A 72089-nucleotide genomic window follows, 5' to 3' on the forward strand; every position below is an offset into this window, starting at 1 on the left:
AGTCATTCCTCTTTTCCTGGAATGATTGTATGGGTGGACCAATTTCTTCCTCGAATTTCCTCTTCAAATAAGATTAATTTCCTCAGAAAACTGGGATCACCTAAAACATTTTCTAATTCTAAAAAAAAAAATGATGACTCTACATCAAATGGAACAACGATGCATCATCACGTTGGTTCTAAACCTCTACCGTCACAACAAGCGAGGATAATGGTAAAAATTCTCACATGTTTCTTTCTCACGTGGCAGTGCATCATATCAGATAATTTGGCGTTGTGATCGAGCTAGATTCCAATAACAAATTCAATCACTTCCCTCTTTCATGGCACTACGTTGACCTAGAGCTTATTCCCCTTATCATGGCATCCATCATGTGATTGCACTTTTTAAGAGCCAAGTGTACTTCAGTTGTGAAGAAATTTAACACTGTCACACACTCAAAAAATCTTTGGTCCTTCGAAGAGCAATGGTCTCCAATAAAAGCACCAATGTTGTGTAGTGTCTACACCGATTATTATTTCTTTGTTGTAAATCATTTTCAAGATTTGACATAGCCTTTGGCTGCTTCAAATCAGTTGGATTTACCAAAGCACATCAAAGTGGCATGTCCTCTCCCTTTTTAACCATTTTGAGACACATTCCTCACAAAATATATGTTTATAACATAATAATATGGGAGTGTGCATTTTCTCATTGCAGATTGCGCACAAGTCTCTAGCAGCAAGAACCTCCTCTATAGTAGCATATGACCCATACCAGAATTCTTTATCGGATAGTTCCTTCAATGCTGCAAAGAATGATTTCACCTTCTCCACAATTGATGTCAACTTAAAGGTAAGGTACAACCCTGCTGTGAGAGATGAAAACATGCTACCATATTCTTTGTTCAGGAAGAAGTGACACCAAATAGGTGTAGGAAGGAATACACGATAGAGTAACATAATGTATTCAACCAACATCAACATCTAGCCTTGTTTCCGATAGTTACGACCTCGACTATTCTTATAAAGTATACAAATATCACATTTGAAAACCATTGCATCTTGCCACACCATTGTATCATTGACCACAATGATGAATAGTGCATGCCAAAAGGGTGGTATTGTTTTTGGAGGAAGCATAACAAGTGGATACAATAGATCATCTCTTCTATACCACTAATAAACTCTAACCACATGTAACACAAAAACCAATATGATGTCGATGAGAAGTGAAAATGAATGTAGTCTAGAAAATCTTCAAAGTGCAGGAAGCCCACAGTAACTGGTGGAGGAATCCCAATTGGTACACGAATCTGTTGGATGGTACATGAATCTGTTGCATGGTGTAGCAATCTGCTACACTATCCAAGAAGGTAAATGCAAGACCAAAGCCTGTACAAAGGCATAATCAAACCAATTTTAAAGCTGCAGCATACAAACCTTTATTAATAATGTTTTAAGCCTCATAAAACAAGGTAAGTAATGAATATTCTCGAAAATAATCATTTAGTCAAACAAGAGCATGAGATATTTCGAGTAAGAATAGGATAAAATGGAGGCCCAACACAACCCCCTAGTTCTTGTACTAGCATAAACTTGTACCAGTATGTAAGCACCAACATACAGAAGGCTACAACCTTCACTCATTCTCCATCTCCTACTTGAAGCGAGTTCCAACCCCTTGATCTAATGAAATATTTGCTACTGGTAGGAAGCTTCGGTGTCCTCAATAGAGGCTCCAACCCTCAGCATCTTCCATGGACCACATTTTATCAAATTTTCAGACTGGATCGACCTGATTCAACACATCATAACGTGTAGGCCATGTTTCATCAAATTTTCATGTTGGACCCATTAACAACACTTAAACGCAATCTCAAAACTCAAACTTTAACTCATCACTGCAACACTTTCATTTATCTCTAACACAACTGAATCAATCAATCACTGAAACCCAATCATTAATCACTGAAACCCAAATCATTAATATATGATTCAACTAATCACTGAAACTTCTGATAGAACTAAATCAATTACTAAAAACCCAATCAATTGACACTTAATCAAAATTTAGCCAATTAACTGGAACAGTCATATCACTGTAACCAGTACATAGAATTGAACCTACAACACTGCATAAACAACCAGATCCAACTGCAACCTCAAAATCATATGTCAGAATGTATATGTTACTTCAATTAGGACAACCCATGTGGATATGCTACTTTCTGTAACTCAACCTGCGTATACCTCTAAAGATACTGAATCATACAAATTTGAACCAAAACCATAACTATTTCTGATCAGAAAGTAATATTAACACTATTCATAACCTCATTCAGCTTCATCATTCAATCAAATCTACTTCAGACATGCTCATTTAACCCAGATCAATCAAGATCAGGACATCATTGAAAAACAACAGAGAAGTAGCAACATTGATCAGATTGATCAGTCATTACGAAAGAAACCCTTCTTACCCAATCAAACAGCTAGCCAGACTCAATCTCATTTTACAATTAGTTTAACTTCAGATCTAATGAACACATCATTGATAAACAATAGTAAAACAACAACACTGATAAGATAGCTTAGTCATTTTTGAACAACAAGCCCTTCCTCTATATATGCTACATGGAAGTGTCGAATCCGCATGTATACTTGCCTTCACCGAGGTGAACCTGCATATAGATCTACAAATAATGACTTATAACTTCGTAGCTTTTCAAGACTTAAGATATACCCATATCATAGCATTTAAAAGATAAAACATGTGTTAGCACTCAGATCTAGCCTATCCATTATCAGATCATATAATGATAAGTCATTTCAAGTCTCATGTTCCTGATCCAACATTGTATCCAAGGGTGCATGAGATGTTTCAGATCTATATCATAACCATAGCCCTTGCAACACAAAATATATTTCAGATAGAAGTATTGTTACACAAGATTTTGTCACTATCCCTATACTCCCCGTTCCTTTCCAGGGAATCCTTCATGCTTTCCCATCATGAAGAAATTCCCATTATGTCCTTATTCATGAGCATGACAACTCCCCTTTGCAGCATTTTCCCAAACTCTTCTATTTTTCCCAGTTTACAAGACCGACGCTAATGACCCATGTCCTCACCGCGCCGATATGCAAGGATTATGACTGTCCCTCACACCGATTGGAGCGACTAAGCCTTTTTCCAGTCATGTCGATCCTATTTTGGAAAGTTTTTAAAATTTGGAGCTGAAGCTTCCAACTCTAGAAGCTTCGTAATGAAAGTCTAGTGAATGGTTAGGTCGGATGGAACCGAGGAGGTCAGATTGGGCTCCTTTCCCCTATTAGGATGGAACTCCTCAACAGACAAGACCTTCTCCCATGAGAAGAGGAACCATCTATCATCCATTCAAGCTATATAAACCTCCACTTTTCCCAAGCACAAGCTAGTGTGTGTGTGCTAGTGCTAATTAAGTTATGTTTGGAGTAATCAACAAGTTATCCATACTTTGTAGTTCTCTATTTTGTGTTTAAGGGAGAATTGTGAGTTGGTTTGGTGTGAAGCCTAAAGGGAAGAGCCTTGAAACTATCATTTTTGGGGCCATCCATGTAATGCTAGCAAAAGTGTGTGGGAACCTAGATTTGTCAGAGGAGAACAACAATGTCAAGACGTTGGTTATAATCTCTTCTTCATTTAATAAAGATGCAACTATCGATTGATTTCCTACATAAGATTTCATTTCACATGTTTATGGCTTAATGTTTATTAACTTGTTAAGTATGTTGAATACAATTCGTTTATTATCATGGTTGATGTCTATTGTTGTCTACTTGTTTCAAGTGTTCACGAGAAGAATAGAGGAGAGCTAGAGAAAGGAAGAAAGGTCATTGTCAAATGGATAACGTAATAAGAGGTAGGCCCTCTTGTTGGTTCTAACCTAAGGAAATCTTCCATAGAATTTCTTGATTGTGGCTTGACCCACTCTTCAGCTAGAGGAATTGTTTGTGTTTGCACTTAGAATTTTAATTACACCGCAAATTGGTGACTTCGCTGGGGAGCCAATCCTTATGTTTGATTGATTTCCATTTTATGGTTTTGTGTGAACTTTTCTAGTATCACCATTTCCCTCTAGTGTTTTCTACTTTTCCTGGTTTACTACTTTGAGTCTGGAATTTACAGTAGTAAGTCTAGTTTTTACCTAGAAAATTTCACTTTTTCTTTTGAATCCTCCGCCAACGCGGTTTTTTCTAAAATAGTCATGCCAATCGGATCGAGTTTCACCAAAATAGTTGCCGACCCCCCTCTAGCACTTGTTGTCAATTAGGCAGTTGCACCGATGTTTGTAGGTGGATATTAGGGTTTACCCCAGATCTCAACCAGTGTGTCTTGCCCTCTTAATTTCTGCCTCCTAGCTCGTTTTTCCTATGTTCTCCCTGACTGGAAAGATTATTTAGCTTTGTTTATATGCTTGTTTAACTTAGCCCACCCTCTGATGTGTTAAGTATGGACCTGTGTGAAGTTATTTTTTATTTTTTCTTTGGATCTCTCGATCAATGCTACTTATAGCTTGGCCATTTGCATCGATCAGCCCATCAGTGCTAGTTGTAGTCTGACCAGTCGTGTGGTTGTGCCAATCGAAACTAGTTGTCAATTAGGTAGTCATACCGGTCTCCGAGTTAAGAAAAAATAGAATTTCTCCCATTCTAGTGCCAGTGTGTCTTGACCTCAGACTCTCTTCTTTCACCCAAAAGTGACTAGAATTATTTGTTTGCTGGTTTTGATTGATTGATTGGTTTGATGTTTCATTATGATGTTTTTGAGTTTTTGGATGATTTATATGACCCTAGGGAATCTAGGTCTAGTTCGATTACCGTTCATTTGTTTGTTTACTCATTATGTCAAGTTTCTTATTTGTTGCTTAATTTAATCCATCTTTCAGTCGCAACATCTTCATTGCCTCATTTTCAATTGAATGAGTGAAAGAGTCTCATTTTTTCTTTTATTTCGAGTGTCTTTTTTCTCATTCCGAGCATAGATTACATTACTTGATTTGTCGATTGAAGGATTTATGTGTTTGGTTTGTTTGATTCAGGGAAGAAGTTTCTATTAGTTTCATTTATCATGCTCTGGATTTGATAGATGCTTGTTTTTTGTAATTGTGAAAACTTTCATTCAAGTGATTTATGTGGAAGATTCATTTTGCATTTTATGAAAAGAATAACTTCATTCTAGTTTACTTAAGCGAAAATATTGCATTAGTAGCGTCATTGAGAAGGTAGAATTGCATCATCATAAGCATTGGAAATGAAATGAAACTTCTTTGTTGTTATAGGAAGATTCAGTACATTTAGGAGATTTATTAGAGAAATATTTCATTCTTTGATTGTTGTGTTGATTTTGTGTTCCCTATCTCTCAATTAGTGTTAACCTTCATCAAAGACAAAGATCTCTTTTCTCATATAGCTGCATGTAGGAGTTTTGTTAGATGACATCGATAGGGCCTTATAATTGAAACCTAATTCAAGATAAACCGTTAAAATTTATCGAATTAACCTAAGGAAGCATTGAAACTTAACACTTACATTTAGAGGTCTAGGATAGAGACGTATTTCGGTGTCTTAAAACGCAACAGTTGTCGTTCGCTTCAGCACTAGACAACACTAGTACAGACTTGTGCTCCCCCTATCATCGTGTATATAAAGGGAGACCCCACTAGGTCTGTAATCCTTTATCCATAGGAATCCGAGTTTATTGCCTTGTAAATGTGATACACCAAACATAGCATTCGAGGAGATTTCCTGCCCATACTTCTTGATTCACTCGGAGGTATTTTGCAGTTCACGATTACGTGGTAATCCTTTTTCCTAGATTATCCCGGGTAGTCGTTTTGGTCTTTTTGACTCTTTAAATTAGAAGATCATCAAGCACTTTTCCTTTCGAGCTCGTTAACTTTGAAAGAGACTAGAGTCACCTTTTTCCCTTTTCTCAACTCTTAAAACATGAAAAGGCAAAGTTTTGTTTCAATGTTCTAAAATTAACTTCCCACGAAATATTTCTGGCTAAAGTTATATTCCTTAGTAATTCTTTAGTGTCGATTCCAATGGAAACATTTCCAGAATCTACCAGTCAAGGATTCCCCTAAGAAGGGAATTTTGGTCCTTTTCCTTCCTTTGGAAACGCTGGTGCTCCTCATATGGCGACATTGTCCCTTCCTAGGTTAACCATTGGTTTACCTATCTGGTTATTTTTTACCTCAGTGGTATTGAGGGTCCGAACTCCTATCCAAACGTCTCCTTCATTTGAATCATGTCACGATGATTCTAAGGTTGACCCCTCGCCTTCTTCCCCCATTTCTTCACCCTCCTCTTCTACTTCGCTTGGTGAAAGTTTAAAATCTAGTAACCAGGAGGCTAAGAAGAAGAAGAAGAAGACAAAGAAGAAGAAGTCAGATAAGCGAGAGGCCAACCATGCAGCTATTTCTCTAAATTTACTTCTTGTCGACAAAAATTTTGATCCTCCATGAAAGGTCAAATTCCCTTGCAAGTTGTGTAAGGGTGACCATCTCCTTCAAGACTGTCCTGGCATTCCTAGAGTCTTCGAGGTATGGTCTGAAAATCTGGATCGACCATCAACATCGACCTCTGGAGATCATGTTGATGTTGCACCCTCTGTTAGCGATGGTAAGAAGAAAGGGAAGATTATATTCCCTTGTATCTTATGTCATGGAGAGCATATTCTTCACCTTTGTCCTCTTATGGATAAAGCTTCGAAGGTTTTGGAAAACCTTACAACTCCTCAACCCCAACTTCTTGTTAGTTATTAGAGGCTTTCTTCTAACCCTCTCCTAGTTTGTAAGGAGATTGACTTTGATTCATCTCTTGCCCATCCTACTCTTCCTAAGAATGGCTCTCTTTCGTCTATTCCCGACCAACCATTGGTTGAAAAGAGTGTTGACTTGGCTCCACCTTCAGTTGTTCACTCCGTTCTTGAAGAGAGTAGTGGTGAACATACTTCTCATGTTCTTCTCATCTCTTCAAAATCTCATGAATCAAAGAGTGACCCTCCCATCCCAGTGGTTCAGGAGCGTCCGTCTCCTTTTCTTGTAGATCACGGGGGCAATCATATGATACCCCCACCAAGTAGTTTTGTCATTTCTTTCAATTTGAGTCACTTGAATACTTTCTGCCTTCCATCTTATGTGCTTTTCCAGATCATAGTACAAGCCAATAATATGGTAGTACATGGCACTATATTCGATGAAGGTGCATTTGTTAGCATCATGTCTTCTACTACTTGGCAAGCTTTGGGTTCCCCACAGCTTGTACATGTCACCCAAAATCTATTGGCTTTCAATGGAGGAACCAGTTAACCCTTAGGAATCCTTCCAAAGTTCCCTATTACTTGGGGAGGAAAGATCGTCTATATAGACGTGATGGTGGTCCAAGGTCCCCTAGATTTCAATCTTCTCCTTGGACGTGACTATGTTTATGTCATCGGATCTCTTGTTTCTTCACTTATCTGTGTGATTTGTTTTCCACACGAAGGGAGAATTGTGACTATTTATCAACTGTCATTCATTGGTCACCAGGTGCCTCCTTTGCAACCATCGTCCCCTATAGGTTCTTGTTTGCAAGCAGTCCCTTGCCCACCGCAGATCAATTATGTGGCTACCCATTCCATCTCCGCATATGCTGATGATCACACAGATGGTATTGTATATTATGTACTAGGGGCATTGGAACCCGATCTGTCTTTGGTACCAAATGACATGTATTCCTCCCAGAGAGTGGTTCTTCTATCGAGTGAAGACCTCTTGGGAGCCATTTTCTCTTATGGGTCATGAAAAGATGTCATGAGGATATTTCCTGGTCTTGTGTCAAAGTCATTTAAAAATGAAACAAGGAGCCATGAGGATGGTTCTTTGTCTTGTGTGAAGCTCATTAAAAAATGAAACAAGGGTTGTGAGCATTGTTCCTTGTCTTGTGTCAAGCTCGTGAAACAATGAAACACGGGTCATGAGCATAGTTCTTTGTCTTGTGTCAAGCTCGTTAAAAAATGAAACAAGAGTCTCGAGGATAGTTCTTTTAATGTGTCAACCTCATTAAAATATGAATAAAATCCCTTTTCCATGATTAAGATCTCGTAAAATTCTAGTTGATTGTCTCCAAGATATCGAAATTGAACCTTCATTCCATCCACCTAGTTGACGGAAATGAAGCTTGGGGGGCATGTACCTCGATTGAGTCATTATGCTGGGGGCATGAAAACTTAAAGAAAGCATAGTTTTTCATTTCAAGCTCGTGTAAACATGAAACTGAATCCAAGCCATGGTTCAAACTTGTGTAAAAATGAACCCATGCCCAATTTACATCTCGTGATTTCCGTTTTTATCAGCTAATGTCTACTAGATGAGCCTTGGTTGTTTCATTCCATCACTACCATCTCTTTGGCTGATCATATGCTTTCACTTGGTTGTTTTTCCTTTCCTGAGGGACCGCAACAATGAGTGGTTTAATTAGCCAGCCTCTTGACCATTACATGTTTTGAGTAGTTCCACCATTGTCGGAACTAGTTGCTACCCTTTATACCACTCGTTCCTCTAGGACGAGTCACTTTTAAGCTATATTCTAACTCGTAACAAATGAAAATATCGCCGAGTATTTTTCCCTTTTTAACTCATTAAAGTGAATAAAAATGGGGGATCTGCTTTTAGCTCTTTTCCAACTCTTAAAACACGAAAAGATTGCCGAGCTCTTATCATTTTGAACTCGTTAAAGGCTGCAAAACATCGTTCACCCAGTATACGTTTACCCCTTTTTTATGTTGAGATGAACTATTTACGAAAAAGGTACTCCTTGACTGAAATGGTTAAGAGGTTCTCTCAAGTATCATTTTCTACCTTTTCGGGCTCGAGAGACACAAATATACGAAAAGGACCCATGTGTAGTTCTTTTTTTTCATGTCTTTTTCAAACTCTATAAACATGAAAAAGATATCGAGTTACACCTTTGTCGGACTCGTTAAAACATTAAACGACATCAGATTCATCACCATGACAAACATGAGCTTCTCCTTCCTAGGGCTCATTAAACTTACTAGGTTAGATTCATCCGTAGGATGAACTTAGAGTGCAAGCATATGCTATCGCCTTCAAGCTTGTGATTAAAAAATAATTGGGGTAATCGCCATAAATAGTGGGGGAAAATGGGAAATTTTATCAGTCGTGTCAGCAGTTCACTGTTGAACGTGACACTTTTTGCTTCGTGTCGGGCTGGGATATCCTCACTTCATCATTGACCTTCCTGGGTTGGGTCATTCATTTTTTCCATCCATTTGATCTCTGCCACATCATCATGACCACCAATACTATGGATCCCAAGGCTTCCGAATTCCACATCGTGTCGACGATATGTGCAAGAGTTTTCTTTCTACTGTTACACTTACTTATTATTCTTTGTATCATCCAAAATCGTTTTCATCCCTTTGTCTTGTGTCGATGATGTGGGATACATCATGGCCCTCCTTCGACATAGTCACTTCCTGTCGACTTCAACTCATTATCCAGGAAGTTGATCAAAAGACTCCTCTTCAGTACCTTGGAGCTTGCATGCCCTAACGGCAAGTTCTTCACATTAGACAATAATTTCACATCATTGGCTTTCGATCAGGTGATTTCACGGGTGGTCAACTTAGTTCCTTCATTCACATTTCATGAATTGTGCTGCTAGTACCTTGAGAACCATTGTCATTATTGGTGGTTTCTCTCGCGCTTGTTAATAGTTTACATCATTGATTGGTAATCAAGCAATTTTATAGCATGTTAGACGTCAACACATCTATTCACATGTTATAATCTATACTTTGATCGGGTCGTGTTGGAGCGCAAGACCCTAGGCTCAGATTACAAAAGTCCGTTTTGCAAGGCGATGTGACATGGATGTGCTGATATACATGTATGTTTTAGATGGATGGTTGTTACCATACCATGAGTTTCCATATGTTGTCCTTCTCATTTTTGGATGGATGTGACCATAACATGAGTTTTCATATGTTGTCCTTCTCATTTTTGGAGTTGCGACCATTCCTTGATTTCGATATGATCCTCTCTATTGGATGGTTGTGCCCATGCCTGGATCCATTTACATGATCATTCTCTGGATGGATGCGTCCGTACCACGATACATGTATTGTTTGACAGAGTTTTTAGTAATGTATATGTATCTGTACTTGCTTGCATGTTTTTTGACAGCAGACACTGGTTCCCTGCACTGAGTTATAAAGCATTTCATCCCTCACTCTAGTTGGAACCTCAGGCTTTAGGGGGCATCTGTTACACAACATTTTGTCACTCTCCCTGTACTCCATGTTCCTTGATCCTGGAGGACCTCTACAATGAGCCCTTCATTCTTTCCCATCATGAAGAAACTCCCATTGTGTCCCTCTTCATGAGCAGAACAATTCCCCTTTGCATCATTTTCCCAATATCTTATGTTTTCCCTAGTTTACAAGACTGATGCTAATGACCCGTGTCCTCCCCACACAGATATGCAGGGATTACAACTTTCCCTCATGCTGATCGGAGCGACTAAGCCTTATCCCAGTCGCGCCAATCCTCTTTTGGATTTTTTTTTTAAATTTGGAGCTGAAGCTTCCAGCTCTAGAAGCTTCGTAACGAAAGTCTAGTGAATGGTTAGGCTGGATGGAGTTGAGGAGGTCAGATTGGGCTCCTTTCCCCTATTAGGATGGAACTAACTCAAGTGATAAGACCTTCTCCCATGAGAAGAGGAACCATCTCCAATCCATTCAAGCTATATAAACCTCCACTTTTCCCAAGCACAAGCTAGTGTGTGTGTGTTAGTGCTAATTAAGTTCGGTTTGGAGTAATCAGCAAGTTATCCATACTTTGTAGCTCTCTAGTTTATGCTTAAGGGAGAATTGTGAGTTGGTTTGGTGTGAAGCCTAAAGGGAAGAGCCTTGAGACTATCATTGTTGGGGCTATCCAAGGAATGCTAACAGAAGTGCGTGAGAACCCATATTTGTCAGAGGAGAACAACAACGTCAAGATGCCGGTTGTAATCTCTTCTTGATTTAATAAAGATGAAACTATCGATTGATTTCCAGCTTAATATTTCATTTCACATGTTTATCGATTAATGTTTCTTGACTTGTTAAGTAGGTTGAATATAATTTGTATATTATCATGGTTGTTGTCTATTGTTGTCTACTTGCTTTAGGTGTTCACAAGAAGGAACGGAAGATAGCTAGAGTAAGGAAGCAAGGTCATCATCAAATAGATAGCGTACTAAGAGCTAGGCCCTCTTAATTGGTTCTAACCTAAGGAAATATTCCATATAATTTCTTGTTTGTGGATAGACTCACTCTCGGGCTAGAGCAATTGTTTGTGTCCACGCTTAGAATTTTACCTACACCACAAGTATTCATGAAAAAACCCTTCCACTTGCACATTTATCCCTTTGATATTCTCCTCCTTATATACTTAGAAACTTTATCAATGCCATGCACCGAAACAACACTTAGAACCTATGGTGTTCTTAGACAGGATCAAGTAACCATTATCCTGCTCAATATTGTGGGCCAAAACCATGGTTTGGACCCTTGGTATTCTTTAACCTTAATTTTCCATCCCATACATGATTTTCCTTTTGTGAAACTACATTCATACGTATACGCACTTTTTATTCTATGTACTCATTTGTATATGCAACTTGGACTAGGCTAAACATTGTATACAGCTTAAAACATTCTTTTTTCTCAATTTCTTGATTCTGATCTAATTCCTCTGAACTGTCATGCATTCTGTCATATCTGTAAACACATCTTGTTAAATTTCAACCTTATAATTCTTTTGAATTGTTTCCATTTCATCAAATAGGTTGTCATCAAGGAAAAATCATTAGGTAGGTTTCTATCAAGGACAACACTAACAATCTCCCTGTATCAAACTTCTGATTCTGAGTTGTAAACCTTTGATCGTCATTCTATTTTTCTATGTCATTACTCTGTTACCTATGAATTGACCTGTTACAATTTGATTTGTCATCATACATCAATTGATCATTTATGAACTGACCCGAGGATACATCTGGTTATCATATATGTGGGTTTCCATCTAGGACAACACATGTACCATAATACCAACACAGATATATGGTCTAAGGAAGTTATGCTTCTTGAATGCTCTTGAAATCTTCTTCAAACATGTCAAGTTGGAATTTTTTGCTATAAATTTTGTTTTGGGATTTTTTGAACCTTGAAACTAGGAGGATGTAGTTAGACTATTGTTAGATATCTGTGTTTCAAACTGGGTACATTTGTGCACTATAATTTCAGAGATATGCTCCAAGGAATTTAGGCTTCCTTAATTCTCTCAAAATCTTCTTCAAATATGTTAGCTTGCGAGTTTCTCTATAACTTTTGTTCTAAGATGTTTTGGATTGTGAAACTTGGAAGGTATAGATAGAATACTGTCATCTACCTATGTTTCAAATTACATACATTGGTTCACTATAATTTCATGGATATGCTATAGAGAATTGAGGCTTCTTGAATGCTTCTAAAATATTATTCAAATAGGTAAACTATTTATTTTCTATATATATTTCTCTCTAATTTTTCCGAATCTAAAATCCAGAGGAGACAAAGAAGATATCTCAAATTACTTCTGATAGAAATTTTAGACCTTGTTTTTCTATAATTTCATAGATATGATATGAGGAATATAATGTTCCTAAATTCTCTTGAAACATGCTTCAAATAGGTTATCTTGGAATTTTTTCTATCTTTCCTTTTGAGATGTTTCATTTTGTGAAATTTGGATGAGAAACAAAATAGATCTCAAGGCACATATGATAGAAATTTCAAACATTTCTTTTCTATAAGTTTGGACATATGATATTAGGAAGTTAATATTTCTTAATGATCTTGAAACATGCTTTAAATAGGTCAAATTGGCATTTTTGATATAACTCTATTTTTGAGATGTTTTAGATTGTGATATTTGGATGAGACGGAGAGGAGATCTTTATGTACCTATAGTAGCAATTTCAAAATAAAATTTGCAAAATTGGATATGTGGAAGGCTGTAAAAATTCATTCTTTGAAAGAATGCAAAAGAAATAGGTTTTGGGAGAAGTGGAACTAATGAAGGAAGAAGCAACAGGTTGACCTCCTGAAGGCAAAGGTAACTAACAACATGAATGTAGAAGCAACAAGTAGACTTGTTGAATGCATAATTATCTAACATACATTGTGAAGTAAGAAGAACCATTGAAGTAGGTTGGTTCCTACAAATATTAGTTGTAGTGGGAATTTATGTCTTCCATAATTTGGTGCCTAGAAATATTGTAGTAGTGGGGGTTGGTATCTCTTGTAGGTGGTGCCTACAAATCTTGCAATGGTGGGTATTGGTATCTCCTATAGGTTGGTTTCCTGTAAAAAACAAAGGGGATTGGTGCCTCTTATAGGTTAGTTCCTACAAATAAACATGAGAGAATGATGTCTCATGTAGGTTGGTGCGTAAAAATTGATGTAAAAGTAGGTTGGTTGATACAATATATTTCATATATAGAAGTTTTTTGGTTTTCTCTTGCAATATTTTCCACATATATACTATGTTACTTGTTCAGATTTTGAGATTGATGTTTTAAGATGTTTAAATGTTTAAATAAGTAAAAATTATCATTATGTTGATTCATCCCCCTCTCAGTATAATTGTGAATCCAAAAATTACATCACTCCCCCCCCCCCATTCCCCCATATATCTTTCTATCTCTCTCTTACTTCCCCATCCCTCTCTACATGTTCCCCCATGTATGTATCCATCCTAATTATCTCTCTCTCTCTCTCTCTCTCTCTCTCTCTCTCTCTCTCTCTCTCTCCATATTTCTCCATATTAGTATATATCTCTCCCTTTCCATGTTTCCTAATCTCTCTTTATTTGTCTTTATGTATCTACTCCTTCCCCCATATATCCCCCCCTCTTTTTATGTCTCACTCATATATCCCTATTTTCTCTCTCCCCTTGTATTTCTCCACTTACATTTCTCTCTCTCTCTCTCTCTCTCTCTCTCTCTCTCTCTCTCTCTCTCTCTCAATATGTATCCATATTAGTATATATCTCTCCCTTTCCCTATTTCCTAATCTCTCTTTGTTTGTATTTATGTATTTATTCCTCCCCCCATATATCCCCCCCTCTTTTTATGTCTCACTCATATATCCCTATTTTCTCTCTCCCCTTGTATTTCTCCACTTACATTTCTCTCTCTCTCTCTCTCTCTCTCTCTCTCTCTCTCTCTCTCTCTCTCTCTCTCTCTCTCTATACACATATATCCCTTTATCTCTCCCTATCTCTCCTTCCATCCCTCCACCCTCTCCCTTGTCTCTTTTTCTCCCTCTCCTCTCTCGCTCCCTCTACATCTTGCACTATCAATTTCTCCCTCCCTCCCCTACATCTCCCCCATATATCCCTCTCTCTTTTCTTCCATAATCCTCCACTCTTTGTCTCTCACTCTCTCTCTTTCTCCCCTTAACTCTCCCCACTGCCTCTGTCTCTCCATATGTGTCTCTCTCTATCTCTCTATGTTTGTCTCTTATATCCCTTTCTCTTTCTGCCTCGTTTTCCTCATATATATCCTTCTCCCCCCCTCCCCGTCTCTCTCATCTCTCCCTCTCTATATGTGTGTGTGTGTTTGTGTGTCTCCCTTGTACATCCATATCTCTCTCCCCTTAACTTTCCACCTTTCCCTCAATCCCTCTCTCTTTCTAAACTGCCTTCCCTCTTTTTCCCTCTATATCCATCCCTCTCTCTCCTCCCTGCATGTTTCCATCCTAGATCCCTCTCCCTTTGCCCCTCCTCTCTCTCTCTCTCTCTAACAAAATCTATCTAACCCCATCCTTTTTTCCTTCTATCTCCATTTCCCTATCCTATATCTCCCTCCCTCCCTCTTCCCTATCCCTAATTTTCTCTCTCTCATTATCCTTGTATATCTCAATGTCACCATTATCTCTATCTCTCCTCCCTCCATGTATCCATTTTCTCTATCCTCATTTCCTTATCCCTTTACTCTCTATGTCTCTCTAACCCCCACCCCCCATATCTTTCTCTCCTTAGTCCACCCGTCCATATATCTCTTCCTTCTGACATGAGAGTGGGATATGTTGGGCGTGGGATCCCCCAAGGGAATTTTTGGGGCTAAAGCCCAGATTTTGACTAAATCTGATGTAAAGACTCCACATTTTGTGGGCACGGAGCGCGAAATTGTAAGAGTCATAGGGTTGTCCATCCTCATTTTTATAAATTTAATGTTGGCTTTAGAGATCTACCCATGGTCTGCAAACCATGGGATTGTATAAATAGAGCAAGGCCCTAAGTTGTAAATGAGGGAATCAATTGATGAAGGAAGGATGAAGAATTGAGTCATATCTAAGTATTTAATCGATTCGTTGGGTCGTAGAGTAGGAGAAGGCTCTACGGTTGAGTGCGCAGAGGCATAGTAGTCTGCAGCTGATTGTGCGGACCCCTGCAGCTGAGTGCGTAGGGCAAGTCGAGTTTGTAAGCTTTGAGTAGTAATAAAGAGAAGTTTATTATCATTTTTGTGTATCTTTTTCCTGTTTTTTTCATTGAATATATCAGATATAAATTGCATTTATATTTTTTATATGATGCACGAACTTATATGAATGTGTTGATAAAGTGAATATAAGATAAAGTATTTGTTTATGTGAAGATAACTAATTGTTATAGAAAGATAAGTAAGATACGTGGTGTAATTTGGGGAATTGGTGTAGATCGCTTCTTTAGCAGCGTGAATGCACTTTAGCCCCTCGTTAGGGCTGCCCGAAGGCGATTATAACAAATCGTAAAGGCTTCGTAGGTTAGGATAGTGCACAAGTGACCTGTGTGAAGGTATTCACAGTTGGACTAAACCGACCCCTCAGAAATCTCAAGGGTGCAAAAACTTAGCTCCAACATCCCCTCATACTGCTTCGGCTGAGACCTCAGTCCGCACTCCGTGGGATGTTGTCGGAAGGGCCAGTAGTAAAGGGATTTTTTTATCTAATTAACTCCGAACCTAGGTTAGGCCCATCAAGCCAAAAAATGGTTCCATTCCCGGGACCGGAATCTGCATAGAGATGTTTGATGTTGTATCATTGGAATCCAACTAAGAAGGAAATTGAAGGTTGGTTGGATAGGAGGATTCATGAGTTCACGGTGCAGGAAGACAGGAATCCATGACTAAAAAAAGAAAAGTGGTTAGATGTTGGGTCCCTATAATACTATTAATTACCCCATTACTATTGTAGTTGCATCCCTTATTAATATTGTTTTGCCCCTATTATCCCCATATTGTTATTACTGTGCCCCATAGAATCCCTCTATTGTTATTTTTTTGGCTTTATATTATTATTGTTAGGTCGGCTGGGTTATATTGTGACTCCTTAGACTCCTATATATAGAAAGGAGGTTTTGTCATTTGAATCATCAAAGAATTGTTCATTTATGTAATGTAAAGGAGGTTGCCCCCTCGAAGAGGCTGAATTCTAAGGCGTTGATCTATCTTTTCTATCTTTTCTTGAGCTAGTTTCATAACATTTGGTATCAGAGCTTTGATTCTAGGGTTTCGCAGCTCCAAATAGGTCATCATGGAATTTTCACTATAACTCTTTTTTCTGCGACGTTTCAGAATCTAAAAAAAAAACCCACATGAGAATACATCGTGCTGAACCTTGGGTCCAAATTTCAATGCTTCGCGCGCTATATTTGCAGAGATATGATCTGAGGAAGTTGGTCTTTTTGCAGACTTGTGAATTACATTCCAAACAGGTGACGTGGGGAAAATGATCATAAATTTATCTCTGAGCATCGGATTGAAATTTCATAAGAAGGTAAAGAAAGAGGACGGACTGTAGTTTCTTGTATGCATTTTTTAGATCCAAAGGTTGAACCAATGATTCGTGGCACGTCGTACAATTTCGCTCTACTGAACTAGTATATAATCAAGTCACTGTGGGAGATTTCTCATAACTCTTCCTTGGAGAATCCAATTTGGGTCAGACTTGTGGCATTGGAAAGAGGACACAGAGAGCTACTGTAGGTCACATATTCAGAACTAGATGATTGGAAAGTACAGAGATACATCAAAGGCAATATTGAGCTCCTACAAAGTGAAAAAAGGTGTGTAGATTTTCTTAAATTTTTGCTTAAGCTTGGTTTGAAAATTTATTTTGAAGGAATTCAAAGGGCATAGTAGAGCATTATTATCAGTAATTGATGCCCTGAAGAAAGAAAATGCAAACACCTAGTAAGGAACCTGAAATCTCTAGCATGACTCATGAAGAAGAGGAAGACATGCTACATGATATATCAAAATTACAAGAACACGTGCAACAAATGTCACGCTCACAAAAGTTAACAGAAGCTAAGATAAATGGCATGGAGGCTAAGATGAATGGCATGGAAGCTAAGATGGACAATTTAAAGATAGATTTGAACACAAATTTGAAGACAGGCATGGCAGATTTGAAGACAGATTTGACAAATTTTCTACAAGAAATACTTACTAATGGTGAAAAGGTAGTAAAGGAAACTCATGATGCGAACAAAAGAAATGTTAATCATGATATCATAGACTCTAATGTGGAATCGAAGACCCACCATATTCCAAAAATCTATATGAGGAAGTTTGATTGCAAGGATCCCGCAACATGGATATTACAGATGGAGCAATTTTTCGATCTCAATAATGTGCAAAACACACAAAAGGTATGTATTGAAACTTTATATTTGGAACCAAATCAGTTTGTATGGTATCAATGGATTTGCTCTCGTAAACAATTTATCACTTGGGAAATTTTTACGGAAGAATTGATAGCACATTATGAGGATACAAAAAGCAGCACTTTTTTTAGTCAATTGATAAGTCTCAAACAAAATGGTTTAATAATGGAGCACATTGAGGAGTTCCAAAAATTGAACATAAGGGTAAAAGATATTCCAGAGGAGCATAGGATTCATGTGTTCATAAGGTCTTTAAAGGATAATATCCAACAGGATGTTCGCCTTTGGGAATCTGATTCATTAGAGAGGGCATTCAGGTTAGCAAGAAAAATGGAAAGCAAAATTATGGTAACCAGGAAGCATACCACTCAGAACTGTAAAGACGGAAGTGTTGTTGCCCCTAGTCTTCCACAACCTATGAGGTTGACACCACAAAAATTGGAAGAAAAAAGAGCAAAAGGGCTTTGTTACAGTTGTATAAGCAAATACACTAAAGGTCATAAGTGTGCTAAGAAGAAATTATTCTACATTGATTGTGAAGAGGAAGAAGAAAAGGAGCAAGAAAGGTCAAAGAAGAAGATATACTCCAAGAACAAAGCCTAGATAAAGAAGAAATGAATCCGAACATATCTTGTAATGCATTGGCTGGAATTACCACTCGTCAAACCATCAAGATGGAAGGACAAATCCAGAAGAAAAATGTAATAGTGTTGATTGATTCAGGAAGCACCCATAATTTTATTCATTATAAGGTAGCAAAAGAATTGAATTGCTTCCTATATCTAGCACCAGAGTGTCGAGTGATGATTGCAAATGGAGGAACAATAAATTGCTCTGGAAAGTGCCATAATATCAAGCTATCCATGGGAGAATATGTATTGACTAGCCCAATGCTTTCCATTCCAATGGGAGGTGCTGATGTTGTACTAGGAGTACAATGGCTACAATCATTGGGTACAATAGCTTTCAATTTTCAATAACTTTTCATAAAATTTTCTGTGGAAGGAAACGAAGTTGAATTAAGGGGTATTGCAGGGAACTAGGAAAGATAATTAGCTCTAACGGTATGACAAAGCTTCTAAAAAAGGAACGAAAATGTGTAATTGCATAATTATGTTCGCTAGATGTTTCCACATTGGAATCATCTATTTCTCCAGATCTCCAAAAAGTCTTGGACAATCATTCCAAGGTATTTGAGACTCCCAAAGGTCTCCCACCTATTCGTGATCATGATCATGCTATTCATTTGATTCCAGGAAGTGTTCCTCCAAACATCAGGCCGTACAGATATCCCTATGCCCAAAAGAGTGAAATTGAACGTATGGTTGCAGAAATGCTAGAGGCTGGTATAATTCAACTTAGTCAAAGTTCTTTCTCTGCTCCAGTAGTATTAGTGCACAAGAAGGATGGATCATGGCGCATGTGTCCGGATTATAGGGAGCTCAACAAGCTCACTATTAAAGATAAGTTTCCAATTCTCGTCATTGATGAACTACTGGATGAATTGCATGGATCAATTTACTTCACCAAGTTGGATCTTCGTTCAGGATATCATCAAATCAGAATGAAGGCTGAAGACATTCCGAAAACAACATTTAGAACTCATGAGGGTCATTATGAATTTTTGGTCATGCCTTTTGGCCTTACCAATGCACCTTCAACATTTCAAGGTTTGATGAATTCCATTTTCAAACCATTCCTTAGAAAATTTTTGTTAGTATTTTTTGATGATATACTAATCTACAACAAGTCTTGGAAGGATCATGTTGAACATGTTGACAAGGTGCTACAACTATTGGAGGAGAAACAATTATATGCAAAAAGATCCAAATGTTTCTTTGGAGTACAAGAGGTGGAATATCTGGGTCATATTGTATCTCATGAAGGAGTTAAGGTAGACCCTAGCAAAATTAAAGCCATTAAGGAATGGAAAATCCCCACATCCATAAAGCATATGCGAGGATTTCTTGGGTTGACAGGGTATTATCGCAAGTTTTTTAAGAATTATGGGAGAATAGCAGCACCTTTAACAACATTATTGAAGAAAGATGCATTTTCATGGACTCCAGAAGCAACAAAGGTCTTCAAACATCTTAAAGAGGCAATGTGCCAAGCACCAGTCTTAGCTACACCGGACTTCACAAAAACCTTTATTGTGGAATGCGATGCTTCAGGAAATGGAATTGGTGTTGTTTTAATGCAAGATGAATGACCCATTTCTTTTGAAAGTCGTCCAATCAAGGGAAAGTTTTTACACAAAGCTATTTATGAGAAGGAAATGTTGGAAATACTCCATGCACTTAAGAAATGGCGACCATAGCTAATGGGAAGAAACTTCAAGGTAAAAACGGATCATGATAGCCTTAAATACTTTTTAGAACAAATATTATCCTCTCAAGAGCAACAAAAGTGGGTCACAAAGATGTTGGGTTATGACTCTAAAATAATCTACAAAAAAGCGAAGCAAAATGTGGTGGTAGATGCACTCTCAAGAAAGGATGAGGATGTGGTAGCATTGTTGTGCGCCATTTCTATTATCCAACCAGATTGGATAAATGAAGCAAGGGAGGAATGGAAGAATGACGAAGAAGAATGGGCACTTATTCGAAAGTTACAACAAGGTTCCAGTATGTCTGATACATTTATCTCGAAAAATAATTCTTTATGGTACAAAGATCACTTATACCTCTGTAAAAATTCCCAACTAAAACAAAATATTCTTATGGAATTGCACACTTCTCCCTTAGGAGGGCACTCAGGATTTTTAAAAACTTACCACAGGGTTAAGAAGGAATTTTTTTGGGATGGCCTTAAATCAGATATTCAAAAATTTGTGGCGGAATGTTTGGTTTGCCAACAAAATAAAGTTGAAACAATTAAGACATCGGGTCTATTACAACCTTTATCCATTCCAAGCCAATGTTGGGAGGAGGTTTCAATGGATTTTATCACAGGTTTACCCAAGTCTGAGGGAAAGAGTGTCATCATGGTGGTAGTTGACAGACTTACCAAGTATGCACACTTTTGTGCATTATCACATCTATTTAAAGCTAGTACGGTTTCTACTGCATTTATGGAAACAATTCAAAAGCTACATGGAAACCCAAAGATTATTGTAAGTGACAGAGATCCCATTTTCACTGGAAATTTTTGGACAGAATTATTTTCTTGTCTTGGTACTCAGTTAGCTCATAGCTCATCTTATCATCCTCAATCTGATGGGAAAACTGAGATAGTAAACAAATGTTTGGAAGGATATCTTCGTTGCTTTGTATCTGATAAACAGACACAATGGGTCAAATGGTTGCCTCTGGCTGAATGGTGGTATAACACTTCCTTCCATATAGCAACAAAAATGACCCCATTTATGGCACTTTATGGATATCAGCCACCATCCATCACATCATATTTAAAAGAAATTTCTAAGGTTCAAGCAGTGGAACATCACATCGAACATCAACAACAAGTCCTCCAACTCTTAAAGGATAAACTCGTGTTGGCAAAGAATAGAATGAAACACTAGGCAGATCAACATCGCACCGAAAGAAGTTTTGATGTAGGTGATTGGGTATTCCTACGGCTACAACCATATAAGCAAATTTCCCTCAAGCAAGCTAAGAAGGATAATAAATTATCACCAAAGTATTATGGTCCATACAAGGTGTTGCAAAAGATTGGTACTATGCCATACAAATTGGAGCTTCCTGCAGTTTCTCGATTACACCCAGTTTTCATGTTTCATGTTTAAAGAAGGTTATAGGCGACAAGCTCCGAGTTCAAATAATATTGCCAGAACTTGACGAGGAAGGAAAAAATATATTGGAACTGGAAGCATTCATAGAAACAAGAACTCGACAGCTACGAAATCGATCAATTTCAGAGTATCTTATCAAGTGGAAGAACTTATCCACTGAAGATTCCACATGGGAGGATGAGAATTTTATACAGAAGCATCCAGAACTACTCAAGTGTTGAGGACAACACTTTTTTTGAAGGAGAGGGGCATGTTGGCTCCCTATAATACTAGTAATTACCCCATTACCATTGTAGTTGCATCCCTTATTAATATTTTTGTGCCCCTATTATCCCCATATTGTTATTAATGTGCCCCATAGAATCCCTCTATTGTTATTTTTGTGGCTTTATATTATTATTGTTGGGTCGACTGGGTTATATTGTGACTCCTTAGACTCCTATATATAGAAAGCAGGTTTTGTCATTTGAATCATCAAAGAGTTGTTCATTTATGTAATGTAAAGGAGGTTGCCCCCTCGAAGAGGTTGAATTCTAAGGCGTTGATCTATCGTTTCTATCTTTTCTTGAGCTGGTTTCATAACATTAGATTGCTACATGTACACAGAGATCCACGAAATCTTCTTCACATCTTTCCCTACAGAGCTGTATGAGTTGATCGTGAAGCTAGCAGATAGCCAAGGAAGGTGGAAAATTGACAATCCTATTGTGTGGAACCCAGAGTTGGTGCGCAGATTGGAAGCATCAAAGGATAATATCGTGCACATTGTTGATCACTGGCTCGATCAGATTATAGGAGGATTCATTATTGAGTTCAAGATAGATACTTCAGTCCGCTATAGCGAGGCGGAGTGACACTTTCTAAAAGAACTACGAGGTAAGTACGTAAAGTATCTGAATACTTCGATTAAAATGCTATTGTATGAAAAGAGGGTTATGCAATTACCTTGATGTCTGGAGCTACACGAAGTGGAAAAACCTACAGAAACGAGGGAGGTAAGGGACCAGAGAATAGCCCTTTGATTTCACCTCCGTGAGGGGAAGCGGAGGAGCTCGTAAAGGTCTCTCCATGAAGTGCGATCCATTTGATAAGGTAAAGGATTCCGCACATACCACCCCTAGCTACACCGCCACTAGCTTCACTGCCTTCACATCCATCTTCACTCGTAGCCACACTGCCACCACCGCGAGTCAATATGGAAAGCACGATAAATTCCCTATGTTCAAGGGCATAAGAAATGAAGATTTAGACCAGTTTTGGTTCGTGATAAGAGCTGTATGGGAAGCACAGGGAGTTACAGATGATAATATCAGGAAAGCAACAATGGTTAGCGCCCTACAGGACCATGTGCTGACCTGCTATATTAAGAATTCCAATGACAATCTGAATGCAGGAAACATGGATATCCAAGTAACACTAAACATAGAATTTAACAGACCGAAGTCAGAAGTGCATTCAATCATTCGGTTCAAAGAGATAACAATGCTAACAGGTGAGACTCCTTGGGAGTTAGATCAGAGGTTGAAATGTACAATTCATGAAGCTAATATGACTTTGACAGATGGACAACACCGCGAATGGTTTGTAGCATCGCTAACGCCGCACTTGAGGAATGCGTTGTTGCAATAGAGGTTCATGACTTAGGCAGAGGCCTTGGAGATAGCAATGAGGCTACATGAGACCCCGATGCAGGATCCTAACTTAGGAATTTAATAGATCCACGCTTATTTGAAAAACTTATGCCTTGAGATGCAAAGTCTGAAACAAGACAGGACAACCTGAACAGAAGGGCGCGAAGAGGTGTGGTGTGTAAACTGCAAGGGTCAGAGTCATGATAAGGACCACTACCTTGTGTTCTCGAATTACCTCGCGGGAGGAGGACCGATGCCGTGAAGGCCGAAAGCGCAAGTAGGACCTAGCATGAAACCTACATTGTGGTGTGCGATTTGTCAAATAGGGGGAAAGCATGCTACAGACAACTTCCATTTGTTACAAAAGTACACGCAAAATTCCTAACAATTGTTCTGTAATTTTTGTAGATTGGTTGGACATGATGAGCACACTTGTAGAAGCTATGAGATGATGATGGATAAAACTGCCACCTATAGAGTTCAGGTCGAAATGTGACCCCTAGACCAGAACATAGGAGTGGCGCGAACCAGATTTTAGGGGCGCGGACAAGGCCGTGGTGGAGGAGGACTTGGAAGAGGTCACAAAGAATTGATATGCTACAATTGCGGAGGGCCGGGACATTATGCCCGTGATTGTACGAACCCAACGCGTCCATCATGTCTGTATCGTAGCTTGTTTGATCATGAGACGAAGGATTATCCTACGCTGATAGCTAGGATATGTGACAAGGGAGTGCTACCACCTCCCCTGACTCAGAACCTGCAGATGATGAGGTCTGAGCCACGCTAGGAAGATCCAAATGTGAACATTGTGCTCCGAAGTGGAATCGCGACGAGAGATGATAAAGGAAAACAATCCGAAGATAGTACTTGGGTTTGCAAGGCTCCAACAAAAGAAGCAGAGTTTGATTTGGAGCACGCTAAGGAAACCTTCATGGAAGGTAAGAGGAGCTTCACTGATGCCTCCACTTCAGAAATAAAAGATAGACCGGTGTTGAAAATGGACCCATCTATTCTTACGACGTTCCTAGAAACATGCATGAAGCTACTGCATGACAGCAAGGTTGTTGAAGGATTGCAGGAACTCATTAACAGATGTGTTGGGACCATGCTAGGAGAACCGTGTGTAGTCTAGAAGATTGGAAAGCATAAGACGAGGATGGGAAGAGAAATGAGGTTAACTACGTAGATTGGAGAATATGAGATTGAACATTCTGCCAAAGCAGACATGGGAGCACATGGGGAGGCCTACGATACAATGGTCTCATATTCAGCTGCAGATGGTGAAACAACAGAAGATAATACCTATGGGAAGATTACAGGGAATCACTATGGATATTGAGGGAGCGAGCGTGCTAGCAGACTTTGAAGTGATAAAGATTGTTGATGAAAACAATCACTACCTCGTGGTATTAGAAATTGATTGGGCCACTGGCATGAATGGGGTGATTAATATTAAGAAGTGCAAGATTATTTTTGAAAATAAGTCACTACACGTAGTTATACCTTTGGACCCTACTGAAGGATCGTGCTATACAGAGCCAGTGCGTGATTATGAAAGTGACGATGTTTTGGACTACATCTACAAAATAACCGCGTGAGAGTAAGACTGGATAAATCTTACTGCGGATAGATGAATTTCATGGGAGCGCGAAATCTCTTGCACTTCAGATTCGGATGAGGAGATAGAGTGATGGAAGAATCGGTTACACGAGGTAACCACTCTTAATTGTAACATGATGACAAGGTCACTACGTTGTGTATCGAAAGAAGCGAGAGATTTTCCTATGTATGATTGATTGGGTGAGGTAGATGCTTTCTTGGAAAGATTCAAAAGGGAGGTGCTGGAGAAGCAACATTTCCAAGCCTTGAATTGGGTACTGTGTGCTACACCCATAAGGTGGTGGGGTACGAACAAAGGGAGCTTTGAAGACTAGCACATATGTAGAAAAATGTTGCACTCATAGTTTGAGAAACCTATAGTGTGAATGGCAGATAAATACAATGGATGGGATGGTCCGCGTCCGCATTTTTCCAGGTGGGTACAGACATATGGTAAACAACCTGCGCAGATGCACATGAACTCCGCATTGGGAGATACGGTTAATAAGCATGTGTTGGGGGGAAAAATACGTGAATGGACCCTTAAGTTAGAACGAAAAAGTGTGGAGAGAATGAGCATGCAGAAGGTTATCCATGCGGAAGCATTTAACGAAGTGTGAAAAGCACTAAACAAGGTATGTAGTGCACATTGAAGTGATTGGGGCATGTGTCTACCAGTAGTTTATGTGCTTATAGGACAACGTGTAAGAAACTGATGAGATAGATGCCTTCTATGCTGGCCTATGGAGCAAACACTGTAATGTCGATGGAGTATACTATGCATATTTCATGCATAGTAGCTCCCACGGATATGACGGATCATGAAACCTTGGAAGAAGGGATCGCACAATTGGATGAAGAAGAACACTTGGGACCTGATGAAGAAATCCAACCGGGTAATCTTAGGCTCCAAGAACTCATGAATGAAAGAGTTCAGTTAAGGGAGAAAAGTGCCATGGAGGAAGCAGAAGTCAAGAAGCTTGAGGAAGGAATAAAGAAGGACCTTCTTGATAAACAAACCATGGTGATAAAAAAAGATGCACACGATTACGTTGACAAAATTGGGGGCTACAATCGAGGGTTGATCAGTTTGATTCCTTAGATTCGACCATATGTTACTAAGGGGATCGTAGATGGTGGTGCGATGTAGTTAGTGAATTTAAATGGCGAACCCTTCCTAGAAGAAGTTAATGATCAACGGTTGAAGCCATATATAGGTGGCGCGACCACTTGACTAGCCGTGGGAAGCACAATATTAGCGCTCCAAGCAGTTGAAAGGAGGCACAGGACTATAAACTACACTGCCTGAGGGCTATGTTATGACAGGACTATGCACATGAAAGAAGTGTCACGAGGTCCGTGATAGCGCAAGGGTAGTTGCGCTGCCACACGGGTTGGCTGGAAAGTGACCGTTATAGTCACTATTCACGATGTCATGCTTGTTTTGAGACCACATGGAGCGGGCGGCAGGAATTTAGGGTAGGATTTATGGGCTAGATTTTGGAAAGTCTACCACCAAGGTAGCATTAATGGATAGGATTTTGGGGGAATGGTTGAATTCAAATTCAAAAGGTGCTATAAATTGCAAAGGGTTGCCCAAAAATCAACACTTGGCAAATTGAGAAATCAGTTTTTGTGTGCCCAAAGATTTTTGAACACCGACCTATTAGAGTTGAAGGCATTGTTTTGGCACCTATCTAAGCAGTTGAAAGATTTTTGGAAAAGCAAGATGACAACATCTGAAGAAGCCAGTGATATTGGGGAAATGACCGCTAAAGAGGCCGCACATGCCATGATAGTAGGAGATTCCCCTGAGAGCACTGGGATAGTCGCGGAAATCCCTAAATCACCACGTACACTGAGACCCAATAAAGGTAAGCAAGCCATTGTTCTGGTGCGCGTGTCCCCTCAAAACCCATTGCAAACTAAACCAACCATGGAAGAAAAGGGGAAAGCAGTTACTCTGGAAACTAATGAGGAGGAGGAAGACCTTGAGGAAATCCTTGTCAAAGAGGAGGAGGACAAAGACATGGAGGTGGAAATCGAGAGAATGGACCCTCTAACTAGGCTTCCCGCATATGTTCCTCCGCGGAAGGGAAAGGAAAGGGTACCCAAGGATCTAGATGAGAGCTAGAGCTCTCTGCGGACTCCGCTGCTACCTGATGATATCATTTTTGAAGGAGCGTACTTGGGATGGGTGTCGAGCCTAAAGTTTGAAGACTGGGATCTCACGGACCATGAGAAGTTCCCACACTTGGCAACCACACAGCTCATGAAGCCAAAGAAAAACACTACGGCGGGAGTCATAGAGTTGGAGCCACACAAGTGGTTGCATGGAGTAGAGAAAGAAGGGTTGTTGAATCTCCTTTGGATGCCGCATTACCATCGTGTCCCAGTAACTATATTTGTCATTAGGTAGCTACTCTGCCTGGTTCATGATGGGTTTTTATGGCTGGAGGAGCCCAGCCCCATCATGGACCACCTGATTCATAGAATTACCTGACTTCCTTGCAAAGGGGAGGACCTAACGGATATTTCAGAGGGTAAGAGCAACGACTTGGCCATCACGGAGGCCATGAAGGAAAAATTCAAGCTGGAGAAGAAGAAGAGAGGGCACGTGATCTCCAGTATCAATAATAAGGTATTCAAAGTGGCGACCCAGATATTGGCTAGAAAGGTTATGCGGAAGTGTTGCATGGATGAGGTACTTGTGCCAGTGGTAGCACTTGCCTTGCAGTGTGTAGAGGGCTTCCAGTTTAACTGGTCAGATTACCTGTCCAAGGAGTTCCTGGAGAAATTTTGCGAGGCACAGGAATAGGGGAAGGCCTTCCACTATGCATGGCTTCTGTTGTCCATAATGTTGGTGGCTTGGGAGTTGCCTGAGGATAGTCAGTTCTCCATAATTTCACGTGATCTTTCGGAGGCAGTGAAGTACGCTTCACTATGGGCCACTAAAGACATGCAAAGGATCTGATACAGTAAGATATTTTGGGTGTTCATGGAGATGAGCATCAAAATGGGGATTAACCGCAAGCCATGATTATCACCCACTGTCTACAATAGCCTACAAAGGTTTGCGGATTTCAAGGCGGACTTCCATAATGTATACATTAGGGCACGCAAGGACCCCGTGAAGAAGTGGAATGAACTACCATACCTGACCATAGACGATGTTATATTCGCCATTCTTGAGTCATGGCCACTGGAGTGGCACACTCCAGCCATCTACACGATGGAAACAGAAAATTTTGTTGCACAATGGAAGAAGGAGGAGGCAAAACTGCGGATGGTGCAGTTGGCAGAGAAGAGAAGAAAAGAGGTAGCAACAACAAAGGTGCAGGAGACGTGGGACATCGTGAAGGAAGCAACAGAACACCTGAAAGCAGTAGCTAAGCAGAAACAGGTAGCAGAGAAGGAGCGCAAGGGCCATAAGTCACCCTCGCCTGAGGAAGAGCCTGAGACAGAGGAAGGTGATGAAGACTCAGAAACAACATCTACACAGTTGAAACGCTAGCGCCCAAGAGAGTAGGTGGGGGCGCGAAAGAAGTTGAAAGCCTCTAAGACTTCTTTCAACCCATTCACCCTCACCAAAGGAGATCTCCATGATATAGGGGAGACGGTGTGCAACTTCACCGCAGAGGCCCTCCAGCAGCTCACAGAGGAGAATTAGATTGTGTTGGGGGCCCTCTGAGCACAGATACAGGAGCTACAAGTGTGCACTCCTTAGGCTGGTACTCTCTCAACAAACATTGCAGTAGGAACGACCACGATTGAGGAAATGCTACACGCCCACATGACCAACACCATAGTGCTGCCAGAGGGGGCACTGGTTACAAAGAATGGGGCCGAGAGGCCTACGGTCAGTGCGTTGAAGGGAATAGGGATCATCATGGCTGCGCTCCCTCGGGAGACACTCTATGCCCTACAGGGTGGAGTGACTGCAGAATTGTGGGCTAGGGAGGGAGACACACTACAGGTGTTGAGTGAGAAGAAAATTAATATGGTACATTTGAGCCTGTAGCACGACGAGGTAGTGGCATAGAATCAGCAGATGGTGTAGGTGGTTGAGGAGGCCTACTAGATGGTCCCTGAGTTTGTCATCCCAACAGAGGCACCAGTAGAGGCGCACATCTAGATGTTAGCAGCAGGGGTGTGCAAGGCGCAAGAAGAGATGGCTAAGGTTCAGCTGGAGTTGAACCATCAGATAGTAGAGCTACGGTTCAAGGTGCAGTATTCAACTCCTCCAGAGGTGAGGGAATAGCGTGCCAGCACCATCACAATGGTAACATAGGAGATCAACAGTGCAGTGAAGGTCTGCACCAAACTTTTGGAAGAGTTGTTTGAGGTCCTCTCCACTCTGCAAGAGGATATGAACATACAGTGCTTAGAAACAGAGGCGCATGAGCTACAACAAAGATATGATGATATAAAAGGGATCGCATAGATGGTGGCCCTTACAAAGAGGCTTGCGTGGATGCAACAGGAAAAAGCGCTTAAGGAGTAGGCAAATGTGACGTGATACAAAGAAGTGGTTTTGAAGGCATGCGTCCAACCATGGATCAATGAGGCATTCATCATTACAGCCTTGATCAAATCCAAGCTCATGCAGATGCAGGGAACACAGGAGAAAATACAAGGAAGCAGTTCAGATACAACAGTCTCTGAACAACACATGTAGGAGGTACAACAGACAGTTGCTAAGTGCGTTGCCGATATTTTAATAGTTCAGGCAGAGTTGGGAGGTCTCTGCGTGAGGATCTCTACACCAACAAAGTGACGCGAAGGCAAGTCACGATGTTTGTGTTGGGGGCTCGTTGGGTGTGGGATCCCCCAAGGGAAGTTTTGGGGCTTAAAGCCCAGGTTTTGACTAAATCCGATGTAAAGACTCCATGTTTTATGGGCCAGAGTGTGAACTTGTAAATGAGTCATAGGGTTGTTCGCCCTCATTTTTTTAAATGTAGTGTTGGATTTAGATATCTACCCATGGTCTGTGAACCATGGGATTGTATAAATAGAGCGAGGATCTAAGTTGTAAAAGTAGAAATCACTTTATGAAGGAAGGATGAAGAATTGAGTTGTATCTAAGTATAGAATCGAGTCGTTGGGTCATAAAGTAGGAGAAGGCTCTACAGCTGAGTACGTAGAGGCCTAGTAGTCTGCAGCTGAGTGTTTAAACCCCTGCAGCTGAGTGCGTAGGGCGAGTCGATTTTGCAACCTTTGATAAGTAATAAAAAGAAGTTTTACATCATTTCTGTGTATCTTTTTCCTGTTTTGTGCATTGAATGTATTAGATATAAATTGCATTTCTATTGTTTATATGATGCACAAACTTATATGAATGTGTTGATAAACTGAATATAAGATAAAGTATCTATTTATGCGAAGATAACTAACTGTTATAGGAAGATAATTAAGATACACAGTGTAACTTGGGGAATTAGCGTAGATCATTGCTTTAGCAGCGCGAAAGCACTGGTTAGGGCTGTGCAAAGGTGATTATAACAAATCACGAAGGCCTCACAAGTCAGGATAGTGCACAAATGATGAACATGAAGGTATTCACAATTGGACTAAAACGACCCCGACATCTCAAGGGTGCGGAAACTTGGTTCCAACATCCCCCCATACTACTTCGGGTGAGACCTCAGCCTGTGCTCTACGGGCTTTTGCCGAAAGGGCCATTAGTAAAGGGATTTGTTTGGCTAATTAACTCCGAACCTGGGTCATTCCCCATCAAGCCAACAATATAGGAATGTGCGCATGTGTTATTAATGCATGCCCATTCCTTCCATTCACCATGTTGGAATTTCCTTCTTGGATGAGACTAGGCATAGAAGCAATAACTTGTGCACATTATTAACACATGCATGTTCATACATGTATAAGAAAGAAACACACATTTCCATTGCTATCATTTTTCCTCACATGTTTAAAACTCATATTCAAAAATACCATGGAAAATCTACTATTGCAAGTGGTGGTTCCTTTAAAGTTATTTCGTTAAGTATTTGTGACATAGTCTTGATCTATTAGAACCTTTTAATGATGGGAAACTTACATAATCAATCAAAAAATTCTAGAAGTATTCCCCCTCTATAAAGTTGCATATCTAAGAGTAAATGCAAGATTTGATATGGAGAAAGATTTGCATCCACCCATGACCAACTCAAATCATTGCACAACAAATTCCATGGTGGACTCTAGTTTCTTATTGCAAGTGAAGTGAATGCATCCAATGGAGGCCATTCAAATTACAACATCAAGTTACCTTATGGCCAATATTTAACCAATGAGAAATTACATAGCGGAAGAAGACATTTACATTTTTTGAGATGTTGAGTATCTAGTGGTGGAAACTAAAAAATTGAATGATTTGAATCCTTTTGGTGAAGTGGCTCATCATGTGAAAGTTGAATTTCAAAAATTATATGTTCAAAATATAAACCAAAAAACTGTCCAAAGCACTCCCAAGCTTGACAATTAGGTGAATGAAGTGCTACAGTGTATTGGAAAATGGATTGCACTTTGTGTTCGCCTTCATTACGTAGGCTCTCAAGTGAATGACAAAGAACTCATAGATTTATTCAGGTGGATGAAATTTCTCTAGCATGCCTTGTAGGTAAGTTACATAAACAAACTATTTATTGGTAGTGCCATAAAATTTTGAAAGAATATTTTGATTCAAAAAGTGATACAACTAAATGTAAATTATTTTTGGCCTTCTTAAAATTACACTATTTAGTTGTTGCAAGGAGAATGTTAGGCTTAAATATAGTTAGAGGTACAAACACCAATAATCACATTACTAGAAACCTTCAATATGATTTCAATACAATTGGAAAGACTAATCTAAAATACCGTAATGTGGTTCATATTGTAATATTATAATATATTGTAAACACGTCCACAAGGCAACATCATTTTATATCATGCACGTCTCATAATTAAAATGGAAAAAGAAAAATCTTTGAAAGAAAAAATTGATAAACCATGTCAAACAAATTATTGTGTATTCATTGGTACGTTAACACATTCAAAACATATTATTTTCCTTTCATAGGTAGGTCATCTCATTCACACATGAAGTTAATTTATGATATTAAGGAACTAGTACAAAATTTTTGACATGGAAATACTAGGGCTTCATCCAATAAAAAATATGTGCTAAAATAAAAAAAGGTTGTGAAGACCACTAACCCCACCTTAAGCACTTCCTTGACATGACACAAATAGAACTCTATGAGAGATTCAAGAAAGAGCCCATGGAATTGAACCTGTACCAAAGATCGTTTGAGAAATACGAAACTTGGTATGTTAGAACATGCATAGATCGTAACACATGTTGTAAATACCATGCAAAAATAGATTATTTGTATGACACATATATACACATTCATCATGTTTTTCATCGTGACATTGTGTAGAATTTCTCATCCAAACTACCACATTTTTCATCAAGAGAATTTATTAATAGCATCACACATCCAAGGCCGAAGAAAAAAAGATATTATGAAAAATCTTATTCAGATGGGACATGATTTAGGTGCAATGGATTTGCATCATTAAGTTGGCGCATTCATAAAATTAAGGAGCATGGATTTTGGAGGGTGATAGTAAACAAAGCTTAAAATATGTTATGAACTAGATAGTGGGAAAGAACGCAAATAGATGACATTGTTGAAGTCCTAGCTAAGTTAACATCACATTATTTCTTATCGCATGTTCAAATTCAACATATATGTTTTTTATGATGAACTTATATTTTTGGCATTAGGCATGAATATGTGATTTCATGAAACAATTTTTTTATAAAAATTGGAACATTTTCTCAACATGTGCATGTAGCATGATGGCAAGATGAACAATTTAGAATATGTAAGGAAAAATTTACTCTAGGTACTACGTTGTCAATTTTAGATTTTAATGAGAACTACACCCTTCAAAAATAGGTTGAGATCCAAAACCAATATTATCATTATGTTGACGAGGAAAAACACACCACCAATGGTAAAGGGATCTCCCCAATGCAAAGTCTCATTTATACTTCACACTGTTTGGGATAAGAGTCTCATTCGGTATTTGGGCTCAGCTACCACCATATTTGTTTCTTTTTCTTGGGTTTTGAGTGAAGAAATGTTAATCCGAGGCGAGTGTGAAATACTCAAAGAGTGAGGATGAATCAACCCACAAATTATAAACTTGCAAGATCGTAATAGCAAAACAATAAGAGTACTAAGTATATCTTAAGAGAAAATAGTTAGCAAAAACCATGTAGGACATACAAAAGTAAAAATGTACTAAAAATTAGTTTTAATGTAGTTCAAAACTAACAACTAGTGCTATGCATGGAATGAAAGAGCAAGATTCAATAAACATATGTGAAATAATCCATGAATTAGTTCACTAACATACAACTCATGTGAAAGTGAACATCCACACACAATAGAAGTGCAAGATGGCCATTACAACTACCATGAAAGTGGATGAGAATCTATGCCAAGAGTGAAGATCTTAAAGGTTCACGATCTCCTCTCTCCATTGTGTGCCATGGTAACACCCTCCACCTTGATATTCTCTCCCTAGCATGTGCAATGGTAACATGCTCCCCCCCTGAGATATGATCCTCGACACCCATTGTAGATTATGTGAAATCTGTAGGCTCAGACTCCAACGATGACTGGTGACTTGACCTAACAACCAGTGATGATTTCAGCAAGCTATGACTCCAATGATGATTTTGGACAAAGACAATGATGACAACTGACCCTCTTCCTTTGTGATGTAATGATCCCCTTTCCATGCCATAGGAACTACTGAGATGACGTTACTGGTCATGAAGACTGTGTAGGGACAGATTAATCAACTGGCAGAGGCTCGACCCTCCTTCTTTTTCAAAAAAAAAAAAAACATAACATCTTGATTAATAAAATGTTTATATAGTAGATGGAAAAATACCAGTCTTCTACATTTTTCATACATCCATGTACCTTACAATAAACATATAGTAAAATTCTCAATACATTGCAGTCAAAATTTTTAGATTCTACAAAACCAACAAAAAATGAAAAACTCCCAACATCTATATGAAGACAGGAACATGAAGGCCAAAATATACCCGAGCTCAGAACTCAAAGGATCCTTGAGCACATATAGATCCATCCATGATTAGTTCAAATTCAACCATGGAAAAACAAAGGAGAAGTCCGCGTTTACACAGGGCATTCATCATCCCATTTTGTTCCCTATATACATGAACAAAGGATATTTCATCATAAGAATGAATGATTTGCATGATTTGTGCCATCCAATGGTGTGGGGGGGAGGATCTAGAGGGAATATTGTCCCAACACCCACTCAATGATAGATTTTGAATCCCCAACGATCTTGATAGATCCAATCTCCAACCATTTCACACATTTCAGGAGCCCCCAAAGAGCCACAATTTCAGCCCTGAAGTTTGTACCCTCCCCCCCCCATGCCAGTAAAAATGATATTCCATTTCAAGACTGAGCTTGATGAGTGCCCCACACCCACAGTTGCCACCTTTCTCAGCCCGATCAAAAAAACCCATTGGGAAAGAATCTCCCAAATCTTTGTAGGAGGCATCTCGCTTGGAGAGTCGAGGCATCCATGGACCAATCTCCGAAAAATTCCCAATAATTTTAAGACATGTGGCAGCAATGAGAGGGACTTTGTCCTAAAAAATAGCAACATTTTGAGAGATCCAAATGCCCCAAATCACATATAGTGGGATTGTCTTGAAGGATTTGTGCATGCTAGACCAATAACAGAGGCATGTGTAAATAGACTGCCAATTGGAATCCACTATTATCCCCAATAACTCAGCAATGTGCCTCCAAACTTCTTTTGCAAAAGAGCATCCAAGAAATAAGTGTAGGCAATTCTCAACCACATTTCCGCATAATTGACATCTACGAGGACCAAGAAAACCTATTTTCATCAAATTATCCCATGCAATAATTTGGTTGAACAAAGTCAACCATGAGAAGAATTTGAGTTTTAAAGGGGCCTCCCACTTCCACATAGAAATAGTCCAATCCTCAAAGAGGGATCTCTTAGGAAAACCAGAGATCTATAGGTAAAATTCTTTGACTGCTATCTTTCTGTTGACATTCCTCCTAGCCGAGGTAAGAGAGTCATCCCTATTAGTGATTGAGATACTTGCAGAAACTAAATCATATCTGTATGTTTCCCATTCCAATTCCAAACTAGTCAGTAGACCCAAGTCCCACAAGAGGGGCCATATGTGTTCAATAGTTCCTTGAAGCTCAATGATCTGTAAATCTTCTAGGAAACATATACCCCTTTGGTGCAAATATTAAATGATTTCTGTAGAAATGAAGTGGTTCCAAGAAAATCCCTTAATGTCATCCAATCTAATCTGGATTTTTCTCCCATCTCCAACTTCTCATCACAGGTTTCCACATATCTAGCCTTTCGACAATGTCATGCTCCTCCAAATGTTTGATTGTCTACTGGCTTGTGGAGCCTGAAATTTAACCGATTCTTCCAAACTATGGAGTCTCATATATTTCGCTTGTACAACCTCCTACTAAATTCCATGAGAGTTAAAAGCCCTCCATAGGTTTCTGGAGAGAAGTTCTAAGTTGAAGCACTTTGTGTCTGTCATGCCCCATCCCCCCATCTCATATAGCCGAGATAGAGTCTCTAGTCTACTAAGGTGTATCTTTTTTTTGTTTCTAGCACCAAACCAGAGAAATCATGAAATAATGGCATCAATTTTTTTAATGTCTGTTGGGGGGATGAGAAACAATTGCATCAAATATATAGATATCCCCTGAAGCACAACTTTGATCATAATTACTCTTCCGCCAATAGAAAGTCATATATGGTCCCACATGGATAAACTACTTTTGACTTTATGGATCAACTAGTCCCAATCCACTATTTGGTAGCTAACTAGCTTCATAAAACAACCCAGATACTTAAAACTAGAGGACATAGCTATTGTTTTATTGCCAAAGAGTGAGGCTCAACCCTCATTAAATGATTAAAATGATGCATACAAGCGGGGTCATTTTTTATGCTCTTGCTTCTGAAATTTGGAAGCATACATCATATTGCAAACTGGATATACATGTTGGTGTGTTCCCATGAATCATAGAGAATACTGAAATCCCTCACTTGAAAACTCACTCGAGCTCTCAAAATAACAATGATGAGAAAACTAAATTCCACGCCTTTCTCTGGATGTTTCTCCTTTTATAACTGGGCTTCTCAAAAGAAACTATGGGAAATTACTATGGGTTGATGCCGCTTATTTATTTATTACTATTACTATTATTATTATTATTATTTGGTCCAACCATTCCAATCGGTTTGGGGATATTACAACATTTCATTAAGATACTCATGAACAAATTCCCCCCTATTATGAGTAGGATATATAAGTAAGCTACAATAACACTACACGAGGGGATATCAAGGTGGTTTGATAATGAATTTGAACCAATACTTGATTGTTACTAAGCAATGAGAATAATACATCAAATGAGAAGGTAAACATGTAAACATTTCAGATATTTTACACATGGTAAAAAAGCCTTGAGTTCTCTTAAAAATCACTATTGAATCATTGCTAATTTATCTATTCCCCTCCACACTCGTAGTAAATTTAATTGTAGTTATCCATAGAGGAATATTGTGTATGAATATGTATATAACCTTGTTAAAAGTTACAAAAAACATAATCAGGAAGATGGAAAAAATTCTCACACAAATAAAATCACTCTACTACCTTCAGATTTCATAGAATTTCTCACAACCCATTCTCACTCTTTTATATTAAAAACTTCCAATGCAACATGAAGGCCTTTTTCAAGTTCATGATTCATAGAATTTGGTCCACTTTAACACATACTATTACACTTCATCATGTCTATTGTGAGCCATTCACACTGCAATAATAAAAAGATATGTAGATAATGTCCATGTAATATAAACATAATGTAGAAGGATGAATGTTCATTCTTAAAAAAACGACTTTTAGCTGAAATTGATTTCCTAAAATAAATCTAAACTTCAAGAAATGTAGTTATCATATTCAATTTTGAAAAAAAAAATCTTTATCCAAAAAGCCATATCTCAACAAAATATATGTAATGTACATTCATACATATACATATATCAAGGAAATATATATCCCAAAATCATAGATGAGTCTATTTCAAGTACGCCTAATAGAGAAGGTTATGTCCTTGGAATGGTTAGGATGTACAATACCATGTCATAATGTTAAAGGTAAGCCCCCATGAAGGTTTCTTATGTTAGTTTTCACATATTTTTAGTGATCAAATGTACTCTTTCATGTGGTTGATAAGGTCTTAGGTCAAATTGTTATAGTTTAAAATAAAATTTGACATGTCCTTGTTGTCAAATGGTCATGGGTCAGTGTCTATGTATTATTACTACTCCCTCCATTTTCAAGGTCATACAATTTCATTATGGTAATGTCATCATTATTTATAATATGTCATCAAATGAGTGTCTTGGTCATCATTTTGGTCAGTAAATCATAAAGATTGATACTTTAAAGGTTCAGAGTTCCAAATCATGGTTCAAGATATGCATTTGGTGTCGTGACTAGGTCATGTCATCACCATAGTCACAATATGGGAGTTATTAATTAGGAAAAAGTGTTGAAAAAAGTTCTCAAATGTACATTTACCCCACGTGGAGATGTAACCTTTCCAAAAATAGCAATAAAGCTGCAATACACTACCTCATCATGTCGATTCTCAAAAGGACATGCAATGTCATACCATCACCAAAAGAAAATTTTTACTTCCAAGCTATAAATAGATCATCTAAGCATTAAATCACTTCATTTCATCTTCCTATAGATCTCATCCACCATTGTGCTTCACTTCAGCCTTCAAAACTCTGATTTTTCCATCACAAATGCCCTTGCTATTGAGCACGTTGCGTTTCTGGTAAGCACATTGTGTTTTTGGATTTGGAGGTAAAAGAGAACATCAAAAGGGTTCATTCAACAATCTACATGTTCCAAAGACTCTTAGAAAGTAAGTATAGCCTCTCATTAAACTTTTATATAGAGATTTTCTTCAGTAAATGGTGAAATTATTCTCTTATGGTTTTTCGTGGCGCTTTTCATCTTCTTTGTGTTTTGTTCAGTTCAGAGATAAATACCCCAGTTTTCCTACCATAACACCCCTGTACACACTTCATACACATGTCCCAACCACTTCCCACACCCATCTCCCTGATTTCCATCATTTTCCCCAAAACCCTAGACCACGTTGCGCTTTTGCTAAAATTCTAGGTTAGGATTGTGTTGTTGGATTTTCCCCTCTTTCCCTCATCCATTTCAATAAATTCCACTTCCCAAGTCTCCCTAACATCTATCCCTACCCACTAGAATTTTCCTACAAATTTCCCTAATCCCTATCCCATCTATTCTCTTACCTAAACTAGCTGCCCCATTTTCCCCTATTCTCCCAATCTTACTCTTCCCTTCCCTCCTATCAAGCTAGGGTTTTTATCATGCAAACAAACACCATGGACAGTGAGAAGAATAAGTATAACAAAGGAGGGAATGTCTCTATATATGATCCAACTCATATGTAGGAGATCAATGACTCATCATTCATCAAGAAATCATTTGAAGATGTGGTTTGCCTAGGGTTTTGTGAAAAGATACAAGAGGTATGTTGCCATGCTAAGTTGACCAACCTTTTTGGTACAAATTTCAAGAGGGATAAAACCACCATAGCAAGGATGGATTTCATCATATCAGCAAATGTCATAGCTTCAGCCACAGGTATCCCTATAAAATAAGAAATTTGGTTTAAGGGGATGGATTTGGACATTGAAAACTACAAAGTCTTCTTGCAATCACACTACAAAGATGCTCCCACTCATATCTTTCCTTTTAGGTAATTGTTGGATAGATATGTTTCTTTAATGAAGGTGATTATGAAGTATTTTACTTGTTAAGGGAGGTTTTCTAGGTTGTATTAGTATCACATAAGGTTCTTGATGCACTTCACTGCCATCAAACCACTGAACTTGCCCCATTACTTATTCAGGAGCCTAGTCAAGATGACTGAGAAAGTACAAAGAAAAGGGAGAGATCATCAAGAAAGTTTATTTCATCATGGTTTGGTCAAAGTTATAATTCTTCCTCAGCTTTCATAGGTTAACATACCATGGGAGACATTCATGCAAGCAACTTATCTTATGCCTACCATTAGTCAACCTAACATCCAAAGCACTCCATTAGCACCATCTAGGCCATAGGAGGTTGGCTCATCAAGTAGGTCATCAATGACAAAGACACCTAGGGATGAGATTACAAATACTTATAGTAAAGGTAAAGGATTGGTGTTTTCCCCTAAAATAGAAGAGATGCCTAGACCTAGAACTAAGGCTAAAGCTAAGATGCTTCTTAGGAATACTATTAGTGAGGAAAGAGTTCAGCCTAGCACTATGATACAAGAATCATTAAGAGGCAAAGATGATACACCATTACACAGTGCAGAACAAGCATCTCTTGGTTTAGACGTGGCTGACCTAACAAAACAAAATGAAGACAAAGAAGCTGAAGACATCATCAAAGAGAAAGAGGTAAATATTAGGGAGCTCAAAGATGATCTTGCCAAGGAAAATTTCATGGCGGCTCTCTTGAAATAGGAGAATAGGAAATTGAAGCTAAGCCTAATGCAGCAAGGTAAATCACATGAAGAGCCTCCATCATCCAGTAAGGCAGGTAAGGGAAAAGGTAAGGAATTCATTGATGAAGCAAAGTAATATTAAGACACATAGGTATAGTCAAAGAGACCCACAACCAAAGCCATGATTAAGAAGGTACAACAAGTAGAAAATCCTCCTACTACTCAAACCCTAAAAACCTTTCATGACTCCATAGTAGCTGAAATTGAAGAGGACAAGGAATATTGGTTTCAGACAGTGAATGTGTACCTAGGGAAGGTTGTGAGGAAGGGAAAAAGAAACACTGCCCTGTATAGGAATATGGAAAGGCACTATTATGTAAGAAACATGGTGTGCCAGATGAGGGTTAGGAACATGAACAGTTTTGAAGGAAAAGTAAAAAAACTAGCAATTTTTCATGTTTCTGCCACTGTTCTAGACCCCACGTTGCGCTTCTGGAGTAGTCTTAGGAGATTGGACTTTTAGGTGCCTTGGAGGTGGACTTTTGCAAGCTTGAATCCTTAGAGGTCTTCTAGACATTCTCAACTACCTTCACCAACCATCAATTTAGCTCAGAGATTAGGAAAAGCCACCAAAAAACTCCTCAAAGACCACGTTGCGTTTCTGCTAGACCACGTTGCGCTTCTGATTTTTTTGCTGCATTTATGTGGGAAAGCCAGATTTCAAGTTTTGCTTGGTCAAAGTCAACATTGGCCAATGTAATTAATGTCAAAATATTTTTACTTGTTGTAGTTGAATATTGTAATGATGGTTAGAGTGGATATTTTGTAATTAAATGCTCTCAAGTCAAATTCAAATCAATTTATGTAAAAGATGAAAGTAGTTTCTATCTACTCATGATGTGGCAGGGATTAGGTAGGAGTAGGAAATCAGTTCCTAAGAAGGAGGATTTGACCCCTGAGAGGGGGAATTTTGTTTTACATCTATATGTAGTCAAAATGAACTCATAGAGGGAGTTGGATTCCTAAAGCTCATCTCTTGGACTAGTGTATTAGACATTTTTGCAGAAATATAAGTAGTTGCAACTATTTTCATGGGACACCCGTGATGTGGTTTGTGGCACTGTGTTTCTTTAGTTTTCTTTATGCATTTGATGATTAAGTATTTTATAATCCATTTATATTCTTCTAGTTATTATCTCTTAAGTTTTAAAGAAGATTTCATGATCAATATTCTCTGTTTTATTTGAGGTTTTCACATAAGTGTTTTCCTTCTAAGCAAATGAATTCATACTTATATGCTCATTTTTATTTTTCTTTTTCCCTCATCATACTACAATGACAAAATTTTCTTTGTGCCACTGATTGTATTTACCTTTCCCCATATTATCTTTGCAACTGATCATTTGGGATTCTTGACCTAGTTTTTAGACCTAGTGCTTTTTTCCAACACACCCTATATCAAACCCTACTGTGCCAATTACCTAGCCTAAAATCTACATGTTCTCTAGTCACTTTCATTGACTGTGAGATTTTTTGAGAGAGCCCTCTATGATTTGGTAGGGCTATATACCAAGTAAAAAGTTGGTTTGAGGTTACCTCCTTTTGTCTCCTTTCTCAGCCATGGGAAACTGAGGAGTGCTAACAACTTAAAACATAAAAAAGGGTCAATTAAACCCACATATACATATAAGAACACAACTCTCTTTTCTCTTTTCTCATTGTTGATGAAATAAGAAAAAAAATTGTTTTAAGTACATAATTTTATATATAAGCGCTTAATACTGATCATTGTATCACTTGATATTCACTAAGGGTACTAATTCTAGGAGTGTTATCCTTTACAACTGGGTTGTTTGTGAGCAATTGAAACAGTTGATATTTACATGTAACTTTGTGGATGGATAGTGTGTAAGTACTCGTGAAAGATTATTTCTACATGTGCGGAACTCATGGGTAGTTTGCGGTCCCTTGTGAGAGATGATGCAAGCCAAGTTGATTTCTTCGTGTAGGTAATGTTAAGGGAGACATGTTGCAAATTGAGAGATATCTTAGATCACTAGCACACCATTTTCATGAAGATACTAGTTGTCTTATATCTAAGCAAGGTGATTTTTTTCTCATGAATTTAGTGCTTTATTATTATGACCCTTTAAAAGATCTTAGCACCCTCAATATGGAATCAAGCCATTATTACAATAAATCAGGAAAGAGACAAAAAAAATGCAATAAAATGAAATATATAATTTGGATTAGTCATAGTGCTATTCATAAAAAAATTCATATTTATTAAGAAATAAAACTTCATATTTATTAGGCATCCATATTCTCTATGGGGCTTGTGAGCCTAAACTAGTAAATTAAAACTAGAATACCTAAATTTTGGGAAGGTAGTTATTAAATGTGCATATTATTGAAGAATGTTTAGATAAATAAGTGCATTAATTTCCTTTTTAAACAAATGATATTGACATATTTTCTTTATATATTGAAAAATAAAGGTTAGAAAACATGTGGTTATTTCAACTTAGACACAGAGAGTTCCTTTAAATTTGTACTCTTCCATTGCAATTATACTCAAGTTAGATTAGTTTATTACCAAGAATCATCACACATAAGCAACACACATGAACACCGGGATTTAAGGTGGAAACCCAAAGTGGGAGAAAACCACCTGCCGTTCTCGTCTCTGCCTTCTTTTCAATATAAAGAAAAAGTTTTTTACAATCTTGTACTGTGCAAACTCACACCAGTACGTGGGCACCCCAAGGAAAATTTTGAGGATGGAAAATTTTCTTGAAGTTTAAAAACATTGGCGAATCTCACTAATCCCTAATATGCAAACAATAAAATGTTTATTGATATATTTGTAAAATTATTCAAATTTATAATGATTTTATATATAGTCTCTATATAATGTTGGGAATTTTTAAGGTAAAATAATTTTATATTCTAAAATTTGGGCGAATCAACTTTTATAAAAATTGGAAATTAGAGAATCTTTTTTGTGAAAAAATCATGGAAAATTAGCCCACTAGGCGAACATTAGCACCTAAAATTTTTCATGAGGCACCCACCTGTAGAAGGTTAAAAACTTCACTCATTCTCCAACTTCTACTGGAAGGGAGCTACAACCTGTTGGGTGCAGTATAGGGTATATAAATGTACCAACATTTAATTGTCAATCCGTATAGTTCATGAACTTCAGGATGCACCACTGGAAATGCCAAAGAGAGTCCCTGGCAACCTGCAAAACATATTCTAGTCTATCTTGTGCATTAATCTTAACAATAAATGAAATCCTGCACTAGAAGAGAATTCAAGATACACATATCCAAACAATTAAAATCATGCAGGAAATAAAAGGAAATCCTATACTATTTAACAATGCGAAAGGAAATTATAAGTACGTTCAAACAAAAGGGAAATTAGAACTGGAAACCAAGCAGTGCCGACACAATATCAAAAAGAATGTAAATGCTGGAATAAATTCATGAGAAAATCAAAAACCATTATGCCTGCATTAATTCTATTGCCTCTACCTCTATGTAAAATTAACATGAAAGAATTGGCAATACTTACTGTGTAAATAAACTTATGAAAGAAATGGATTCAATATAGATTCTCTCACCTTCCTTGTCCCTAGAAATAAATATTGTAAAATTGTTTAGAAGTTTAAAGACAACTATAGTTGAAAATAATAATTATTGATTTTCAAACATGAGGGAGCTTCCTTTTCATAAATGTTGGCTCTGCAAGTATTATGATTTAAAATGACATAAATATATATGTGATCTATGCTTCTAAGTAACATATGGTTTCTTGTAAGCATAGATTGAATAAATGCGTTAATACTTTGAAACCGTGAACACTCAAGTCGATCTCAGGTTCTACAATATAAATTAAATGGATTGGAATCAATTCAATGGTTTCAAGTTGCACATTACAACTCATAAATGTAGAGTCTCAATACATAAGCCGATCTTGTAAATTCAGATGTTCTAAAGGGACACAATCCTTATTCGATATAAGGAAATATTTTGAGTGCAAGAGCAATTTCTAATGCAGAAAATCAAATCAATATTGTAGTCGAAAGGAAAACATTGTTGCCTGATTAAATAACATCAGTTTGGAGGAGGAAAGAGTATGAAAGTAATTAAATCCTACGATAAGAATTTCACACATAAAATAATTATTTAAATAAAATTTAATCTAAAATATGTAGAGTGGTGTCGAGCTGGTCTAGCGGCCAACTCAGCCAACTCGCACCCTCTATTAGTAACCTAGTTCACACATGAATTAAAATCATTAGATGCAACAAACAAATAAATAGAACATGGAAAGAAATGCTTCAATTAATATTTAAAATCAGTATTTTGCATTATGCAGACAAACACTTAACTCCAGCAACCATGAGAAGTGATCCACTGGTTATAACTGCATGATGCTACATCGGGACTAGCTTCTCTTCCCTTCTGTGCATTCATTATGTGTCTGTACATGCCTATGTGTGTGTATCTATTGATCGATCTATTAATTGACTAACTCCCCCTCTCCAGGCAGTCTCTTCAACTTATATATGGATCGAAATACAAAGTAAGGATTTTAACATCCAATCGAAATACAAGAGGGCCAGATTGTGAATCTTAACAATTTTCCAGGAATAAAATGGAGTTTGAAACTAAATGTCGAAATAGGAATTGCTTTTGGCAAGTCATTCCTCTTTTCCTGGAATGATGTTATTGGTGGACCAACTGCTTCCTCGAATTTCCTGTTCAAATAAGATTAATTTCTTCAGAAAACTCAAATTTCCTTAAACATTTTATAATTCTAAAAATAACAATGATGACTCTGCATCAGATGGCAAAACGATGCATCATCATGTTGGTTCTAAACCTCTACCATCATAACAAGTGAGGATGATGGTAAAAATTCCCACATGTTGCTTTCTCATGTGGCAATGCATCGTATTAGATAATCTGGCATTGTGGTCAAGCTGGAGAACAATAACAAATTCGATCCCTTCCCTCGTTCATGGCACTGCAATGACCTGGAGCTTATTCCCCTTGTCATGGAATCCATCATGTGATTGCACTTTCTGGGAGCCACGCGTACTTTATTTATGAATCAAGTTAACACTATCCCACACTCAATAAATCTTTGGTCCTTCAAAGAGCAATGGTCTCCAATAAAACCACCAATGTTTTGTAGTGTCTATGACGAATTATATTTCTTTGTTGTAAATCATTTTCCCAATTTGATGGAGTCTCTGACCGCTTCAAATTAGCTGGCTTTACCAAAGCATGAAAAAGTGGGCATGTCCTCTTGCTTTCGAACCATTCTGAGACACATTCCTCACAGAATATATGTTTATAACGTAATAATATGGGAGCGTGCATTTTCTCCTCGCAAATTGCGCACAAGTCTCCAACAGCAAGAACCTCGTATGTAGTAGCATATGACCCATACTGGACTTCTTTGCGGGATAGTGCCTTCAATGCTGCAAAGAATGATTGCACCTTCTCCACAATTGATGTCAGCTTAAAGGTAAGGTACAACCCTGTTGTGAGATATGAAAACAGGCTACCATATTCTTTGTTCAAGAAGAAACGATACCAAACAAGTATAGGAAGCAATACACGATAGAGTAACATAATGTATTCAACCAAAGTCAACATCTGGCCCTACTTCTGATAGTTACAACCTCAGATATTCTTATAATATATTAAAAGACCACATTTGAAAACCATTGCAGCTTACCGCACCATTGTATCATTGACCCCAATGATGAACAGTGCATGCCAAAAGGGTGGTATTGTTTTTTGAGGAAGCATAACAAGTGGATACAATAGATCATCTCTTCTATACCACTAATAAACTCCAACCACATGTAACACAAAAAACAATATGATGCCGACGAGAATTGAAAATGAGTGTAGTCCAAAAACTCTTCAGAGTGTAGGAAGGCCACTGTAACTGGTGCAGGAATCCCAATTGGTACAAGATTCTGTTGCATGGTACAAGAATCTGTTGCATGGTGCAGGAATCTGCTACACTGTCCAAGAAGGTAAATTCTAGACCAAAGCTTGTATAAATGCATGATCGAACCAATTTTAAACCTGCAACATAAAAACCTTTATTAATAGTGTTTTAATCCTGATAAAATAAGGGAAGTAATGAAAATTCTCGAAAATAATCATTTAGCCAAACAACAGTATGAGAGACTCCGAGTAAGAATAGGACAAAACGGAGGCACAAAATCTCCCCATGCTGACCATCTTGCATGTACTCATGGAAGGAAATATGGTATTGTCACTCCCTTGCGAAAAAACAAATAAAAACATGTATAGGCATTTGTAATGATGTTCCTGGAATTATGTGTGATCACATTTCCTACGCTATATAAAGCTTTCTCTAAAAAAACAGATTGTTTGTTGGACTCCTTATTTGTTAGACTAATTTTAAGAAAAGCTACCATGGAAAAACTAAATTGCAAGGATGGTGTTATTACTTGAATAAAATAACCAGCTTTTAAAATTTCCAAAAAGAAAAATATCTCGGAGGCATCCCTAATCAGAAGTTACACTTTAAAATCCTCATTGTAAATATGAGTGGCATGATTTAAAATCCATGGTGTTAAAAGTAGACATAGAGATGACGGACTAAAATTAAGTAGTGCCTGGAAACCCTTATTAAATAAAATAAAAAAGTAGACATACAAACATTCATAATATATATATATATATATATATATATATATATATATATATATATATATAGATATATATATAGATAATATTTAATCTATAAATTTTATTACTGATTGATTCCTATCTTCCTTTACCGCCTATTTAATTTATATCATTGTGCAAGTTAAAAATTATGTTGATACATGTGTCTATTTAGGAATAGGAATTCTAAAATTTTGACATCTAGAATTTTACTTTAAATATCAATAATTACCAACTGGTTGGTAGATTTAACCTCCATAATATATTCTAAAATATTCTTAATAGTGCCCACAAATCAAGGATTGAGATTTATTCTTATAGTTGTGCATTTTTGTTGAAAATAGAAACAAGAAATGTTAAAAATAACATCAGGAAAATATAATTTAATTTGTCCTTGAATTATATTAGGAATTAAACTGGAATTCTATTCTCATAGCAGCTTGTAGTAGTTAACTAAGTTAAGTTGACTTAGTTGGCTCAGTAAATTTGAGTTGGAAGTCTATCTAGAGTCATGTAGAGTGATCCATAAATTTTAGGGGCCCAGGTTGAGTTCTTATTGAGTTGTAATTGTTTAACTCAGTTTAACTAATTTAAATTCAGTTAAACTAGTTCTAACTGTTGGAGGAACTAATGAGTGTTCAAGTGAATTAAATTGGATTTAATTCACATGTAGTGATTAAACAGATAACTCATAAATCACTCAAGATAACTCATGCATGTCAGTTCAGAGGAAGAGTTAGTTGAGATTATAGTTCAAGGAGAGTGTACTATCAATTGTATAATTTTCCCAGTTGTACATATAACACATGCACTCAAAATAAGACCTAAAATAAATCATTCCTTAATTAGAGAAATTTCCTTTAAAAGGAGGAATGAAGGCACAAGTTTAATCACTGTTTTGGTGAGAACAAGTTGGTGAGACCAAGCAATCGGAAGCACAAAGTTTATGCGTGGAGCTTCTGAGCGCAAGGAAGTAGGGCTTGTAAGGCTAGGAATTTGGCTAAGTGTTTTCCAAAGGAAGTCAGTGAGGAAGAGGATAGGAAATACTTGTGTAGGTTGAGCTCAATATTGAGCAGAGCATATTATATTCATCCCAAGCTTGCCTAGCAAGAAGAGAGATAGATTGTACTAGTTCAGGAATTGTTCAGGATGAACAAGCATTGCATTTTCTTCTCAGATCTTCTAGTTAATGAAATACCAATAGTCGGGGTTTTGAGGAGTTTCTTTCCTGAGAAAAATATTGTGTTATGTGCGATTGAAATTCTTCCTTTTCTGCTTAGTGTTTTCATCAATAAATTTTTATTTCCACTGATGAGTAGAGTAGATTCTTGTCTTATGTTTTAGCATATCATATAAGTTGTTGCATCTAGAGTAAAAATCTACATGGTATCAGAGCTGAAGATAGTATAGAAAAGAAGAATTTGAAGTTGTCCTTATAGATAGAGGGAGCTCTAGTTCAGGGAAAATCCAGAAGACCCTATGTGAAAAATTCTTAATGGAGTTAGAAGGCTACTAGTGGAAATATCAGTGAGCCAATGTTTAGTGACACAAAAGGAATTTTGATAATTGATATTAGCAGATTGAGGAGCAGGAATTTTTTTGGGTAGCAAGTTTGCAGCAAGGATATAAATTTTTTATTGAAAATATTAAAAAAAATTGAAAATTTGGATTCCTTGCAGAAAAATACCCAAGTTTAAAAAAAATATCGTCTGAATTGGAGTTCGGATGAGGGAGATATCCCCGATTTAAAATTAGTTTTTTTTTTTCAAAAACGTTTTTGACGCCAGGACAATTACAGAGCATATCTGACTTTCCAGAGTGACCAGAGAATGTGATATTTAGCAAAGGGAATGTTTTCCTTAGACACATTTCCATAAGACAGATGAAACAGATTGGTGTTCTAGTCAATAACGTGTATACTCTTGAGGTTGAAGATGCATGCAAAGCCTTGAGGACCAAGGCAAAGGTTAGAGACTTGGTGGTTGAGAGGGAGCATAAATTACCTCTCAACATGCAGCCTTAGGTGCATCCTTAGAAGGAGGATCAAAAACAACCTCAAAATTTTTTGGAGCAACCACAATTGGAGAAGAAGATAGGAGATCGAGTGGAGACTTCCACTCAAGCAGAGATCTCCACTAGGGGGGAATTTTGTACAAAGTGGGTAGAAGGAGAACATGCAACCATACCTCCAGGTGTGAGGTGGGGCGATATGAAACCTTAGTCCAAGAGTTTAAAAAATTGGGTAGGGTCCATTGTGATGTTTTGTCTCGTGGATCATTACCTTGCTATGTGAGCCCACGGTACAGAGTAGCACGATGGATCAATGGCGGTTGATGAAGTCACATGTTAGAGTGACAGAGGCAGAGACTAGGAGCAGTTAGATACTGGGGAGTGTAGAAAAGAGTTGGAGCAGTGCAGAGGCAACAAAAGTGCAAAGCTTTTAGTAGACAATGCAGGAGCTAGTCGAAATCAAGACTCTAGTGATACATGCATCAGACTGATTCAAGTTGGATGCTTTTCCAGTTTCAAAACTTGCAGCAACAACAACAATAGAGAGAAGTGTTGCATGTAGAACATTCCAAAGTTATCATATCAGGATAGGGTTGAATTCCTTTCTTGTTGAGAGGGAGTGTTTAAAATAGCAATAAGAAATATTAAAAATAACATCAACAAAATCTAATTTAATTTTCCCTTGAATTAAATTAGGAATTAAACTGTAATTATATTCTCATTGAAGCTTGTAGAAGTTAACTGAGTTAAGTTGACTTAGTTGGCTCAATAAATTTGAGTTGGAAGTCTATCTATATTCAAGTAGAGTGATCCCTAAATTTTAGGTTCCCAGGTTGAGTTTTTATTGAGTTGTCATTATTTAACTCGGTTTAACTGAGTTAAATTTAGTTAAACTAGTTCTAACTGTTCGAGGAACTAGTGAGTGGTCAAGTGAATTAAATTGGATTTAATTCACATGTAGTGATCAATCAGATAACTGATAAATCACTCAAAATAACTCATGCATGCTAGTTCAGAGGAAGACCCAGTTGAGATTAGAGTTCAAGGACAATGTACTATCATTTGTATAATTTTCAGAGTTGTAGAGATTGTGCATGCAATAAGAAGAAGGCCTAAAATAAATCATTCCTTAATTAGAGAAATTGCCTGTAAAAGGAGGAATGAAGGCACACGTTTAATTGTTGTTTTGGTGAGCACGAGTTGGTGAGACCAACCAATCAGAAGCACAAGTTTGTGCGTGGATCTTGTGAGCACAAGGGAGTAGGGGCTTGGAAGGCTAGGAATTTGGCTAAGTGTCGGCCAAAGGAAGTCAGTCAGGTAGAGGATAGGAAATACTTGTGCAGGTTGAGCTCAAGGTTGAGAATACCATATTGTATTCATCTGAGGATTGCCTAGGAAGTAGAGGGATAGATTGTACTAGTGCAGGAATTGTTCAGGATGAACAAGCATTGTATTTTCTTCTCATATCTTCTAGTTAATGCAATATAGATATTCGGGGTTTTGAGCAATTTCTTTCCCCAAAAAAATATTGTGTTATGTGCAATTGAAATTCTTCCTTTTCTACTTAGTGTTTTCATCGATAAATTTTTGTTTCCACTGATGAGTAGAGTAGATTCTTGTATTATGTTTTAGCATATCACATAAGCTATTGAATCTACAGTAAAAATCTACATGGTATCGAAGCTGAAGATAGTATAGAAGAGAAGAATTCGAAGTTGTCCTTGCAGATTGATGGAGCTCTAGTTCAAGGCAGATCCAGAAGACCCTATATGAAAAATTCTTAATGGAGTTAGGAGGCTATTAGTGGGTAGATCAATGAGCTAATGTTTCGTGACACAAAAGGAGTTGTGATCATTGATATTGGCAGATTGAGGAGTAAGAAGTTTTTTGGGTGGCGAGTTTACAAAGCAGATCTAATTTTTTTTGAGGAAAATTTTCGAAAACAAATAGATTATATGGATTCTTTTCTGAAAAATAGCAAAATTAAAAAAAATGGTCGAATTGGAGTTTGGATGAGGGGGATATTTCCGATTTAAAATTCGTTTTTTTTAGAAGGAAATCTTGTGATGGTGGGATAGTTACAGAGCGGATATGAGTTTCCAGAGTGCCCAGAGGATGTGATATTTAGCAAAGGGAAGTTTTTCCTTAGACACATTTCCACAGGATAGATGAAATAGGATGGTGTGCGAGTCAAGAACATGTATACTCTCGAGGTCAGAGATGCATGCAAAGCCTTGAGGAGCATGGAAAATGTTAGAGAATTGGTGGTTGAGAGGGAGCATAAATTACCTCTCAATATGTGGCCTCAGATGAAGCCTCAGAAGCATCCTCAGAAATTTTTGGAGTAACCAAAATTGGAGAAGCAGAGAGGAGACCAAGTGGAGACATTCACTTAAGTAGAGACCCCCAGTAGGGGGAAATTTTGCACCAAGTGGGAAGAAGGAGAAAATGAAGCCATACCTCCAGGTGTGAGGTGGGGTGATATGAAACCTTAGTCCAAGAGTTTCAAAAATTGGGCAGGGTCCATTGAGATGTTTTGTCTCGTGGATCATTACCTTACTATGTGATCCCACAGTGCACAGTAGCTGGATGGATCAGTGGTGGTTGATGTAGTCACATGTCAGAGTGACAGAGGTAGAGACTAGTAGCAGTCAAACACTAGGGAGCACAAAGAAGAGTTATAGTAGTGCAGATGGAACAATGTAGAGGCATCAGAATCACAAAGTTTTTAATAGACAGTGCAAGAGCTAGTAGCAGTCAGAGACTATGGTCACAGATGCTTCATACTGATTCACATTGAATGCTTTTTTAGTTTCAGAAGTTGTAACAACAACACTAGAGAGAAGTGTTTCATACAGAACATTCCAAAGGTATCGAATCCGGATAGAGTTGAATTCATTTCTTGTTGAAAGGGAGTGTTGAAAATAGCTACAAGAAATGTTAAAAATAACATCAAGAAAATATAATTTAATTTGTCCTTGAATTAAATTAGGAATTAAATTATAATTCTATTCTCATAGCAGCTTGTAGCAGTTAACTAAGTTAAGCTGACTTAGTTGGCTCAGTAAATTCGAGTTGGAAGTCTATCTAGAGTCATGTAGAGTGATCCCTAAATTTTAGGTTCCGAGGTTGAGTTCTTATTGAGTCGTAATTATTTAATTGAGTTAAATTCAATTAAACTAGTTCTAACTCTTGGAGAACTGGTGAGTGGTCAAGTGAATTAAATTGGATTTAATTCACGTGCAATGATCAATAAGATAACTGGTAAATCACTCAAAATAACTCATGCATGTTAGTTCAAAGGAAGACTCAGTTGAGATTAGAGTTCAAGTACAATGTACTATCAGTGGTATAATTTTCTGTGTTGTAAAAATAGTGCATGCAATCAGAAGAAGGCCTAATATAAATTATTCCTTAATTAGTGAAATTTCCTTTAAAAGAAGGAATTAAGGCACAAGTTTAATCATTGTTTTGGTGAGCACAAGTTGGTGAGACCAAGCAATCAAAAGAATAAGTTTGTGCATGGATCTTGTGAGCACAAGGAAGTAGGGGCTTGGAAGGCTAGGAATTTGGCTAAGTGTTGGACAAAGGAGGTCAATGAGGCATAGGATAAGAAATACTTCTTTAGGTTTTATAGACATATTTGGGAACTGCAACCCCAATCACATATGTCCATAAACCAAGGGCTTCTAAACCCCTAAAAGTGTTGTTTCATACCTTAAAGGAACAAGGTTAGCTGATTACATCATCTCTCAGAAGTTCTCCATGAAAAACTACTCAGAACTGGTCAAAACTGGACCATACAAACTGATCCATGCATAGGGTGCGATGCATATCACCTATTAGACACGGGGGGTGCGATGCATACTGGAAAGCCCTTCTGTAGGGTGCGATGAGCGAGAGCAGACGAATGGCAGAAGTAGTTTGCTAGGTGGAAACCCAAAGAATCTTCTAGAAACTACTCATATGACACTTGCCTCTTTGAATTCACCCAAGGATGAGTAAGAGATCTGAAACCTCCAAGTGGAACCAAGAACTATCAGTGAAATGACACTAATCAAAATCCCAGAAGCTGACTCACTCTCCTGTAAACATCTATATATGGATCCCTCATATTAGAGATCCAAAGGCTGGAATTTTGTAATTTGCAAGGAAGTGCTGTTGGTTTCTCTTTGAAGACATTGTTGGGTGATCTTGCTTTGTATGAGGTGAAGAGGGATTTCATGCTGGGAGGATGATGCTGGATTAGACAGCTTGGTTGTAATCCTCTCTTCTACTACTTCTATCAATAAAGCTATTTGAGTTTTCCTCCATATGCTTGTATATCTATGAATCTTGTGTTTGTATATGCATTTATATGGTTAATGTACATCTGATCCTACATTGTTTATGGTTATAGATCTCTATGCTTTGATGGTATTTTTATGCTTTGACTCCATAGGTGTTCTTTGAAGCAGGACGAGCAAGAAAGGAGTGGTGAAAGCTCTACCAAGGGGGAGAGGAAACAAGCAAGGAGACTAGCGAAAGACTGAGGTTAGCACTCTCTGCTTCTCTCTCATCTATCTCTCGTAAAGGAAAAAACAAGTGACTTTAGTTTGTTTGTTTCTAAGATAGCTACCTGTCTTAGTGGGACTAGCGGCTTTGAATGGACACTAGTTTTCTCGATAAAAAAAATGGCGACTCCATTGGGGAATGAATAGTTTGTTTGTTTTGTTACTGTTGTTTTCTTTTGCAAACCATAGACGGAGCCTGAAGTCAAGCCAGCTAGCCTTTGAACTGCTTTTGCTATGCAACTGCAAAATAGATCAACACTTCTTCAATCAATCTCTAGGTTGTTTTATGAACTGAACATCTAGCTTGCAAACATCCTAAGTTCTCTGGTGGTAGCTCAAATAACCTCATTAGATCAGTGCCTATACTTTATGTTTAATGACTATCATTAACTCAGCCTAAATCCCTAAATTTTGTTGCAAACTGTGAGTGAAAGCCAAGCATAGTCTCTTCCCTGGACCATCGCAATGTCTCTTCTTGGCAACCTAGATGCATCGCACCTCCCATGTATTGTAGGTGAGGTGCATCCCTGTTTCCCTGTGTTACAGGTGCGATGATTGAATGAGACTGTTTCTGCCTCCAGATTTTGGTTTTTTCTTCATTGTCTTCAGCTTTATTCAGTAGTTTTGTTGTCTATGATCAGTATATCTCTGTTGAAACCATCTTCCTTTGCATTATTCAGCCTCCATCAGAAGGAATTGTGAATGTTTTTTATGTATTTTTTCATCATTTACAGTTCTCCTTTGCAAATAGTAGCTTAATTGAACTGTCGTCCTTTGATTTGAAAGTGTCGCAAGTGTCATTTTCAGTCAAGAAAAAGAGTGTCACAAAGCATTCCTCTTTTAGATAGTCGATTACACTTTTTCCATTGTATTTGATTTGAATCATTAGTATTTAAAGTGTTGAAAGCAGTTTTAAATTGAAAATTGCAAAGTATCGACTTGACCTTACTTTCATTTTTTGAAAAGAAAATTGTTAGTACCGTCGCTTTGAAATAAGATAATTCATATCTATACTTAGTTTTCTTTTTTTCATTCTCACATTAAGGAAACTGAAAAACAATACATGCATGTGCGTTTGCATTAAGACTGCATGTTGAAGTTGATTTAGGAAAAGTGCATCCAGTGTGTGCTCTCTGCTCTATGTTGAAATAATTTCATTTCTCTTTCCTTAGTAGCTAGGATTTTCATTGCAAAAACAAAGTAAATGATTTTTTATCATCTTAGATTGCATATTTAGGAATTTTATATCTACATCATGCGGTGAAGCTTAAAGGAAAACTTCTTTAGAAAGATCAGCTGTAAAATAAACTTCAATGAACATAAAAAAGCTTTGAAACTTAACGCACAACATTTAGAAGTCTAGGCTAGAGACGTATTCCGGCGTTGTAAAGCCTGGTAACTATCGTTTTCATCGTAGGTTGGGTGATTACTCCTCTTTGAGACGACAAGTTCCAGTACGGACTTGTGCTCCCACGCACTATGAAGTATATATTGGGAGACCACAATAGGCTACATCCTTTATCCTTAGGAAGTTGTGTCTGCTGCCCTATCAATCACAATGCACTAAACACAACATTCAAGAAGATTTAATGTCGTACCGCAAAAAGTATTCTGCAGTTTTGCGATTGGTTTGGTAATCCCTCTGTCTAGACTTCTAGAGTAGTCACTTTCGTTCCTTTTCAGACTCCTTAAAAGAAAAGGTCCATCTGAGCACTTGTCACTTCAGGCTCATTAAAAATCGAAGGCGACTAGAGTCATCTTTAGATTTTTCTCGGCTCTTAATCTATGTAAACTTTGAAACGGGCACTGATATTGTTACCCGTTTCGTAGAGATAGCAAAAAAGTGACCTGATTTTGAAAAGGGGTGATGCAGAACGCACATGTTTTTTTTAGATCATAGTTTTAATTTTTAATTTTTTTTATGTACATTATATTTTATAATGGTAGTGATTTTCATGCTGATTTAAAAAAATGAGTATTCTGCATCACACCCTTTTTTTAAAAGACCTGTTTTTTGGCTTTAAATTTTCTAATGTATAAAATGTAAATAATTATTTTGTAAATCTGATAATTTTTTAAGTGGTCGTTTTCTTCACATTTTCTTGTTTTTTTTTATTTAATTTTAATTTTTTTTTAGTGAGGTTTTTATTGTTTTGCATTTTTAAATTAGAAGGTCAATATTTAGAATTTTTGATATTCTACATATTTATACATCCTTAATTAATTTTTCAATCCAAATGAAATAATTGTTCCTAAAAAACAATATTTTTTAACAATGGACATAAAAATAACCATTTTAAACATAAATATAACTACAAAACTACACGTTTTGATAATTTTTTGCTAGAATTGACATGTCAAAATCACAATTTTTATACGACAATTTTAACTAAAAATGGTTAAATAATAGTTTTTTTTTTTTAGTTTCATGTCAAAAAAATAATAATAATCACTATTTAAAAAAAAAATAAGGATTAACTAAAAATGAATGTGAAAATCACATATTACAAATATTGAACGTATAACAACCCTAATTGAGTGTTTATTCTTCTCATAAAATGTCAAAGTCAAAACATTGCAAAGCTTGATTTACAAGCATAACTTAAATTTAATCACAATGTCACATAATCTAAAATCTTTGTCCTCTAGAGTTTCATCATTGTCTTCTTCCACAATATTTTCTGTTTCCTTTTGCTCATTTTCCTCTTCTAATGGACCTTTGATGTCAGCGAATCTCGCAATGTATGTCTTTCTAAACATTCCATGTAATGGTGGTTGGGGTTCCTTTTCCTTTTTTGCCACACGCGATTCACTAAAGTCCCCTTTCTTCAATCCAATTTCTTTCATTGCATCTGGAAGAAGTTGAAGAGCATTAATTCTTTGCTTAATGAAATTGCACTGTACTGGATCTTTTTCAATTGCAATGCAATTTCTTCCTTTTTGAAGGAAACATGCTAGTGTTGTACCTAATTATCAAGCACAAAACAAATAATGAACTAAATTAGTACAATGACATATTAATTAAATAACATATTGAAATTCAATTCCATATAATAAAACTTACCTGAGTCAGAAAATAAATCCAAAACCCAATCTCCTTCATTTGAACAAATGTCTATAAGATAGTTAATCAATAATTGTGGTTTTTGATAAATGTTAACTATCTCTCATTTTGCTTCTTCCTCTTCATATGTTAGTTTTCTCACAACAGCATCATAAGTTAGTATTTGGCTATGATTCTTTCCGTCTACCCGATAAAAAATCATAGACATATGGCTATCATCTTTTTCCCAACTATCAATATGAATGAACTCACAATCATTTATAAATTGTTGATCTTCATTGTTAAGAAGATTTGACTTTTTCCTGTAACATGAAATAGTAAAAGTTCAATTAACTTGTACATAAATAAATTTTTCAACATTAATCAAATATACATTTTAAACGTCTTACCATGTAAGTTGCATCCTTGAATTTGTTTTCCCCTTGAAGCTTGACAATATCATTGCCAATTGTGTGTCTGAATGAAATGTCACAAATCTCCATAATGGTGATGAGGTGACTTCTACAAATCCCGCAACCACTTTCCTAAGAGCTTGATAAGTATAAGGGTTACTATCATTGTCAATGTTTGGAATATTGAAATCATGGGGAATATCTGCAATGACTAGGGCATAATCCATTTTAGGTATGAGTTTAGCAATGTCTTCACAGTCGCCTTGTATTATTTGATATTGAATAGTGTCTAGCCCATTCCAAATGAAATGATTAAGAGTTGGATCAAGTTTAACATTCTTAATACGTTTCTTTCTCAGTCTTTTGATCTTTATTTTTTCAATAAAGGTTTTGAAACTATATGGCGCTCCATTATCATCCTTCCTCATATTTTATAAAATAAACAAATATATGTGTACAAGTTATAAATTAAAAAGAGTACATAGGTGAATAAAAATGAATGTATAAATCAAGATACCTTTTTAAATGCAAGATAAAAAGCTTTTAATGTTGATGTCGAACTTGAATCTGGATAGTTGCGTACAACATCATCCCAACTATCTTCATTCAACAATCTAACCATTTGTTCTTGAATTTTCATATAAACTTTGTGACTGCATAGATAAAGTAACAAAAAGTTAATATAATGATATGTATAACAAATACTACCAAGAACAACATGTTTTATTTAAAATATAATTATAATCTAGAAATAAATAAAAATAATTCAACAAACTTACTTTTGAAATTATTCAGACATTTCCTCCAATGATAATTCCCCTGACCTCACACGAGATAATATTGTTTTGACAATTTTTTCATCTTTCACTCCTTGCATCGCCCTCCAAGGTGTGATAGTCATATCATCTGGAAGTTGCTTCATTTCAGGAGCTAAGTTATTGTTGCCACATATCAATAGCTTAGACTTTTTGACCTTTTGGTTTTTAATGGCAATGTCTTCCCACATGCTAAAAATCTCATCAATCAACTTCCAAACATCTCCAGTTCTAAATGCCAATTGGAAAATGTTATCAATGCCTCTGAATAAATCACTATTTTTGTTGCCTTTTCCACCTTTTGAACTGGTTTTCTCTTCAATTTGATATCCTATTTCATACAACATTCCTTTCGGAAATCTGCAGTAACATTTATCCTATCCCCACCACATTTTTCTTCAAATTCGCTCTGAATAAATCTAACCCTTTGGATGAAAGTCATAGACATCCTATATTCATTATCTGAATTATGATACCATGCCACTAACTTTGATTTTGTATATAATAAACCAGCGTAAATGATACATTTCATTATTTCAAAATGTGGGTTATTAGGATATTCCTCCATCAATTGTCTTTGAGCTTCTACAGAATGGTTCCCCCCAAGCACATAATAATTGTATTCAAAACATTTTGACTTATCAAATGCTTCCTTGTTGGGAACTTGAAGTGGATAAATAAGAAGCACATAACTAACCACATGAGCATATGGATTTTACCTCATCAATGTCTTCAAGTTGTGAACATGCAGATGACGTGGCTTTCTAACTTGATATTGACATTGTCCTTCACTTGCTTTATAGGTTTGCCTGACATTACGCTGAAATGTGCGACCACCATCAATTAAGTTTCTCTTTGTCAAATTCACTCGAATGGCATTTTGTTTTGTTTTGATAATGCCATCCTCTAAATCAGCTCCTGGTATAATGATTTCTTTGCTTTATTTTGAAGTTTCATTAGGTTCTTGACTGCTGGTAATTACTGCTTCAAAATCTTCAACTTTACTTTTCTTGGTCATAACATTCCCAACAAATTTATTCTTGGGCATTGTTACTTTTGGTTTTTTATGGCTCTTCTCAGTTCCAATATCATCTTCAGTAATGGAAACATATGCTTCACTGTCAATTTCAACTTCATCGTTCTCAAAAATAACTTGTTTACCCTTGCTAGATTTATCCACCAGAGGCCTTTTTTTCTGATTCTTTGGATGTAGTTTTGTAGCATCATCAATTACTACATTTTGCCTATTTTCCATATCTTTTCTGACACTGAGTAAAAGTTGTTGACAACTTTCATGATATCAGGCTCTATGAAATGAATGCCTCCCAACCTAATTGAACAACTTTCAACAAAATTCTGCCAAACAAAATATCATATGTCAATAAAAAACAAAGTTAAAAAAATAGCGAGACACTTTCAAGAACGCTAAATGCAAATATAGATAACAATACTTACGATGTTTTGTGTCATCTCATTTACGATTTATTTACTCAACTTGTAGATACCTCTCTCGTGTCATACAATAAATATGATAGTCGGTATTTAATCCTTTCATGTGACTTGGGAGCTTTTGTAAGTGTGTAAACAATTTCAGTGTCCGGTACCGAACACATATCTATGACTCTTCCTGTCACCTCAAAAATTCCATTATCATTCGGTATATCAATATATAGATATATATTCACATTTTTGCTTTCTCTTTCTTTCACATACCAAATTCTTGATGGAAATTTCACCTCTTGTGAATTCCTCCAGTCTGAAATCATCTTCTTATCACTTGAGGCACTTGAAAGATTTGTAGTCATGAGCTTAGGTGGAGTTTGTTCACCAATGTTTCTTGAAGATGCACCTTTAAGAGTCTTTGGTCCAGAACGATTCACTAAAATTTTCTTTGATGCCATTTTCCTGAAAAATAGAAACACATAAATCAGTAAATAATAAAAACATATTAACTTAAATTAATAGGGCACTCTTTAGTGTCCTTTAAAAAATAATAAGGCACCCTAAAAAATAAGGCACTCTTGCACCCTAAAAAATAGGGCACTCTAAAAAATAAGGCACTCTTTCAAATAAAATATGTTATGTTTCGTATGAAATATATAAGATAAAATACATATAATCTATTCTATTTTTTAATAAATATGGTACTTTTTCATATAAAATATGTTGTGGCCCTTATGAAATATATAAGCTACATATAATCTACTTATGAAATATATAAGACACATATAATCTATTATATTTTTTAATAAATAGGACACTTTTTCGTATTAAATATGTTGTGGCCCTTATGAAATATATAAGATATATATAATCTACTCTATTTTTTGTTAAATAAGGCACTCTTTCATATAAAATATATTGTGGAACTTATAAAATATATAAGATATATAAAATCTTTTTTTTTTTAATAAATAGGGCAACACTTATATAGGTCTTTATGAAATAATATAAGATATTATAAGACACATATAATCTATTTTTTTTATAAATAAGGTAACGCTTATATAGACCTTTATGAAATAATAATATCATATCCCCCCCCAGGCGCGGCCCCCGCCCCACCTCCCATGCCCAGGCGCGCCCCTTCCTCCCTGCGCCGCCCCTTCCTCCCCTCCTAGGGTGGCGCGGCCAAGGCAGGCGCTACCCAGGCGGCTTGCGCCCTCGCCTAGCAGGCGGCAGGGCGATTCTGGGAATCGCCCTGCCACCTGCCAGCATGGGGCATGGGCTTCCCGGGTGGCGAGGCCGAGGGAGGGTGGGGCGTGGCACGCCCAGGCGAGGGGGAGAGGGGCAGGGGGTGGCTAACGACGGGGGGTACGGTGGGGCGGAGTGTGCCCGGGGGAAGATGGGTGGGGAGGGTGGGGTGGGGCACGCCCGGCTGGGGAGAGGTGGGGGGGGAGGTGCCCAGGGAGGGGAGGGTGGGGCGGCCCCTACGGGGAAGGTGAGGGAGGCTAGGGTGGGGTGCGCCCGGGCGGGGGGAGGTGGGGCAGGGGGTGGCGCCAGGGGAAGGAAAGGGGGGAAGGGTGGCGCGACGCCCTAGGGGTAGGGTGGGGCGGGGGGCGCCCAAGGGGAAGCTGGGTGGGGGTAGGGTGGTGCACGCTCGGGCAGTGGGAGGTTGGGCGGGGGTGGCGCCCGGGGGGAAGGGTGGGGCGATGGGCGGGGCGGCGCCCCAAGGGAGGGCGGGGCGGCAGGAGGTGTAGGGGGAGGGTGAGTTGCGTGTCCGGGCAGAGGGAGGGCACGGGTCAGAGGTTGAGTTGAGGCGCCTGAGGGGGCGAGGGATTGGGTTTGGTAGGGCGTCGGAATTGAGTTCGTGCCACCCAGGCAGACCGCGCCGCCGTCCGGCAGGCGGTAGGGCGATCTTGGGAATTGCCCTGCCGCTTGTCGGGCGGGGGCACAAGCCGCCTGGGTGGCGTGGCTAAGGCAGGTGCCACCCGGGCAGCTCGCGCTCCCTTCCAGCAGGCAGAGCCCGGGCAGCCCGCGGCCCGCCTGGCAGGGAGAGCCTAGGTGGCCCGCGCCCCCGCCTGGCAGGCAGAGCGTGGGCGGCCCGTGCCCCTGCCCAGCAGGCGATAGGGGGATTCTAGGTCGCCCCGGGTGGGCGTGCGGGCCGCCCGACAGGCGGCAGGGCGATTCCAGGTCGCCCGGATGGCATGGCCGAGGCAAGTGCACCCCGGGTGGGGGCGCGGGCCGTTCAGTTGGCGTCGCCCCGCCCGGTAGGTGGCAGGGCAATTCCAGGAATTTCCCTGCCGGTTGACGGGAGGGAGTGTGAGTCGCTTGGGTGGCGGGGCAGAGGGAGGGTGGGGCATGGTGCACCCGGGGGAGGGGGATAGGGGCGTGGCGCGCCCGGGGGAGGGGAGAGGGGCGAGGGGTGGCTAACAGCGGGGGGAGGATGGGGCCGTGCCTAGAGAGGGGAGGGTGGGTTGGGGCGCGCCCGGGCGGGGAGAGGTGGGGGGCCAGGCGCCTGGGGAGGGGAGAGTGGGGCGGCGCCCGGGGGGAATGTGGGGAAGGGTAGGGCGGGGCACGCGCGGACAGGGGGAGGTGGGGCGGGGGGCGGCGCCCGGGGGAGGAAAGGGGGGAAGGGTGGCACGGGGGCGGGTGGGGGGTGCCCGGGGGGAAGGTGGGTCGGGGTAGGGTGGGGTGCGCCCGAGTGGGGGGAGGTAGGGAGGGGGCGGCGCCTGGGTTGGAAGGGTGGGGCGATGGGCGGGGTGGCCCCCAATGGGAGGGTGGGGCAGGGTGGTCGGGTGGGGATAAGGGAGGGTACGGAGGGCGAGGGGCGCTCGGGGGAGGAGGGTGGTGTGGGATGGGGCAGCGCGAGGTGCCGGGGGAGGGTGGGTAGCGCACCCGGGCAGAGGGATGGCGCGAACCGGAGGTTGGGTTGAGGTGCCCGAGTGGGTGAGGGGTTGGGTTCGGTAGGGAGCTAGAATGGAAGCTGCGCCACCTGGACGGCCCGTGCCCCCGCCCGACAGACGGCAGCCTAGCCGGCCCGCGCCCTTGCCCGAGAGGCGGTAGGGCGATCCCCGGAGTTACCCTGCCACCTGCCGGGTGGGGGCACGGGCCGCCCGGGTGGGGGCGCGGGCCACCCGGGTGGCGTGGCCGAGGCAGGTGCCACCCGGGCGGCCCGTGCCTGTGCCCGGCAAGCGGTAGGGCGATTCCGGGGATCGCCCTAGCGCCTACCGGGTGGGGGTGAATCGCCCTAGCGCCTACCGGGTGGGGGTACGGGCCGCCCGTGTGGCGCCTGCCTCGGCCGTGCCAGCTGGGCGGCCCGCGCCCCTGCCCGGCAGGCGGCAGGGCGATTTCGAGGATCACCCTTCCGCTTGCCAGGCCCAGGCGGGCTGCGTCCCTTCCTGGCAGGCAGCAGCGTGGGCCGCCCGGGTGGCGTGGCCGAGGCAGGCGCCACTCGGGTAGCCGCGTGGCCCTGCTTTGCAGGCGGTAGCGCGATTCTAGGAATCGCCCTGCTACCTACTGAGTGGCGTCGTGGGCCGCTCGGGTGGCGGGGCCGAGGGAGGGTGGGACGTGGCGCGTGCGGGGGAGGGGGAGAGGGGCGAGGGGAGGGTGGGGTGGTGCACGGGTGGGGGAGGAAGGTGGGGGAGGGTGGGGCTGCACCCGGGGAGGGTGGGGTGGGGCGCGCTCGGTCGGGGAGAGGTGGGGGGGGGGGGGGGGGGGGGGGGGGGGGGGCGCCCGAGGAGGGGAGGGTGGGGCGGCGCCTACGGGGAAGATGGGGGAGGGTAAAGCGGGGCATGCCCCGGTGGGGGGAGGTGGGGCGGGGGCGACGCCCGGGGGAGGAAAGGGGAGAAGGGGGCACGGCGCCTAGGGGGGGAGGGTGGGGCGGGGGGTGCCCAAGGGGAAGGTGGGTGGGGGTAGGGTGGGACGCGCCCAATCAGGGGAAGGTGGGGCGGGGGGCATCCCCCGGGGGGGGAAAGGGTGGGGTGATGGGTGGTGTAGCGCCCGAGGGGAGGGTGGGGCACGGCGGTCAGGTGGGGAGGAGGGAGGGTATGGATGGGTGGGGGGCGCTTGGGGGAGGACGGTGGTGTAGGATGGGGCAGCGCGAGGCGCCGCGGGAGGGTGGGTAGCTCGACCGAGTGGAGGGAGGGCGCGAGCTGGAGGTTGGGTTGAGGCGCCCGAGCGAGCGGGGGGTTGGGTTCGGTAGGGCACCAGTGGGGCTGAGGGAGGGGAGTGTGTCCGGGGGGTGGTGAAGGTGAGAGAGGGGGATGAGGTAAGGATGGGCGCGGGAGGGGTGAGGGCGCCCAGTGGGGTGCAAGGAGGTGAGAGAGGGGCGTGAGGGAGGGATGGATGCGGGATGGGGCCAGGCGGGGTGAGGGCTCTAGGGGGTTGGTGGTAAGGGATGAGGGTGGTGTTGAGGGGGTTAAGGGGGGAGGGGCGCGGGGTGTGGGTAAAGGGAGTGAGGGTGTTGAGAGGGGGGTTGGAGGTAGGGGCGAGTCGGGCTGTGGTACCCACCTTGGCAGCTCACCCTCCCGCTGCGAGGATTGGGCGATTCTGACAATCGACCAACCCCACAACACGCGGGTGAGCCGCTGGGATCCCCCACACCCATACCACCCCCCCACGCCCTCACGCCCCGCCTGCTCGCCCAACCTCCCTGCCCACCCACGACACCACAGTGGTCCACCCACGGTTATTGGGCGATTGAGTTTGATTGGGCCCACCATGCTCATGACGGATGTAATTGTTATTTTGGCTCAGAAAAATTATTAATTTAAAAAAAAAAAAACTTTTTCATTAAACTAATTTAATATAAAACTTTTCAAGGAAAAAAATTTAACTTACCTTTCAATTTCGAGAATTCTTCGTTGAATATGTTGTTGATAGCGATGTAGCTTCTCCACAAATTCACAAGTCTTTCAACGATTTTCAGAAAGTCTGAATGTGATGTGATTAATAGTGATAATGAAATTTTAATATATAAGTGAAATTACAGAGATGTTTTATTGTACGGTTAATGTGGGATAATTTGTTTTAAAATATTATAAAACAAATATTATATAATTGTTTTACAACGGGTTGAATGTGGGATAATTTGTTTTAAAATATTATAAAACGAATATTGTAGAATTGTTTTACAACGGGTTGAATGTGGGATAGTTTGTTTTAGAATATATTAAAAAAAAAATCAATTGTTTAGTAAATATTATATACTTTAACTATTAAAATAATTAATGTAGAAGTTGTAGTTTACAATTTTAATATTAATGATTTATTTCATAAAAAAAAATTAGTTTACATTTTTCAATAAATTGTAGAACAAAATAATGAAGGTAAATAAATTTAACAAACTTTTTGGAGGGAAATATTTTCGCAAAACCTTTTGGAGGGAAAATTTCATTCTCTAAGCTATATAATATCTTTAGGAGACTCTCCATTTGTATCATTCAACATCTTCTATTTGAAAGGGATGGATTGTTCTGATAGTGAAGTTTTGATTTATACACCATCAACATCTTCATCGTGTAACAAATCTATTCATATTGATGAATATAGCGGGAATTCTTCCATTATGAATAGAAAGTCAATTCTTCCACTTAGTCCTAATTCTAAGTACTATGAGAGCAACACTGATGAAAGAGGGGATGGATAATTTCAAATAAATAAAGAGTCACAGATTCCACTTAGTCCTACTTCTAAGGACGATGAAATCCGCAGTGATGAATAGCATGATGGTGAAGTTCAAAAGAACGGAGTGTCACGATGTCCACTTAGTCCTAATTCTGAGGACTATGAGAGCAGCAGTTTTGAAGAGCATGATGGTGAAGTTCAAAAGAATGGAGTGTCACAGTGTCCACTTAGTCCTAATTCTGAGGACTATGAGAGCAGCAGTTTTGAAGAGCATGATGGAAAATTTCAAAAGAATGGAGTGTCACAGTGCCCATTTAGTCCTAATTATAAGGACTATGAGAGTAGCAGTGATGAAGAGCGTGATAACGAATTTCAAAAAAATGGAGTGTCAAAGTGTCCACTAAGTCCTAATTCTAAGGACTATGAGAGCAGTAGTGATGAAAAGCATGATGTTGAATTTCAAAAGTATGGAGTGTCAAGGTGTCCAGTTAGTCCTAATTCTAAGGACTATGACAGCAGCAGTGATGAAGAGTGGGATGATGAATTTCAAAATATTGGATTGTCATGGTGTCCACTTAGTCCTAATTCTGCAGACTATGAGAGCAATAGTTATGAAGAGCGGATGAATTTCAAAAGAATGGAGTGTCACTTTGTCCTCTTAGTCCTAATTCTAAGGACTATGAGAGCAGCAGTGATGAAGGACAGGATGATGCACTTAGTCCTAATTCTAATGAGTATAAAGGTAGCAGTGACAAAGGACAGGATGTAGCATCTTCAATAAGTAAACAGTCACATTTTCGACGTAGTCCTAATTCTAAGGGCTATGAGAGTAGCACTGACAATGCACATGAGGAAGAATATCCATTAAACATCGAGTCAGATTTTCCATTCAGTCTGAATTCTAAGGACTACGACAGTAGCACTGAAGAAGCAGAAGATGAAGAATATCCTCGAAGTCAATATTTGAAAAGTAGAGTTGATCATGGTGTGGATAACATTCCTCTTAATGATGATGAAAAGCCTTATACAAATGATGATCCAATGATGGAGATGTTGCTAAGAAATATTGTATCGAGGAGTAGGAGCAGACCTTTTCGTATCAATGCAAGTTTTTCTAGTTATACAAGGGGTAGAACAGAATATTTGACGAGAAGAAGTTCTATCAATGCTCTCATTTCAAGTGAATGTTGCCAAAAAGATTGCTTGAAGCATATGGATTTCAAATTTGCATCAGAAAGCGGGAAGAGATATTTGTCAATGAATAAAAGCATGCAAAATTCATATTTAGTTGGTTGCATGCAATCTACATTGCCAGGTTACGATTATCATATTAGGACTTTATTTATCTGTAGAAAACCTTTCAAAATGTTTCATTCGATTGGGAATTTTCGTCTCTTTAGAATTCAAGAAAATTTGGAAAAGGATCCCACATTTTATTCAGAAGTACGTCATAAAAGACAGTTTGGGCCATTATCAAATACTGCAATGTCATGGATGAAAGATTTATTTTCAAAGCATGGAGAGTGTATGCCAAACAGAGAGATAATACATATTCCAGATAATTTTTCAAGATGAGAATCTACAACTTCCACAAAGAATATGCAGAAGGTGCTAAGGGACATGGCCAATTTATTACATATCAATATTTTGTGAAAGTATGGAAGAAAGAATTCAACAATGTCCATATTCCTAAGAAGACAAGGATGGGGATTTGTTGTACATGTTCTTCTCTAAAATAAAAAAGGGACAAATGTGAAGGGTCAAAAAGAGGTAAGCATTCATAACTTTAACTTTTAAAATTGTATAGTCATCAGCTATGAAAAAATATTTCTTACTGAATTTCTCTTATGTTGTGTAGATTTAATTGTCAAAGAACTTTAGGATCATCGTGAAAAACAAACAAACGAAAGGAAGAAGTTTTACAAGCATCGAAAGAAGTGTTATGATAATCCAAATAAATATTTGGGTTTGATAATTGATGGTATGGACCGGAAGAAAACACTTTTACCACATTTTGTTCGCACACCCAAAAATTTACAAGAGGAAAATTTTACTCAGTTTCACTTGGTCAGTTGTATGGTCTTCAATGGGAAAATGTTGCCAAGGGTGTACTTCACAGCTCCAAATATTCATAATGATGGAAATCTGACCAAAACCATAATTGATGATGTGATTTCTCATTGGTCTGGTACTCTTCTTGAAGTTTTGTATCTACAATTGGACAACACTTGTCGTGAAAACAAAAATCAAGTTGTTTTTGGATATCTAAATATGCTTTTTGAATTGAGAAATTTCCAAAAGGTAAAGGTTGGTTTCCTTCTTATTGGGCACACTCATGACCATATTGATCATATGTTCAGTTGTTTTTCAGTCGTATTGAGGAGGAAGCAAGTTGGGAGCGTGCCATCACTAATTGAATGTCTTAAGAAGTCATACACGCCAGATCCTACTTTTGATGTGTTGGAAGAAACTGTTGGCATACGAAGGTTTATTTTGGGATCATATGGTGAGGGGAAATGCATTGAACAACTTAATGACATTAGCTTCCAACATCGATTTCATATCAAAAAATTGATGGGAAAACACTAATATGGGGCAAGAAGTATTCAACTACTGCAGAATGGGCACCATCATCAGGTTTGCAATTTTTGAAGTTCATTCCAGATCATCCAATATTTGCATCAAAAATATTGTTATTATAATCAGTTGGTGAAGTTCAGAATGCACACAGACAAAATAGAGATGTAAATTATTCTGATTGCCTGGAAGAAATAAAAAATGTATTAGATATACATATGAGTACTTTGACATTGCTGATTTAGTTTGGTGGGAGTCATTTTTCAATAATCAAAGTGATATCATTTCAACAACAACAAATTAAGATATACCTTCGAAAAATCCATTTTTTTGGCCACAAAATGTGTCAAATGAACATGAGGAAATAAACATTGTTGAACAACAACAATCTCAAGGTATTATTAATTCTTCACAGGAAGAGGAAAGAGAGATGTATATTGGTTCCAAAAGATATCGTGCAAAACGTGAAGCCATGGAAGACCTTTACAAGGGTTCAGTACATGATATTAAGAAGGGTTGCATGATTGCAGTGCTAGCAGATGGAGATACCAATGGCTATCCATTCTGGGTTGCTAAAGTTATAAAGGTGTTTACATAAAATGAGGATGTTACAAGTGTTGAAGTACATTGGTATGCCACGAATACACACCCATTCAATGGCGTGTATAAGCCAGAGATGGTAGTTGACAAAAAAAATGGTAGAAGGAGAAAAAGAAAGGGTACAAATATAAATCTCCGCTGCAGAGACATATTAAAATTGGAGGATGTTGACATACTTGTTTATGACTTCAATTTAACAAAGAGAGGAACTCTTCGCTTCAACATGATAGAGATTCTGAAAAGGTTGTTACCAGAAGGAACAGTGTTGATATGGGAGTCTACTGAAACCAGTCGTAGATCTAGAAGAATTTTGAAAGCTGAAGTGTTGGGCATGCATGTGGACTCAGATGGGGCACTAGTTGATGAAAGAGAAGAATATGGAACATCTTCGTCAGCATCCAATCACTCATCTGAAGATGTGAATTCTGATGGTGTGTAGGAAAATATGAGTGATTTTGAATAATTGTTTAAGACAGTTTATATAGCTGATGTATGCATCGTATCTTGAAATAAAATTAATGATTTCCATATGGTGTTAAATGAGAAGTTATGAGGCATTTTTATATTGTTGGATTATATGTCTTAGTTATGATAATTTTTATTGTTTAAAATATCTACAATGAAATATTAAATTAGAGATATAATGTATGTTTTATTCAATATACAAATAATGACTTCTGAATTCATTTAGTGATGTAATTCGTTCATAATGTCATGGTTTTTTAATTTTATAGTTGAATAAAATTAAATTTCTTTTGTGTCTAACATGTTATGGTTGAAAACATGTTGAATTTATACTTAGGAAAGAAAAATGATATTCTACCAGAAACATTAATGTGTTTTTCTCCTCATAAACAACTTTGTTTGGCACATAAAAATTTGGTTTTACTAACATTTTTTAAAAAGTTTGGAAATCGACCCTAAAAAAAAAATCATTGTTCTAGTATCATCGCTTTCGTTTTGAAGCTATATTTTGCATGAAAATTTCGAAGTAAATTTCGTAGTCACTGCCATTTTTAAAACATGTTCAAAATTGACCCCTAAAAAATAAAATCATCGTTCCAGTATACACACTTTTCATTTTTAGCACTGTTTTTGATGTTTTTTCGGGGTTTTATGGCCAGAGTTCCCGTTTTGAGTTTATAGTTCCTGTTTCAAAATTTACATAGATCTTAAAAATTGAAAAATAAAGTTGTGTCAAAGCATCATAAAATTTATTTTAATTAGAATAACGTCACTATTCCCTCGTTGATCTTAGGTTGAGAAAATGGAGTCTACCAATCAAGGATTTCCCCTTGGGGGAAATCCTAGTCCTTTCTCCTCTTGGGGGGATGTTGGTGCTCCACGCATGGCTACCTTGTCTGGTGAAAATCCACACACTGCACCTTCCAAACCTAAATATCCATGTGTCATTTGCAAGGGAGACCATTATCATCAATATTGTCCTTGCATCCCACGGATCCTGAGGGACTAGTCTCCCCGCTTGCAGAATTTGGTGTCTTCAACCGTTGATGATCATGTTGAAAGCACACCATCAACTAGCAAAAACGAAGCCAACGGAAATAAAGAAAGATCTAAATTTCCTTGTAGACTGTGTGAAGGCGATCATGTGCTCCACCGTTGTCCTTTCCTAGACGAAGCTAAAAGAGTCTTGGTTAACCATCCTGCGTCACCGCAGCGACTTCCTCTTGGATACAAGAAACTTTTGCCAGGTCCATCGCTAGTTGAAAATCTAACTGGCACACTGTTATTGTCGATCGAAGCACCTATCATTGAAGATAAACCCTCGGAGTCCACACTGGACCAAAGTCAACAAGTCGAGATGACAGTTGACCCAATCTTGTCTTCAGAGGGTCCACCTTCGTTCAAATTCTTTTTGTAAACATAGACTCTAATGAACATGGGGGAAATCTACCTATTCCTTTACCGCATGAAGGAAGTTTGTTAGAGGTTTATCCAGCCGTTTATTCAGTCCCACCTCCAAGCAATCTAGTCGTTTCCTTCGATTGGAATCTACTAGGAAGACCCTGCCTACCATCTAATGTACCATTCTGAATCATAGTACAAGCTTACAGAGTGATCATAGTTGGTACTATCATAGATGAAGGGGCTTCTTTGAGTATCCTTTCCTCAACTGCTTGGAAAGTGCTTGGTTCGCCATCACTTCTGCCTGAGATTCGAAATCTGATAGGCTTCAACAAAGGAACCAATCGACTGCTAGGGATACTTCCAAATTTTCCTATAACTTTGAGAAGGAAAACCATTCATCTAAATGCGATGGTAGTCCAAGGACCTCTAGATTACAATCTACTCCTTGGGTGTGACTACATTTATAGCATGGGAGCTATCATTTCCTCACTCTTCCAAGTGATGTGTTTTCCACATGAAGGCAGAGTGGTCCACCTAGTTGATCAACTTTCATAACCTGGTTCAAACACAGCTATTAGTCAAATGCCATCCCTAACTGGTCTTTTTGCACAAGGAATGTCTAATCAATCTCTAGTCTATCCACCTGATGATCGTGACTGATTCGGTGATTGTGACTGAAACCCAGGAGGCATGCGCCCTAGTCTGCTTTGGCAGGAAAACCCCATATATAAGGTAGGTTTCTGTGTAGGAATATGACTAGTCTGATACCCTTGTCCATTTAGGAAAATGGATTTGGACTCGAAAAGGATTCCCCCGTCAAAGGTTATGTGATTGCCACTGACAACAATCACCTTTTTCCATTTCAATGGACATCGCCAAGGAAGTGTTTTGTCTGCGACACGGATGGAACAATCTTGCTAATGCGAGAACTTCCATATGGTGACCTGGAAACTCTACTTTATACCTGGGGGCATGCAAACATTTTGGCATGGAAGTGAAAAGCGACCATTTATTTTCTTAGTTTGTAGGCTCTTAACTCTTTAAACTCATAGGTTGGTTGTTCCTAGCTTGCATAATGAAAGGCTTAAGAGCAAAGTTGCACATGGGGCAAGCTCCCTAAAAAATGAACCTACTGATGAGACATCCTTATTATACGACTCGCACAAGCAGTTTTACGTGAAGTTCAAGCTCGTTAAAAAAAAACCTAGCCATGAGCAGTTTTACACGGAATTCAAGCTCGTTAAAAAATAAACCTAGCAATGAGCAAATGTTCCCCCAAAGTTTAAGCTCATTAAAAAATGAACCCACCTTCAGTAAATAATCTTTGCGATTTCATAATTATCAGTGTTTGAACCTTGGTCGTGTTCTTACCATCCCCTCCACTCTTTTTTAGTCGATCATACGCCTCCATTTGATTTTTTAGCCCTTTTGAGGAACAACTGCAACGAGTGATTCTATTAGCAACCTTCTTTACACTGTCGTGATTGAAAGGTTCCAAACCTTACTTGGAATGAGTTGCTATCCAAAAGCATCACTCATTCATCAAAAAATGAGCCTCCTTTAAGCTCTTTTCATCTGTCTCATAAAATATGAAAATATTGTCGAGAAATTGGCCTCTCCAGCTCATTAAAGTGATCGGAAGTGCCATCCCTCCTCTAGATTTTAGTCTTTTTTGACCCGAGCAATTATTACACAAAAATATCGAGCGCTTGTCTTGTTCGGCTGGTTAAAACTATCGAAAAGTCATCCCTTTCGTATTATTTTATACTTTTTTGGATGTAAGGGATTACATTACGAAAAAGGACTATTGGAATTGCCTTTCCGTCCCTTTTTAGACTCTCTAAAATTGAAAAGGACTGGGTTATCTTTGTCATTAAACTCAATAAAACAATAGCGACAAACTTGTCCATGCAGACAAGAGCGAGTTTCACTATCTCTAGGCTCGTTAAAACATAGCGATAGGTTTGCCCAAAGGGCAAATTATAGAACAAGCATATGTTATCCTCCACAAGCTTGACAAAAATAAAGAGGTACTGGTCAGCAATGCTTGGGAAAAAGGGAAGAAAACTTGAATAGCTTCATTGGTAGCAGGTCGCTCTTGAACATGACACTTTCACTCTGTCACCATGATTGAGGCGGGTTGGGTTATTCCATTCACCAGTCATATCACCATTGGTCTGCCGTACCATCCACCTTGGGGTTCATTTTTCATGACCGCCACCCTAAACCTTTTATCATCAGATCATTTTCACCTCCACAAAATCATTTTCTTCGTTTCATGTCATAGATGTGGGATTCATTAAGGCCCTCCTACAACGGGTCACTTCTTGTCGACATCAGCTCATTATCTAAGAAGTTGAATTAGGAACAACCCTTTTAGTACTTTGAAGCTTGCATGCCTCAATGGCAAGTTTCTCACTTATGGCGACAAGTTTACATCAATGGCCTTTGACCGAAAGATTTTCCATGGTGTTCGACATCAACTCATGTATTCACACCACGTGAATTGTACTGTAGTACCTTGAGGGTCATCATCATCATCAGTGATTCCTCTCACGCCTATTAACAACTTACATCATTGGCTGGTAATCAGGCGATGTCTTTCCATGTTCGACATCAGAAAATCTTTTCACATGGATCGACTTATACTTCGGGCGAAGATTGAATGAGTTTGAAGACCCCGAATCTAGTTTCATCCATTTGAGCTGCGATATATTCAGAAAAATAAAGACATCAAATGTACATCACAGCTGCACAAATAATCATCCAAACTAAAGGATGATGGCACTACAAGAATCATCAGTTTTCCACACAGACGATTGTCTGTCTTATGTACATAAATATGAATTTATAAAGCTGAGCATGGGAATTCCCGCCTCAGCTAGATCATGAAAATATTATGAAGATAATGGATTATGTTTTATCTTATTACAGGTCACCTTCCAGTTGGAAAAACCTCGGATCCTCATTATAAAGAATTTCAC

The 72089-nt window shown here is 38.9% G+C and overlaps 2 pseudogenes; both read right to left on the reverse strand.

Annotated features, from left to right (window-relative positions):
* Positions 1–581: 581 nt before the first annotated feature.
* LOC149148047 (uncharacterized) lies at positions 582–27979 on the reverse strand (annotated as a pseudogene).
* Positions 27980–44594: 16615 nt separating this feature from the next.
* On the reverse strand, positions 44595–59709 carry LOC149148048 (uncharacterized; annotated as a pseudogene).
* Between the last annotated feature and the right edge of the window lie 12380 nt (positions 59710–72089).

The sequence above is a fragment of the Pinus tabuliformis genome, chromosome 9 (genome assembly GCF_031772625.1).
Source record: "Pinus tabuliformis cultivar Carrire ecotype Pingquan chromosome 9, CPIR1, whole genome shotgun sequence".
In the NCBI taxonomy this organism is placed as follows: domain Eukaryota; kingdom Viridiplantae; phylum Streptophyta; class Pinopsida; order Pinales; family Pinaceae; genus Pinus; species Pinus tabuliformis.